At 48.2% G+C, this 72089-nt stretch overlaps 1 non-coding gene and 1 pseudogene across 1 annotated transcript; one reads left to right on the top strand and one right to left on the bottom strand.

Moving 5' to 3' along the window:
- Positions 1-17127: 17127 nt before the first annotated feature.
- On the top strand, positions 17128-17203 carry TRNAG-UCC (transfer RNA glycine (anticodon UCC)). The gene has a single exon. It is a non-coding gene; the product is annotated as a tRNA-Gly (tRNA).
- Positions 17204-19675: 2472 nt separating this feature from the next.
- LOC149326538 (uncharacterized) lies at positions 19676-56959 on the bottom strand (annotated as a pseudogene).
- Between the last annotated feature and the right edge of the window lie 15130 nt (positions 56960-72089).

Here is a 72089-nt window from a genome sequence, read left to right on the forward strand (position 1 = left end):
GAGGCCGCCAGGACATAGTAGAGTCATAGATCACTCCAAGATACTTCACTGTTTGAACCTGAGGAATTATATGATTTATATAAGAAACGCAGATATGTACAGGATGAGAAACCGGGAAGACCAACAAGGCGCATTTGTTCACATTGAGGGACAGATGAATACTTCCTAACCAGTTGTCAAGAATATTGAGGTAATCCTGCAAGATCTGATACAGAGAATGAATATCTTTTGCAGAAGCAAAAAATGCGATGTCGTCAGCGTACAGGTAAGTTGACACATTATGGATGCATGGAATGGAGCTTAGAAAGATGTTAAAAAGAACAGGGGAAAGAACTGAGCCTTGCGGAACACCTCTTGTCTGTCGGAATTTCTTTGAAGAAACACCATTTCGGCAGTAATAAAATTCTCTGTTTTCCAGGAAAGCAAAGATCCAGGCTACGAAATAGTTTGGGAAATTAAGGACCTGTAATCTGTGTAACAGCATCGAGTACTCGACGCTGTCGTAGGCTTTACTGATATCCAGTGTGACAAGCGCGGCAAACTGTTTAGTGCTGCGAGCTAATTTAATACGGCTCTCAAGGTCAGTATGAGCACACCAAATCGAACAGCCCGGCCTGAAACCAATTTGACAAGGATTCAAGATATCATTTGCAGAAATGAAATACATGATACGACGAAGCAGGACCCGTTCCACCAATTTCACTAAATTCGATGTTAATGAAATAGGGCGTATGTTGTCAGAAGTGAAACCCTCCCCTTGTTTTTTAAGTATTGGAACTATTTCCGCAAGACGCCACTCATGGGGTATCCATGGACCTTTAAGGGAATGGTTAACCAAAGCCAATAGATCTTCAGGAGATTCGGTAAACAAAATTTTAATCATAGATGTAGTGACCTTATCGGGGCCAGGAGCCGCTGGAGATAGGCGCAAAACAATTTGCGAAAGCTCAGGCATAGTGACCTCAATGAAATCACTGGAGATGCATGAGAATGTAGGTGGATAATGAAGTGCAGATGTGAATCGACGTTCTAGGCCACCCGCAATTCCCTCTAAGGCCTTAGCGATGTCAGCAGGGGATTGAACGAGGGATTCAATATTGACAGCCGGTGGAATCACTTTCCTTCTCCTCATAAAATTAAACAGGGCCCGTTTATTCCCTGACTGAGAAAGAAAATCATAATGACTTGTAATATACTCCTCCTTCGCGCGGGAGATAGTGCGCTTAAATGTTGCTGCGACATACTTATAATCCAACCAATTTTTAGGGCATTGATTTAGGAGGAGTTTCTTCCAGGCTGCTTTCCGCCGTCTATAGGCACGCGTGCACTCTGCATTCCACCAATTATTGGTGATTGCATCCTTGGATCCTGTGACTATGAATTCAGACTTTTGCCTTGCGCGTTCCAACACTGTGCATATATGTGTAGCTTTACATTCGGAACTCGTAGTGGTGTTTCGGTCCGAATCGATTGTGAGAGCTGATTTGAGAGTGTCTTTAAAGCGAACATAATTTATGAAGGTGCGCTGTTGTCGTTCGGGAAGAGTTAAGTTACACGCAACCCTGAAACTGATCGGTAGATGATCACTGTTAGTCGCGCAGTCAACAGGCGCCCAAGACGAGACAGAGACTCCTGGGGAGGAAAAAGTTAAGTCTAAAACAGAGCGGCATAGACCACGTACAAATGTAGGCATGCCTGAATTGTTGCAGACTATGTTGTTGTCGCAAATCCAATCAAATAGTCTAGAGCCGAAACAATCTGTTTTAAACCCCCACGTCACGTGGTGCGAATTAAAATCCCCAACTAATAAAACCTGAGATCTGCTGCTAGACATCAATGAGTCAAGGGGCCGAGTGTCATGCACACCTGAAGGGAAATATGCGTTAGCTACAGTAAAGGGCTGTTGACCTGGGATATTGAGATCAACCGCCAGTATTTCGCACTGACTGTCCGCATACTGAAAAGAAATGAAGGCCCTGTGACAAAACTTTAAGGAAATTAGGAGCAACAACCCTCCCCCTCGTGAAGACCTATCTAGCCGGAACGAACGGTAATGTTTGAGATGATAATTAATATCTGAAGTAAGCCATGTTTCCTGTAACGCAATTACATCCGGTTGAAGTTGAGTACATAGGCATATTAAATCTGTTGAAGCTGAGGATATAGATCGGCAATTCCATTGGAGAACACTTAACGACCCTATCTTGGCGGGAGAGCTGCAGCGGCAACTGCCGCTTCGAGAATCCTGGTCTTAGGATTTTGTTTTGCATGACTTTTCTGGGACTTGGACTGGTGACAAGATGGATCCGGGATACTCAAAGGAGACCCACTTCGTTTTTGGGCGCGGGTATCGAATTCCATCTCAACACATTCATCAGAGGATTCGTCCTTAACGCTGTTCGGGAGAGATTTTTCAGGAGTCGTTTGTCGCTCATGCTGACTTTGGCCCTGTGGAGCGCTATTGATGTCCACAGATGGTGGAGGAGCAGCCGAAACCATAGAGGACAAGAGCGGAGCGGCGTGCGCTTGCAGCATATTAGTCATCTGGGTAGCTACTACCTGTGAGATGCACGTGGATACCGTTTCCATAATACGTTCCATTGCATTCGCCACTGCTTTTTCAACCGCAGCGGTAATTGCTTGTGTCCAAGAGGCGTCCATTGCAGGTGGACATTTGGCAGCCACACTAGAATAGCATGAGGCTCTTTCTTTGACTGCTGCAAAGGCCTCTCGTCGCGTGCATCGACGTTTATCTATTATCTCTAGAACCTGCACTTCTTGAGCTCGTGCAGGACAATCAGGACAGTTGGCAGAGTGGGCACCACCACACAGACAACATTTTTCTTGCTGTTCAGGGCATTCTTCTCTAGCATGGCTTTCGCCGCATGCACAGCACCGTGAGCCCGATTTGCACGCTTTGGCGCTGTGGCCAAATCTCCAACAGTTCTGACACTGAAGGGGACGAGAGTTAAATGCGTCAACTCGAAATACTAGTGGCCACACTTTGATCTCTGAAGGGCACACTACTCCTGCGAATGTGGCTATGACGGACTCTGTAGGTATTTTCACCCCCTCTACCATTCTGCTGCAACGATGGACCGCAATGACGCCCGCAGACGAGAGGTTCTCCAGCGTTTCTGAAGGGCTCAATCGAGAGTCAACACCTCGGACTAAGCCCTTGGAACATGCTAAATGAGGCGGAATAAATGCGCTCACCGGGTGGTTGGCGAAGGAGGTACACCTCAAAAGGTCGGCGACACAATCCTTGTCCGGCGACCTGCACAATATCCCACCCTTGCCGAACTGCCGCACATCTGTGATTCGCATGAAATGTGGCGATGTAGTCTGAAGGGCCACCTGCACCGCTTCCGGGTTATTCAAACGAATGGCGCCTCCATCAGCTGGAACTAAAGCCACAGGAATGCTGGTGACTCCACTGCGAAAAAAGACATCGATTGGAAGCTGGTCCTGTGGAAGAGAGGCCGACCAAGGGGAAAACCCTTGGCCGGGAGAAGAGGTAGACATTAAGCCGTCGTCCCGCGCCCTATCACCCTATAACAGGAGCAGGCACAGAAAACAAGAAGAACGACGACTGCCTTTCAGTGAACGTTCGCAGAGTCACGTTGATGATGATGATGATGATGTCCTCGGGCTGAATGGCACATACCCACGGCGGGGGATTGGCCAGGGTGCATAGCCAATCCCCCGCCGTGGGTATGTGCCATTCAGCCCGAGGACATCATCATCATCACGCTCAAATCGCCAAGGTCATCATCTTCTTCCTTCAGTGAGTGGACTTGTTCCAACTAGTGGACTCGTCTTCAAAAGCGTGGCGGATACACAAACAGAACAAAGAAGCGATCGAAAAACGGGTAAAAAGTCCTAAACGAATTTTTGGTGGGGTTGGGCTCACCAAATACTACCAAGACTCAATAAGTCACTTTCTAGGTGACGCTGCACCGTGGCGCCACCAGTGTTGGTTAGTTCGGCGGCGTTGGTTGGGCCGTATTGCATAAGCCGCCCGTTTTAAAATGCCCATTTCACGTCTGTCTGCTCCTCTGTCATTGGTCACTCAGAAATACTCGCGGATTTCAAAAGTCTGTAGAAAGTGACCCCGCCATCGGGTAGTTGACGACCAGAACCCACCATTGGCTGGCATTGGCTGCGATATGCAGCCACTGGTGAGCAACATCGCCGTTAGCTGTGAGAGCTGTGTCCCCAGCAGGCGAGCGGACCTGCCAGCTGGCATGACTGCGATGTGCAGCCAACGCTGAGGTCCGGTCGCTTCTACCCAGTGGCCGGGTAGCTTTCCACGGACGCTTGAAAGCCGCTGTTATATTTGAGTTACCAATAACGGAGGACCAGACTGACGTGAAATGGTCGTCTTAAGATGGTCAGCTTCTGGAATACGCCCCAGGTGCATCGTTTGCGTACACGTTCAACCTGAAGCCCCTCACACTTCGTAAAGTAATGCCAGTCTTTGAATAATTGCGCCCCGCACACACCTTTCTGTCTACTCTCACCCACGCTGGGTGCGGCCGTCAGGCGCCTAAACGTGCACCTCGCCAGGCATGCGTTGCACGCTATTTTTGGTGCATAAATAGACGTTTCTGCATCAAAATGAGAGGGGGAAGCGGAGGAAGGGAGGCGATGTGTCACTACTTTGCCAAATTATAGGGGCATTTTTTCAACCCATCGTTGAGCGGTGGCGTCGGTGTATATGCTGTACCAGGCGAGCCACCTATTTTTAGACAAAGGTTAAAAATATCTCTAGGCAAGATAGGTGAAGAAAATACAACCAATTTTATCTTGCTACTAAAGTGTTCTTGAACTTCATTCAACCGAATAATCGTAAGTTTTCAGCTGCAGTGTTCCCGGCGAGAATTCTGGTGCTAAAACATAGAGCGTCCGAAAAACAGACCTCTAATTCTTCACTTTGTGTATGTTATACGATTAAAAGCCTTATTTATTTTTCGTGCTGTGTGCTCTAGGTGAGTTTTGCTTGCGTTAAAAAAAGTACGTGAACACCCGCGAACATGCGTTCGCGTGTAACGACAGCAGCGCTCACAAACGCAGAATTCCTGAACGTGGCCCCGTTCGAAGATGCCGCGAATGTGACTGGGCAAAAACAATGAAGTGAGCGCTGGCGGCAATGTTGAAAGTCACCTGTGACTTGGCGGCGTTCAGTGCGGAAAAAAATTGGCGGGGGCTTAGCTTTGGTTAAGCCTGGTAGGTTGCGAAAGCGCGCAGCGCCTCCAACTGAAGGAACGCAGAGCGCCGCGTCTACAGGTCACGCGTGGCTACCGGCTTTTTCAGGAAAGGAAATGGCGCAGTAATTTTCTGTCATCTCGGTGGACACCCTAACCGAACCGTAAAGGAAGGGAGGAACGCACCACCCGTTCGGCGGGATGCCTTGTTCAGAAGCAAAAGAATGCGCAGAAGAACAAGACTGAACAGGAGCACGAGACTGAGCATCGGCCCAAATTTAACCAAACCCAAGCCGACCGGCCGGGAGAATTTCAAGGATATAACAACAGCACAACACTTCCCCCGAAAGGGAATCAGAAAAACGGTCCAAGCAAGGCACTCGCCATCCATCCAAAGAAAGCTTGGAACAAGAGCAGAGAACAATGGCCACCCCTCCCACCACTGAGGAAGGAAAACCCAGTGGCCACCACGGGTGTCCAGACACCTTTGGAGCAGACCATGGAGACCGAGACCTCAGAACCGTCGGACAACCAAGATAGCAAAGACCACACGGAAAAGCGCAGTGTGGACACCGTGAACGCTGGATATAAAACTTCACAACGCGATTTCGCACAACTTCAACCCCTTCGGGTGCCCAGTGGTACCGAGACAGACGCCACCGAGCCACGGGCCTGTACCTCGAAAGCCAGTGATTGCGCATCCCACATCCAGGAGACCCAGGAGACGCAGTCACTCCGGAACGTTACACCCGAGAAAGAAGCCGGCTCTGCTAAAAGCGGTGAGTTGTCCGTCCAAGCAGCCTCCACTCCCACCTCTTTTCGAAACCCTGACTCCCCTATTACACCTCAAGAGGCGGTTAAACAGTACATACGTTCCGCTGAATTTCGCTCAGAAATCACTACCATAATAAATACTATAGTTGCTGAACAACTCGGAGCGATGCAGCAACAGCTCATACTAGCCCAGGCACAGTTGATACAGTCCATGGCTGACAGGATAGAAGCTACCATTAACACACGCTTGGAAAAACATGAAGCCGGCATCAACAAGCTTTTCGAACTTGTACCGCATCAGGAATTGCCTCGCAAGCAGCGCGCAGTTGAACCCGCTGCCTGTCCTCATCCACTCAATCCAGACCAGCAACATGGCGCAGAACAATAACACGCGAAAACGTCGGCGGCGACACCAGTCCAACACACCAGCAGAAACAATTATATGGCAATGGAACTGTCGCAGCATACACCGAAAACAAGCACAACTAGCCGCATATATAGCAAACTCCCCTAATCCCCCCCATGTCATCGCTCTGCAAGAGACGGAAACAAATCGCATTCATATCCGCGGTTATCACACGGCAGCCCTTACACCACGTACGGCAATCTTGACACTCGCATCCATGCCGGTACTAGACCGCACACCGACAAACACGCCCGACAGCAAGGGCACTCAATATACCGCGATAGAGCTAAGCTCACCAGGTCACACATATGGCCTCACTATTATTAACATATACAGCAATCCTAAAGATAAAGGCAGAGTTATTCCGGGTATCCTGGGCTCCTCCCGTTCCTCAAACCTTCTTGTGGTGGGTGATTTTAATGCACGTCACACGCACTGGGGATACAACTCGGATACCCCCAAAGGTAATCTGATTTCTACCGCAATGGCTGATTACAACCTTAGCCTGATCACAAACCCCACCGTACCCACTCGCATTGGCACAAGCGTCACCCGCGACACCACACCCGATCTCACATGGGCCACACAGAACATAATCATTAAATCTCACACGGTGCTCCAGGATAGCCTTGGAAGTGACCATTTTCCAGTCTCCACTATTATATCTTATGAATCCAAGATTTTCAACCCTCGTTCGCAGCTTCTCACTGACTGGGATAAATTGCGCTCATATTTGGCAACTGATTCGACAGAACCCCGTACTGTCACTGACTGGACAGACCGTCTGGTGAAGGCCATCCAGGCGAACAGCAAAAGCATTAAAAATACCCCTAAGGCACCGCAGGTTGATCCGCATCTGGCTCATCTATGGGAGGCCAGACAGGGACTTCTCAAGCGCTGGCGTCACCAGCGACACAATCGTAAATTGAGACTCCGCATAGCCGCTCTCACTCGCGCGGCAGAAGAATACGCGAACACGCTAGCCCGCGCAAACTGGGCAACCTTTTGTAACGACCTGAAGGGTACATTAAGCACTAAACGCACGTGGTCCCTCCTACGCGCTCTCTTGGATCCAACAACCACTAAATCTCAGACACAAGTAAACACACAACGTCTAATACAACTAGAGCTCCAAAAGGGCACCGACGTAATTGGCCAACTACGGGACACTTATATACCCACATCTCTTCAGTCGGCAGATCCACCCAATCTACCTCCACCTAACCCAGAACTTGATGCCGACATCACCTTAAACGAAGTCCGCCGAGCACTCTTTAATATTCGCCGCTCTACGGCGCCGGGGCCGGATGGCATAACGTACAAGGCACTACTCAATCTGGATGATGTCTCCCTCCAGGAACTCACGGAGCTCTTTAATAACCACTGGCAAGCTGGGACGCTCCCATCAGCCTGGACCCATGCCAGCATGCGATTTATACCCAAACCGGGCAAAGCCCTCACTCTTCAAAATTTGCGCCCCATCTCCTTAACGAGCTGTGTCGGCAAGCTCTTCGAGCACGTCATTCTCAATCACCTGCAACCATTCCTAGAAACAACAGGCTTTCTCTCAAACGTTCAATTCGGCTTCCGCCCAAACATCTCGGCGCAAGACGTACTTCTCGCGCTTAAAGAGTCCCTCTTTTGCACTAAGCGTCGTACAGCCTCTACGCGAGCCATACTGGCCCTGGATATCCATAAGGCTTTCGACACAATAAGCCATGACCATATCCTCACGACATTAGCCACCACGGGGTGTGGCACCCGCATATGGCAATATATTCGGGCCTTCCTTCAGGGGCGCACGGCAGACCTCCACCTTGGGGATATTGCCTCCCAGCCTTTCCCCCTGCCTAACCGGGGAACCCCACAAGGGGCGGTTCTATCACCTTTACTCTTTAACATTGCCCTAGCGCCACTGGCAAAGGCCCTTGCTGCTGTCCCAGGGCTCCACACAGCCATATACGCAGATGATATAACCCTCTGGACAACGGGAGGATCCCTTGGAACAGCCGAGGATATCCTGCAATCTGCCATAGACATCACCACCACTCATTTAGCAAACACAGGCCTCCGTTGCTCTCCAAATAAATCGGAACTCCTGCAGCTGAAACCCCTCCCCAGTGACCCCCCGATTGAACTGCACATGTACGGGAATCCAGTGCCCATTGTGCCTCAGGTGAAGATTCTCGGCCTTCTAATTAACAACACACTCGATGCAACCGCCACCCTTCAGCTCTTGCAGAGACAGACCAAACAGGTCGCTGCACTTATCAGGCGGGTGGCAGCACGCAATCATGGGCTGTCTGAACGCGAGACCCTCAATATGACAAATGCACTAATCATTAGCCGCATTACATATCACCTTCCATACCACATACTCACTCAGCGGCAAAGACAACAGGCAGACATCCTAATACGCACGGCTGTCACCTCTGCCTTACGTCTTCCACGGACGGTTAGCACGAAACGTCTCCTGGCCACTGGTACCCACAATACAGTGATGGAATTAATAGAGGCTCAGCGCACCAACCAATTAGTCCGCCTGAGTCGCACGGAAACAGGACAATGCCTACTGCGACAGCTACGTCTCAATCCACCAATTCCCACCCCAACAAGTCCTACACCTTACATGATTTCTCTGCGCACGCAGGATCACATATATCAGAAGCCCCTACCGCGCAATATGAGTGCTAGTCTCCATCATGGTAGGCGGCAGGCACGAGCGAGCTATTACACGAAAACATACAGCAACCGCTCCGATATCCTTTATGTCGACGCGGCACAAAATTCTAAACCAGGATATTTCACTGCAGTCGCAGCCTATGAAGATGGCACAGTGGGGGCCGCTGCCACTATTCGAACTAATTCGCCTGCAGAGGCGGAAGGAGCCGCCATCGCACTTGCTCTGGCCCACTCCATCATTGACAAAAACATAACAGAAATTTGCACAGATTCACAGGCCGCGTACCGCCACTACCTACAGGGCGTGGCGACTCCGGCAACACACCGTATTCTTACCACGGCCACCTCTCTCGACCGAACGGTTACTCTGTCGTGGGTCCCTGGGCATGCCTCGATCCCCGGTAATGAGCGCGTTCATGCGCTGGCCCGAGAACTCTCCTCCCGGACCCCGGAGGATCAGGCACCCAACCCTGCGCAAGAAGCCCCTTCGGTCCTCTCTACATATCACCAAATTACCACATTTTACAAATTCAGCCGCATGACACTGCCACCACCCCACAGTACCTTGTCGCCCTTATCCAGCGCCACATGGCGGCAATTACAGACAGGCTGCTTTATTTCACCCCACCGCCTCTCATGCTTTCATCCCACCTTTCCTCCTGATTGCAACACCTGTGGCGTGCCCAAATCCACACTTTTCCATTACCTTTGGGAATGTCCTTCCCCAAAGGCAGTATCCCCCATCCCCAATCCCACTCATTCTTCCTGGGAGGCTGCTTTACGGACCGCTCAGCCCGCCGGCCAGAAATGGCTAGTGGATCGGGCTTTACGTGAAGCACTAGCCCGTGGACTCCTGGACCAGTAGGGGACCACCCTGGAAGATTTTTTTTTGTGTAATAAAGTTGTTTCCATCCATCCATCCTTGTTGTTGCGACTGAAAGAAAAAATTACCGACGATTACGTTACTTCCTAATGCGAAATTTGAGCGCAGCAAATAAGCTGTTTCAACTTTTCGATAGATTGAGGCAAAGAAATCGAGCAACACATGTATGCGCTATCACCGAATTTTTTTTTTTTAGCAGACGGAGGACTTCCATCGGTCGTCTCGCTCATGGCTCAGAAAGAACTGGCAGATAATTTCGCAGTGGCGAACGGCAGCGGCAATTTCGGCTCGGGCGGTGCACATATACAGATCCGCCGCCACCGATCTGGCTCTCTGATTGCCACCGCACAGGGGTTGCATTGGAGGAGGAGCGAAGAAAGGAATTAAGTTCGAGCCGGCGCTTTGACAACCGGAGACTAGCAGGAAGAGGGGGGAGGGGGGCGGCGTGTACACCCAGCGGCAAACGATGGGGGCAGAAGCGCGCGCAGCAAGCGGACAACACGATAAAGGGAGGAGGGAAGAGATAGCAGCGACTGACTGATGCCGCTGACGCCGATAGTGAGTCAACCCCAGCTGCGGATGAAAGGGGGGCGGAGCTGGTTACGAGGCCGACGCCGACGACGACGCGAAACCCAGGAACGGACGCCAAAGAGCTGCGCTCTAAAAAACTTGTAGAACGCCGCCGGGCTCTGCGGCATAGGCGCGTTGCTTAGCCAACCGCTCTTGCCTTTCTCTTTCTTCATCTGCCTCCTCGGCACGGCGCCGGCGTCTGCGCACAGCACGTCGCTCCAGCGACGCCTTGTGAAACTCCTCAGACGTGACTAAGCGGAGCGCGCCTGCGGCGCCCAATGTATCCTCTCCTAGCGAGCGCCCTCACGCGGCGGGCCGAGGAGGCCGTCACGTGGTAGCCGCCGCGCCGAGCGAAGGAACGACTACGGCCGAAGAGACGAATTGGGGCACCTGCTCTCCTCTGGTCGTGAGGTCACACAGTCACGTGGTCGTGCCACGTGACAGCGAAGGAACGACCTCCGCCGACGGGAGAAAAGTACTAGCAATATTGCTTTCGCAATAAAACAACAGGAGGGCTAGTTCCCAGTTGCAGTCAGCAGGTAGCGTTCAGGGTCTGACTTCTCACATATGGCGTCTTTTAATTGCGACGAAAGGCCTTCAGTATGAAACTGGCGCTTTTTCTCCGGCCCGGTAGACGGAACGCCCGACCAAATGCCTAAATTTATTCAAAGCGCAGCTTCCAACTAGATTTCGAAGAAAAGGGATCGCCTTTCCTAGTTTCCAGCCGGAAGGAATGCCAGCCTGTTTGACAGTATAGTTTACCTGGTCTAATAAGGAGGCAGGAGGTTCCTCAAATAGAATCTTGCGCACTTTCGAAGGGATGCCATCGGGGCCGGGGAAGCAGACGCAACGTCAGTACAGCTTTACTAAGCACGGATAGATTAACGAGAGAGTCGTTATTGATTGGCGTCACTGGCGCGAACACCATTGCTCTCAGTTGCAGTAGAGCCGCGAAGTGCTTTTGCAATACATTGACAATTGATTAAACCCTCTTGATAGCTTCCCTTTGTGTCAAAACTAATGAGAGTAAATTTCGACAGGCCGTGAGCTTTCTCCCAAGGCCTTACAAAACCGAATAGCACACGTCGGTTTCCCGAATTTTAAAGGTAATCGGGATGATTATATCACATTTATCTTTCTCACCGGAAATTGCGCGTTTAAAGTGGCTGCGATGAGCTGATAGTAATTCTAGTTTTTTGGCATTGCTTGTGGAGAAGCTTGAAAACAACTAGAATTATTCCTTTTCGATGGCCGCTACACAAAGGGCGACTTTTACGGCATTCCTCTATAGCCAGGGATATGCAAGATGGTTGGTGCTGCTCGGAGATATTTGGAAATGACGCAAGGGCACAGCGGAAAGTCTTCTGAAATCGGTCTTAAATCACATGTGACCGCAACTAAGAAGTCCTAAGAATGAAACCACAGTATATCAAATACTTCAAGCTCTATGTTTACTAGAAGTGCCGCAATTAACAGTCCGCCAATTCCAGGACAGGCTATTAGATGTGACACAGATTGAGTCTCACAATTGTTAGGGACAAGTCCCGAGACCTGTTGTTTGTGTTTCGCCATGCACAGGGAGCACAAAACAGACACAAAAATTCAGGGGGCACTTTCACTGTCTAAAGTGCGTAGAGGCGAAAGCGTTTTCCGCACCACTCTGACTGCTTCTGTGGCACTGGTGGCATCACATGTAATTGAGTACTAATTACTAAGTGACGACAAATCACTAATTAATGGTTAATTACTTATTTGTGCCTGAATGCTAATTAACTGCTAATTATTGACGCTTAAGCTTCGCCTTTAGGAGTGGAACGCGACAGCGTGTTGTAGCGCTGCCAGGGAGTCCACGGAACGCCACCACCCGTTCGGCGCGATGCCTTGCCCTTTGAACGCTTTTTGAGGAAAGGAAATGGCGCAGTGATTGTCCGTCATCTCGGTGGACACCCGAATTGCACCATAGAGGAAGGGAGGAAGTGGGAGTGGAAGAAGAAAGACAAAGATGGCCCGTAATGGCTGGAATTTCATTGGAGGAGAAACTCTAGAGGCCCGTGTACTGTGCGATGTCAGTGCACGTTAAAGAACCCCAGATGGTCTAAATTTCCGGAGCCCTCCACTACGGCGTCTCTCATAGCCTTAGTCGCTTTGGGACGTTAAACCCCATAAACCAACCAACTAAACCAACCGAAGAAAATGAAAATTGTATTTGAGGAAAGGAAATTACGCAGTAACTTTCTCACACATCTCGGTGGACACCCGTCAAAATTCAGGGGGGCACTTTTTTTACCTTTGTGCGGTCACTGATGTGTGGTTAAGATGTTAAGCTTCGCCTCTAAAGTGGAACGCGAGAGCGTCTTGCAACTCTGCCAGGGAGTCCATAGAACGCCATCGCCCATTCGGTTCTACGCCTCGCTCGTCGGTAAATTGGTTTTTGAGGAAAGGAAATGTATTTCTCTCTCATATCTCGGTGGACACCTAAACCTCGCCGGAAGGGAAGGGAGGAGGATGGCAGTGAGCGAAGACACCGTATTCACTAAACGTGCCTTTGTTCATTCCAAACCATCGAGCTGGCATGGCGGAGTGGATAGCATGCTCGTCTCGCACTCCGAAATCCGGGGTTCGATTCCCGAGCTCGACGAATTTCTTACTAGGTTTTATTTATTTATATGGCCTGACCAGAGAAGTTAATTAGGCTAATTCGTTTATTAAGCAATTAACTAAGCTCAGTCGCACTTGGAGCATCACTATATGGTCCCTTCAATTGGTTGCATGGTTACTAGCCAAAGTACAATTGGCGCCGTTTGAAATTGGCGCACTGTGACGTCACGACCGTTTCGACCAACTGAAAAGCGTGACATTCTCTGTCGACAACTGCTGCTTACAACGATGAGACATTAAAGGCTTTCGCCTTAAAACTATGAACTGCAAAGGCATTTAGTATTCGCTTCAGTGTATCACTGCCCTCTTCTCAGCCGCAAGTTTTGCACTTAGATTGTGCTAGCTGAACTTAAAAATGAAGCATCAGAAGGCCGTCCAGGCCTCGCTATGTAAGGCCCCAGCCCGCCTAGTGTCCGCGGTTTGAAGAACGAGTCTATTAAAACCCAGTGCAGGGCGAGACACCACGGAAACGCGTATTTTACGGCCCTGTATGACCTCAGGGGCGGAGCAGTCCGAGTTTTGGTTTAGGACGGAGCTTCCCGCCTGCATAACAGGTTTTTCTTTAAACTCCGCACAACTTCTTTTTATTCCTTTCAAAAACTGCTGAATTTGGATTGTTTTGATGGATCTCATTGGAGGTCCAGTCACTTCTGGCTGTCCGTGTCTTTATTTCAGGGCCACTATACTCCGTTTCATACATCAGGTGCAACGCTGTCAAAGCTAGCGCTCTTTTTTGCGCAGCCTGCATCCGTGACAGAAAATAGTGCGTTGCCTGTGGTGAGCGAAAAATAACAAATGCATTGCCGACAGGCTTCGTGGATAATACATTTGTCATCAGCGTGACAAAAAACGATGTTATTGCGAGCGAATCGGTCGAGATCTGTGATTTTGTATTTTGCGTTTGTCGTCTTTTTCCATTTCACGTTTTCGCTGTCCCCGCTGGCCGTCGTGTTTACTCTTTCCGTCCGCCTCCCTTTCACTTTTGAGAAAATGGCGTCCAGCTGAGCGGCCGCGGCGAGCTCTCCTGTACGCATTTTCCCGAAGTTTCGTGCACGCCAAGCAAGTAATTGCGAATGTGTTCGGCCGCACCAAGATCCGTTTTCTGGAGAAGTCTGTTCGGGAAGTACTGTGTGCTCTGAGCGAGGACAACGGAGTATCTCCCCGTAGCGTTGCCAAAATCAAGCCGGAGCGTCTGTGCGGGCTTGTGGCGTCTCCGAATAAAAGATCTCGCTACGTGAAGATTTCAAGCTCACGAATAGTTAAGAATGACAGCTTCACAGTCCATGCCATCCGTCTGAAAGTGCACAGTATGTACGCGAAGAGGGAAGTCCCAACACTGGGTAGTGTGCTAAAGGCTGGCAATGAGGTCGGTGACCAGCCGAACTTCAAGAAAACCACATGTGGAAGTTGATGAAGGACATCGGATTCACATTTCATAAAAGAAAACGGAATCTTGCACAGATAGAGCGAAGTGACATCATTGCCTGGCGTCGCAGATACCTGCGGGCGATCAAGGAATTCCGAGGACAGGGCAAGTACATGTCGTACCGTGCTTATTTTCTTACGCAGCACGTTTAGACTGGCTTCAAATAGAGCTTGATGTTAGCTTTGCAACCTCGTAGTCGGAACAGTGAGTGTTGCTTCAGGATAACACGTTTAGAAGAAATAGCCCTAACCACGTTGCTCTTGCCGACCTTTTGCGTAGTGGTGATGTTTCACGACCAGTTTTGCGCTACGTTTCGGTGGGGCACGTGTCTGCATGGGTCAGATTAAATCGCTAAATCCCAATTGGTGCGGCAAGCAAAACCAGCAAAACTGCCAAAAATGCAGCACTGCAATGGGTAGTGCCATCTCGTCGTCGCCGTAGGAACGAATGGACATCCACTGTAAACTGCCAGTTGCTCCGGTGGTGCGAGTTACTGGCGCTACTGCTGCGAACGTTGGCAATTTTTGTTCGCAGTCGTCGCGAGGGAAGAGATTTCAAACGTTGCCGAATTAGTCAAGTGCCCCATGCAAACATACAGTGAATATAAACTGGCTACCAAATGCCGCATGGGCGTGAAATATAAGCCCGAACAAGGGAGCAATCAAGCTGAGATAATTCTTTTTCTCGAGTGTCCTTGAGCGGCTGTTTGTGAGACAGGGGTCAGCAGTGCGTTTGTTGCAGTGCACTGCCTACTTGCATGCTGCAGCGTGTTTGTTTACTTACAAGCATTGACTCGTGTACTCGATTGTTTTGCATTTACAGGTGCATCGTCTACCTAGATGAAACCTGGGTCAACGCAGGGCACACAAAAGAATACGTCTGGCAGGACAAGACTGTAAAGTCATCTCAGGATGCCTTCCTGAAAGGTTTAACAACAAGTTTGGCTGCGCCTTCGAACAAATGGGCCCGTTTGATTCTTTTACATGGTGGGAGCCAACAGGATTCGTTGAAGACACTGCTGACTTCTTCAGAGCAAAAAAGGAAAACCACGCTGACTACCACTCTGAGATGGATGGCAACTACTTTGAGAAGTGGTTCACCGACAAGTTTTTGCCAAACATTCTGGCCAATAGCATTGTCGTCATGGGCAATGTTACATATCATAGTGTGGCTCTTGAAAAAGCACCACTGGTTGTTTCCAGAATAAACAGTTTCTCACAAACACTGCAGGGTCAGCATTTTTTATTGTCCTGTCTCATTTATTGTTTGCTCTTTCGAAATATTTTTGCCTAGCGTTGTACAACTTTTTCTGCATTCTTACTTGACGCTCCCACAGCTTGGAACTCTTTTACCTGACTGCATGAAAATCCTGCCTGACCAGCATCTGCTCTTCTAGGAGAGTAGGGAAATCGAGACAAGCTTTCTTGCCTCTGTATTGCCTTCATGTACATTTGCGCACGACAACGAATCTGACTCTTGAGGCAGTACCTTTTTCTCTCACTGTGTGAATCAGCACTACGTTCTAAATTTAACACTTAACACGGGAAAACAGGCCATATCGAGGTGGTGTGTGTAAGAATAATTTGACCCGAAAGTTACAGACGGCCACTTGTTATTCGGGCCACGGCGGAGCACTCAGCACTGTGCTAATTAATTAAACCCGACGAATGAACGTCATCTTTCGCAGAAACCTCGCTTGCATCTAAAAAGTATAGTCACAATGCTGCAGAATCGGGAAGAAAACCGCTACTGGTGACCAAAACCCGGTGCGAGCTCATTGACAACGAATTTCGGACGGCTCACATTAACGCGGTATGCATCAAATGAACAGATGCGTGCAGTTCATTTCAGAACACGCCATAATACTCAAGCGATTCTGAACAAAACGAGTTTTCTCATTCAAGTCACGCGATATTCAACTTGCGATGAAAAAAAAAATGTGCGAAAAAAAAAGTTTCACCATCGGGGATTTGAACCCACGCACCCCCACTGCCTGGCGACTCCCCGGAGCGACGCGTTAGACCACACGGCCACAAAACAACGCGGAGTGATACACTTCTCTTTATTTTTTTCTGTGGACTACTTCCGTAGCCTTCACAGCGTTGCACATGATGTATGAAATGGAGTATAAGAAGTTCAGGTTCGTGATCTTGATTTGGCAGTGGAAGAGCGTTTTTCAGACCTCAGAACTGACGTAACATCCCAGCAACGCAGTGAGCATTTCGAAAACTTGCAGATCAATGGAGGGAAAATCGAAGCTTGGGATCTTTAAGAAGAGCCATGCGTGGCACCGCATTCGTCTGACTTCAGCCGGCTGTACGCACGGTATTCTGTGGCTCCGTCTGGACGCCGGCATAGAAGCATTCTCTTCCGCAAGACCTGTTTTAAGCCCACTGCCCGGCGGCTGAGGCTGACCTCCTCCCTTCTCCCCGTATGGCTCCTGCCCAAGAAAATACCGTGTCACCCCCGAACAGAAGTACGCCGGCGACAAACGCCCCCCTCGTCGTTAAAGGCAAAACAAAAGTTCGTCGGTGGTATAGTGGTTAGCACAGCTGCCTTCCAAGCAGTTGACCCGGGTTCGATTCCCGGCCGACTCAGTTTTTTCCTGTTGCGCTTGTGTTTCGGTCTAGCTGCCCAAAAGTTTCTTTTCCTTTTCAATCCTATGCTTTTCCTATGACATGTTTCCAGGGATTCATTCATAGATACGATCTAAACGTTTGTAAACTCCGGCATTTTATTTGATCGCTAAAATTGCTGCTAGTACACTCAGCCTTAGTTAATACTCTGTCGCGCCACTGCACATACAAACGCGCCTAACAAAGCGAGGAGCTGAATTTACTGTTTTCTTTCAGGACAACTATGAGTTAGTGTTGCCTTTCTTGAAGTCGGCTCTCTCAAAGGTTGCTTTGCGCTGCGATCATGCAGTGTTAGGAAGTGTAGTTCAAACCTCCCGCTGCTCTATCACTTGAAACATGCTCGTCAGATGGGGCTTCCATGCGCCATTTTTTTTTTTTTTTTGCTGTTACCACTAAACGGGCCACGCGTTAGAAACTGGGCTCGCATATATATGAAGTGCCCGCGTTTTGTGGCAATCAGACTGACTTTGCGCACGGATTGAAGTTAACTTCTAATCCACAGCTCGAGGGGATGGCAGTTTAACACCCTGGATGTTTCTCTGCGTGTAATGCCCCGGCCATCGTAACGCAACGGTTGCAGCTTGCAGCTATAACTTTTCAAAGTTCCCGCTACTATTTTGACACCCCACGTCCTCGAGCAATCAGCGATATTTATCACGAATCGTTGCAGACATTTCTGCGATGTGACTTTTCTTGCTATCGTATTTATACACCGCAGATTCTACATGTTTATACACAACGCAATTGTACACAGCGCACAGTGCAGTTGATTTCATCAATGGCAAAGTGTAAGTCTGAATACTACTTCTGGCAATGTTTTTATATGGCACAAGACTAACAACCAATCAATTCGCTGCATTTCCAGTCTTCTTTCATTGAATGAAATATTTAAAAAATCCGCAAAAATTTGCACCCCATTGCTGCCGCGGTAACTCCATGGCGTAAGGCACCCACATCTGCGAGTACAGCAGAGAGCACAAAGAAAACTACTCATTACACAAAGATGAAATAGCACTGGGCAGCATCGAAGAATGCTCTCTACTAACACTACAGATAGTGACAACACGCACAAACAACCACTAACAATTTCTGCAGCGGCTCTTATTGGGCCCTTCCTTCTCTTGCATCCTGAGGAAAAGACGATAAGAAACATTTTACCGCTCTCTGCTTACGCAGCCCCACATTCGTGTTATGTATTTTAGAAAGGAGTCAGTGAGCTGCAGGTTTACATTCAAAAAAGGAAGCTGTCTCTTTCAAGCTATTTATCAACTTTTGTGGCCCAAGCATTTTTTAGAGCCCGCAACTTTTCATGCTGGCCTACAGGTAAACAGTTATCACACAGTGATGAGGTTCACACGACTCAGCCTCAAACCTATCAGGAGTATAAGGCTATCAGAATATAAAGAAGGCCTAAATGCCAGCTTGGTCACCATAAATAAACACCAGAGAACAGCACGCATTATTCATTATCAAAGCATAAAGCTCTAATATGTTTATAAACATCCTAACAAGAAAAATATCATTGTCTATTAACCAGTTCTGAAGTAGCAGGACTTTCAGTCGCCGATAATCAAAATACCCACTCGCTAGTAACGAAGACAAGTTAAAAACGAGAGAGCAACACAATGACATTAGATGGAGAACAGCGAATAGCCAATGAACTCTAACTCTAGCGAATGTTGCAAAGCTCATTGTAATTGCCCCAATGCCACTACTGATCACCGCTTATGAACGCTGAAAACATTGCGAAGAGTATGACCTGCATAACGAGGACTGCTTTATTCATGATAAAAGTGAGCGACGGTTTGCAACTACTGTGGAACTGCTCACGAACACACAAGGGTAAATCAGAGGTACTGTCCTGTGATGCGAGAAGCCATCTTATGTTTAATGGCAAAACACTCCCAAAATTCTGCAAGTGGCACAGTAAGCGGAAAACTCCAACAGCGAAAAGAATACAAAATTTTTTTTACAGCGTCTACATTCCAGAAAGTGATAAATACGCGCGTTCGCCTCATTGCAATAGGTTGCTGCATATCATCAACACGCATGCTGGCGACTATGAAAACAAACTCGGCTGTAAGAGTTTTACGTTTCGTGAAACTGCGAATGTATGGTTGCGCTCTCAAAAACGTATAGTATTTTTAGCAGTTTTCGGTACACGCATCAGTAATGTAGTGTTTTGGACAAAAATACCGGTAAGGAATGCCGTTGGTGTCCATCTTGTAAAAGAGCTAATTTTGCGCATGCGCACTGCATTTCGTTACACCTGCCACACTTCACAGATGCCTCATAACTGCTCAACCAGCTCAACAATTCCCTTTCGTAATCAGAAACTGTTGTACCTGGGAGAAGAAAAGTGTTCACTACGGTCACAAACGAAACACAAAGATGAGAAGTAGAATGGCACGGAAGACTAAGGAGTCCTCGTAAACATGGAAAATAACAATGCGAAAATAATCTGAAGGTCTCCTCTTCAGGTAGGTCCAAGGACGTGATCGGAACTTTGAAATGCTGCGGTTGAATTTCTCCCGATATCGGGCCAGGTGAACTCTGTGGCAAGCCGATGCTGTGGGCCGCACTTGAACGCTCGCCGGAAACGCTGCACCGCTGGAAGAGCGACGTTGCAGATGGCAATCTGGGAGGAGGAAAGGCGAGAGAATAACACAGGGGTTCGTCATAGATATCAAGAACATATCAAGAATATGTTATGTGATGCCGCCACTCTGCCAAAATAAGGGATTGTGGACCCGTCAAGCTGTCCAAGGACAGCTTTTTTTCTACAATCCCCCCATCTGTATTTGATGGAAAATAAAGATTTCATTTCATTTCAAAATGTCCACTAAGTACATCTTTCTGAACAACGGTTACCAACCAAAACCAATTTTTAATTTTTACGAAAGGACGCGGTGAAAATCTTGGTCCCGTTTCGGCGAATGCAGAGCGAGCGCTGAAGGCATCCCCGTGCTGTGCGCAGTGCGCTTTAGAGAATGCAAGGTGGTGGAAATTATTCTGCTGCCCTCCACTACAACGCAACTTTCTCTTCCAATTTCTTACGCTCCTTTTCCTCGCTCCTATTTTTTCAGCGCATTAACACTTAGGCTGACATGAAATTTCCGATCTCTCCGTAAACAAAGCCTGTTATTTTGGGTGGCGTGACCATTATGAAGTCACCAAAATTGTATAACCCAGAGTGAGCAGTCGGAGAACAGAACAAATTTTGAAATTACCTGATTGGTCATTTGAGAGATGACGTCATCAGGGTCACCTGACCTCAAAGGAAGCAGATAGCTTCGACAAATTTCAATGTTTGAATGATTTGTCGAGAGATCTCATGACCTTGCGACGTCGGCAGAACCTGGCCAGCATGGCACGTCGTAGCCTGCCCACGGCTTTGCGAACTACCGACGCCCTGTATCATATGCAAATGGAATTAATTCAAATACAGTCAGTGTAGTTGCCACCTTCCCACCCTGGCGTTGCCCATGAGCCTTACCGCAGCTCGGGGAAAGAAATGCTGCGCGACACGAGAACTGCGAGTTTAGGTGCTTCAAAGGCCACCTGCCGGGGAAGTGGGGGAGCTATGAAAGCCTGCACCACTGCGCCAGTAGTGTTATAAGGACCGCGGATTCACAGCGATCTATGAATGCGATTGAGATAGTTGCTACATCAGTAACACCACCTGATCGCCGCTACGCGAATCATAGTGCGCCGCAAACTTTCAAAATTTGCAAATGAACGCACCCGCGAAAGTACCAAGAAACCGCCAAATATTTCAGAATATTTTAAAACTGCGCGAACAAAAACAAGGACCGAGCAAGAACACAGTAACACACACAAGCACAGTGTGTTCTTGCTCGGTCCTTGTTTTTGTTCGCGCAGTTTTAAACGATTCAGACCACCAGAAGATACTTTTGAACTATATTTCGAAGGCCAGCCCAGAAGATAGATTAAGGTGAATCAGCGTGAATTAGTTGCTGCATTATGGTGGAGTCGTTAATCAGATTAATGCAATCCCAGATGGTAACTTATGAAAGGTAAGGGAATGATCTAAGCAAGGTGTGACTCATGCATACCATATAAGGACCAAGAAACCGGTTATTACAGGTTTTAGGCGGGGGAAATCGAGATAACATTAGACACTCCTTTTAAGCATCAGAGCAGGCAATCTAAATGCTCTCGCATTTGCTTGATAACAATGCGGTTAAGAAGCCTCACTTAATTCACGGCGCGCATAGTCTCCATCGAGAGCTTCATAGATATCATGCGTCAGTTGAAGCACTGCACACGAACTCATAGAGGTCCACAGAGAAGCAGAATACACTCGCCTAGCAACCGACCCCAAATTACCACGAATCGCCCGCCTCGTACACACACAGCTGCTGGTAAAACTCCTCCATCGGAAAAACCATGCCACCGTTCACTCTGCCCGCCGCATAGCCCATGCAAAGCTCTCCACAAACGCTGCAGTTCGGAAGTCGACGTCTTATGGTTAAAGCAGCCGGCACAAATGAATACTCGGCAAAGGCAGTCGCTAGAACTAGTTACTCAACCCATTGCCACTCTTCACGGAACACCCACACCACGTATCGTTCGCTCGGCACGGCTCATAGCCCGTGCAAAAGCTCTCCACAAATACTGCAGGTTCTAAGTGAACGCCGTATTGGTGGACGCAGCCTGCACAAGCGAAGACTCGGCAGTGGCAGTCGCTAGAACTACACACTCCAACCCATCGCCACAATTCACGGAACATCCACTGCACCCATCGCTCGACCCGCCTTAGCCCGTGCAAAAGCGCCCCCCAAATACTACAGTTCGGAAGCCGACGCAGTACAGGTGGATGTAGCCTGCTTAAGCGAAGACGCGGCACTTACAGTCATTAACTGCACACTCCAACCCATCGCCACTTTCCGCCTTCATGCCTCCACCACGGAATCCTCCGGAGAAGCAGCACTAGCGCTTGTGCTTACACTAATGCCTGGTGTGTCCTTACCGATTCAAAATCTCCACTCTTTACATTTTGCACGAGAGCGCGTCCGTGAGATCGCATTCCGCAGCCTTAATCTCGCCCCTTTAATGCATCCGCCCCCATGTGGAGCTGATATGGGTGCCTGCTCACTCTGGGAACCAAGGCAACAAAGCGGCCAATGACCACGCACGAGGTCTTAACCGGGAGGGGGAGATGAAGACAGTTATGTAACCACAGGGAAAGGTGTTGGGGATCATGACCAGAAGGGTCAAGTCCTTACAACAACCAGGTGGGATGCCTATTCAGGCACCCCATTGGTGGTTTCCGCAGCCCGGGCGCGCTGTGTTAAGGCCCTTTAGGCCTCGAGGGTACAGCGGCTGTGCAGGCGCCTCCCAGTCCTCTCAGATGTGGTTTGGGATGGCGGATAGTGATTGGCTCTGCTGGAAGGCCCACACTATGGGGTAGGTCTCAGACAACTCCCCACAGTGGGAGCACCGCCCGTCGAATTGGGGATCGAAATGCTTCAGAGATGCCAGGCACAGCATCGTGTAAACGAGCAGGCGCAGGAGTTCCCGCTCGTTGGCCTTCCTGAACCCTTTGCACGGGCTGGGAAGATTTTGGTGCGTGCATTGATAATAATCGCATATTTATTTAAAAGTGTAAACTAGATTTAAATCGGAGTCCTGGTCAGCATCGGGCCCCTTGGGCATTCTCCGGAGGGAGAGAGCACGGGTGGCGCCTACTGCCTTTTTTCAGTGCAAGCCTTGGTGACCTGGAGCCCAAACGAGAGATCGGTGCGCGGGATCCGACCCTCGGCAACAATTTTAGCAGATGCGATAAACCAGACGAGTAGCCTACACTTGCTCGACGTTTCAACCAGCCCCTCACTATCCGGTGATTATGTATTTGGAGGAGGAGTCAGAGGCTACCAGGGCGATGGCAACCACTTCTACGTCAATTGCTGACTGGGCCTTGAAAGTAAGGGCATTTACTGTTCTGCCCCCGTTGACTATCGCTGTCGTGTGCCGTCCCCTGGGCTCTGGGACCGAGGCGTCCATGTAGAATACTCCTGGTTTGCTCCCAAAGCGACGGTCTAAGGCTTCCGACCACGCCAGGTGCCTGCCCATGTGGTCCTTTTTGGACATGTTGGTGGGGAGGGGTAGCACGTGGAGGGCGCGTCTCCAGTGTACAGGAAGGCAACACCTCTCCTCTGTGAATTAGGTGGGCTGGATGTAATGTCGGGCTAGATGGCGGCGATCGGACCCTGTCTTTGTGAGACGAGTGTATTGGTTGTTTAGGTGGGATTCCTGAAACTCCGTAAAAGTGTTCACCACCCCCAGTTCCATTAGCTGGCTGGTAGAGGTAGAGACCGGGAGGGCCAGCGCTCGTTTCATGATTTTGTTTTCGCATGCGGATGTAGGAAGTCGAATACAAGATTCGACTGGTCACGAATGTCTTCGTCAGCCGCAAGGTGTCTTTGCATCGAAACCCATCGCGCTTGTTGGAAACCCGGTGGACCATGCGGGAAGCCTGGTCCCTCACCTGCGGGAGCTTGGCGAGTGTTGTGTCGCAGCGTAGTTGGTTGTGCGTGAAGAGTCCGACTACTCTAATTCATTTGGATACGTGAACGAGGCAGCTTTGCAAGGAGAGATGGCGAATTAAAAATCGGGCTCTTCTTGGGAGTGCTAGCATTCCTTCAGCGAGCTGACTGAGGCAGATCGCGCCAAGCGTCAGCGATATCCCCCATCCCATTAATTCCTTGACAATTACCACGAAATATTATGGCACCACCTTCAGACCTCCACCCTTCCCTCCTCCTATTTGTTCTTCCGCATCCAGGCGGGGGCATACACCTCATCCCTTACCCAGTGCACCTACCTCCACACTACACTTACAAACACTAACCCGCATTTGAAGTTTATTTTACCGCAAAGCAAAAATTGATGCATGAGACGTGGTAGGGAAGGTAGGAAAAAAGCTACACATTAGTAGCTTGGCTAGCCCCACCTCCCAATAACTGACAGCGGACGCTTTGACAAAGGTAGGTAGCACAGATGAAGGCAACAAATATCCCGACTGCGAAGTTAGGTTGCAAACAATAGACATCAAATGCAAACAAATCGATTACATAAGAAATTGGAATGAACAGAGAAGTATTGGCAAGCATTATACAAAAAGTGAATGCAAGTGAAGTTTAAAAAGTGAGCGTAATTTCCTGATTGTGAGGTGGTATTTATTTAAAATCTGTGGAATGCTAAACTGAACCATCTGAAATCCATAATTTGTGCGAGATCTTTGAAAATTCCACAGTTCTGTGTGCCGCATTAAGCGCAAATATATGTTACTTTTCAAATTTCCCAATGTTGTGAAGGTATGTGTGCCTTTACGTATTTCCGATTTAAATGTTGACCGTAGCTTAAAGTCATACAGGTTCTGTAATTTCACGATTTTGAGTTTAGTGAATAATGGAGATGAGTGGGCATCACAAGGCTGGTATGAAATCACTTGCAGAGCTTTTTTCAATTATTATTTCTTTATACATTGCCTTCATGCTTCCATTTCCCCAGACAAAATGGCAGTAGCGCAAATGTGATTCAAACAGGCCTACATATATTAGACGGTTTTGGTGGATCGGGAGAAAAAACATACACTTCATTAGCATACCTAAAGCCTTCCACAATTTAGTGCGTAGGTAGTCAGTGTGATGGTCCCAAAGCATAAATTTATTAAATATCATTCCCAGGGATTTAGCATCAGGAGAAGTTTCAATACCAGAGTCATTTATGTGCAGCATCTTATCAAAGGTACGTGGGACAGTTTTTGGACGGAATAAGACAACTTTTATTTTAGAACAATTTATTATAAATGAATTAAAGAGTGACCATGCACTAAGTTTACTCAGAATAATGTTTCAACGCTTTATTATGTCATTAGCGTCTGTTCCTGTTAAAAAGATTCTTGTGTCATCTGCATACATAATATAATTCGCGGAGTTTTTAATGTTTGCAAGATCTTTTATATATATATATAATGAAGAAGAGCAGCCCCAGGGTACTGCCTTGGGGAACGCCACATTTAATATCGCGGACAGTTGATTATTCTCGGTCAACGCAAACGGATTGATACCTTCCTCATAAATAGCTCCTTAACAAATCAGCTGTTATACCTCGAATTTCATAACAAAAGAGTTTTTCTAACATATTAGTGTGATTTATTAGGAAAGGCTTTAGAGAAATCGATAAAAATACCTAGAGTTAGCAGCTTATTCTCAATGATGCGTAGTATTAATTCCTTTTGGTGTAACATAGCTACCTCCGTTGATAAACCAGCTCTGAAGCCATACTCAGCTCAATTAGTAAGGGAATGCCTATCGAGGAAAGTGAGCAGCCTGGAGTGAATGATTTTTTTCCAACGGTTTCCAAAAAAACGGCAAAATAGATATAGGCCTATAGTTATCTAAATTATTTTTGTCACCGCTTTTGAACAAGACTATTACTTTTGCTATCTTCATTTTTCTCTGAATGCCCTGCGGACTCTCCTCCGTGGGCCCTGGAGCCTGCGACCCGTCGGGAAAAGTGGGAGGTCCTACTGCGCTCTGTGGACCCGGCCATGCAGCAGATCGCCACCGGCCGGGTCGCCCACGTTATGAAGCACCATGAACTCAAAACGTATAGAACAGTGGGGTCTTGCGGGGACATCCGTGTCCCAAATCCTTTTTGTCAATAAAGTTATCTCGCTCTCTCCATCGAGAAGTCTTAAAATTTCCTTTTCCCACAACCCTTATTTTGGCAAGGTAGTGGTGGTGAAAAACATTTGTTTGATATTATTTGCATGTGTGAGAAAAGAGGGTGCAAGCCTTAAAGGCCAGCCCCTTAGAAAAGGCTAGGAGATGTCCCAGGTCCGACACACCTGTCCTTCCTTGGGCCCCAGCCATGAGAACGCATTGGCTCTATAAGGTAGAGCAGCCGAACAGGGCAGCCTGGCAGCTTTCTCGGGTAGGTGAAGGGAAAGGGGGTTGGCGGGATCAGAGGAGCAAGCCCACATCATATAGTACGATTGCGAAGAGGCGCACCCGCAGTGCGGGCCTTCTCCGTTAAAAGCCGGACTGAAATAGTATACTAATTTCGGGCACAGTACTGTATTGGCGTATAAACGCGTCAACGCTTCTGAGTTTTGGTTAGCCCTTTTTCGAGGGGTGAAGAAGGCTGTGTCGGGTTTTGTACAAGTTAGCAATTTCTTTGTATGTAAGGACCTGATGGCGTTCTGGTTCCTCAAGCGGCGGGGGCGGAGGCCATGCCAGACGGTTAAACGCGCGGGCTGAGGCATATAAGGACTCGCTCCCCTCTAGTCCCGCATGTGCTGGGGCCCAGATGACGACAAGTGTGTCCGGTCAAACCCGGTACTGGCATCCGTGGAGGATTATCTCGGCGCGCTGAGAAATGCACCCTTATTCTGAATTTCTACAAGCTCCCTGCTGGAGTCAGTGATGATAACCCTTTAGTCTGGTTCTGCAGTGGCCAGCGCTATGGCGACTTCTGCCTGTGTGATGTTTGAGGCGCGGAAAGTGATTCCCTGGATGTATGTGTTTTGGTGGATGACCGCGGCCGTGTACCGACCCCGTGGTGTAGGCCCGTACCATCTGTGTGGAAGCTTCCGTAACGAGAGCCATAGCGTTCGTTGAGGGCCGCAACACGTGCGGTCCGACGTCCCTGGTGAGGCTCCTTTGTCATGTTTTGTGGCAGTGGTCGAACTTTGAGCGCGTAGCGCCGGTCCGCTCAACTTCGGTTCGCTCCTCTGTTTGAGTATTGTAATCAATGAGCAGGCGATCTAGAAGGCATTTGCCTGCGGACGTTTTTAAGCCTTTGATTACACGTCGTCATGACCCAATTGTAGTGACCACAAAGAGCGAGGTAATTGCTGCGGCTTCTTTTGTGCCACTTTACGCAGCAATCGCTCTTCAAAATGACCTTAGCCTAATTCATAGTTGGTGTAACACCTGGTTAATGGCTTTAAATGTGTCAAAATGTCAGGTAATTTCTTTTAGTCGTAAGCGTGATAACTCACATTTTTTATACAACGTCAATAATAAAGAATTGTTACATACAGTATCGTATAAATATTTGGGTGTTCAACTAACCGAAAACCTCTCCTGGACAGACCATATTGCAGCCGTTTGCGCAAAAGCTTCAAGGACATTAGGTTACCTACGTCGTAATCTGGGTAATTCACCTTCCAACATCCGAAAATTGGCCTATCAGACATTTGTTCGTCCACAGCTCGAATATGCGTCATCCATTTGGTCCCCACATCCTACATACTTAACCGACATGCTTGAATCAGTCCAGAACCGAGCTGCCCGTTTCATTTCACGTAATTATAGCCATCACTCCAGCGTAACGCAAATGAAACTCGATCATTCCATACAGCCTTTAGTTCTTCGCCGTTATATCGCTCTGTTATCCTTGTTTCACAAATATGTTTATAATGCCACACAATCCACACTTCATACCCAGACCGCCTCGAACACGTCTCGTCGATTAAATAACCACTTAAGTTTTGCGCGCATGTACGGTACGACACATGCTTTTAACTTTTCCGCACTCCCTACCGCCATTCGCTTGTGGAACAATCTTCCTGATCACATTGCTTCCGAGTCAGATCAAGAAAAATTTCGTCATCTCCTACACGAGCATTTTTCACGATAGCACTTACAAATCACTTTATCTTGTCTCTTACACTTGGCAATCTGCTTTGAACTTCTTGTGATTTTCTTTTTTCATTGCTACCTCGCTCTTGTGAATTGCTATTTTATGCTGCGTCGTGTGTTCACTTGTATGCCTTGTATATATTATGGCTTTTTTGCGTCTTTTTCCCTGAATATCACTTCACGAATTGTACTCCCTGATATGGTCATTTTTTGTGTTTTTTGCGTTTTTTTTTACTTTCTAGTATTAATGCCTTACGTTAAGTTTTACTCATGTTATTTCCTTAAGTGTACCTTTGTGGCCTTTCATTACTACAGTTGTTCCTGTTTCATGTTTTGCTGCTTACTCTGTAACCCCCCTTACACAATGCCCCTATGGGGCCTGTAAGGTATTTTAAATAAATAAATAAAATAAATAAATAAATACTCTGTTCTTCTGTAGTGCTGGATGTTGTCACACGGACACCCAAGCGTCCGCTTGGGTTTCGCGCTGATAGAAGCTGTCTGATTAATGGCCAGTGATAAAAAGCCTAGAAGGACAAACTGAACAAACAGACGATGAAGCCGGTAGGTTCTTATAGGCCCGCTTTCCTTACGTCTTTGCTGCCTTCTCCATGAAATGTAGTAATGAGAAGCCCCGTTCCTACGTTTTCGAAAAGATTTGCATCGTCTGTGCCTCAAGCGCTATCCACTACCACACTCATGGAAGCATAAACTTCTCCATATGTAACACGCAGAAATCGGAACGCATGTCCTTCGGATTTGCAGATTCTGAAAGTTTGCGTTTATACAACTTCTGTGCTTGAGTCACGTTCCTAGTTTTCAGTGTCGAACATGGCGTCGCCAGGGGAAACCTTTTCTGACAGTTATATAAAAAGGTCAGGGAGATAATAAAGGCCCTACAAAATGTGGACCTAAAGGTATATTTTTGTTGTGTATAGGCGAGTATATATCGACATGGAGAACACGCAGCTTTGCCTCTGTCAAAACATCCAACACGGCATTCTATAAACCCGTAAGTCTTGTGGCATACAAAGTGTTCTGCACACAGTAAATACAGCGGGTGCTGCTGATAGCCCTCAGCGACTATAAAAAACGCTATTCTCCTGGGACGCGAAGAAGTAGGGAATGTCCCAGAACCAGAACGACAACCCAAACCGTTCACCGTCGGTCTATAAAAAAGCGTCTGTTAGACGGTCCACCGAAAGACGCTAAGATGTTCACTGGCGTCAAGTGAAAGTGGGCGCACAGTTTTTTAATGGGATAGCTTTTAGGTTGCAGTCTGACCAAAAATTTCCCTGCTGTCTGACATCCCCGATTGTTCGGTACAAGTAGCGGGACCTTGTGACGTCACACAGCCTGCCCAACGTGCAGGTGGCAACCTGAGAATGAGAACTTCGGAACCAACTGAAATGCACTGTGTATCGGTGGGTGGGTATCACATGTGGACTAAAGTTATTAATGCCAACAGAATCGCAGTCGCAATACACCGCAATAAGCATCGGTCCTAACGATGCTCATTTCATTAATAGGCGCCAACCACGCGAGCAAACTACTGTTTCGAAGGAGTAAACTAGAATAAATGAGAACAGTCAAACATTAGGATTTAGAGAATGGTTCAGAATCCTACGAAGCCCTAGCAAATGGCTAGCGTAAGTCGTGTAGAATCGTTTTATTCTGTTAGAATGCCCGGGATCATTTATATATATATATATATATATATATCCGTGGAAGAGCATACGTAAATTTGGAAAAAAAATTTAGTGCGGCAACCTACGCACAGTGTAAATAACATTTTGAGATTTAGAATATAGCGACAAATGATGGTGTCAGGCTGACAGACGCAACACAGCTGTAATAACAGAAATTCCTCTGGAACCTCCGCATAATACTCGATGTCGCCCTATTGACTTTGGGGGCCAAGAGGAACTGTTTTTTATGGCGGCTAAGTTGAGCGGTGGGCATAAAATACTAGACATGAAGAAAACCACATTTTCAAGCTTAGCATATATACTTACCGAATGACGATGAACAATAGGACAACGGAAAAGTGTATAGAGGGGACATCAGCTGATTGCATGTAATAAAAAATTATGAATATCGTAGATCAAAACTGCAGGTAAAATATGAATTGGGTGGAGAGCATATTGAGGACAAATGGCTGTCACGCGGAAGAGTTGAAGATCACATCTACACCTACATCTACATCACACCTACAGCATCACATCTACAGCACGACAATGACGATGCGGGTTGGCGTTGCTTATCCCCTACAGATTTCGCTTTAATGTTTAACGAACACTAGGGTCCTCAATGTGACCTCAGCGAAGACGTGAATACTGGGCACAAACCTTCTTCCGAAGCTCGCGGCCTGCCGCTCCATAGTGTGAGGAGCACAACAGGTAGAAGAACAGCTGGTCAAGCGGGAAACCCCAGAAGAACTTCTTCCCGTCCTTCGAGAGGCCAGCGTCGCCGCCAGCGCCGGCGTTGGTCTGAAGGTCGGGCACGTTGCTAGCGGTGAGCGCCGCGTAGCTAGCCAGGTACCCCTCGTGGAACTTCTGGGGACTGGCGTCCGGCAACAGGCCGCTAGCGTTCAACGCTGTCTTTAAGCGCAGTGTGTCCACGTACAGACGCAACGCACCTGAATCGATGGTTTTAGGCGGGTATGGCTGGACACGCAGCGGGAAAAAAATTTCGAGCAACACTAGTTACATTGGCAACAAATCAAGCGGATTCATTCATTCATTCATTCTTATTTTCTCCCAAACATATGGGATCGCAATGGATCACATGCGGCGTAACCTACTTCAATGTTTATGAAGACATTTTGTGAGAACTGGGAGGCGCGAAACGATATTAACTCCAATCTTCAGGGTCATCTGTAGTAACCCATGAAAGAAACGTCACGGGAAATTGCACTATGAATGAATCACGTAACTGAGGACATATTAGACTTCTAATGAATGAAATTAGCCGATTAAACGACCATGCTCCTTTTTTAAAACCTGTTGGTTTATGAGATTTAAAAAGCAATTTTATATGGCTTGCTACGCTTCTGCCGTTTCTCTGTTCAAGTAGGATGCCGGAAATTGCTGGGATGCTTAGAATTCTAAAGCATTGTCTTTTCGTGAGCTCTGTTGAGAAGTTCATTAAATTTTCCTTTATTTCTTATTGCACACAGCCTGATTAATATGCAGTCGTAAGGAAACGCATACACTAGGTTCTCCTTTATTCGCCAAGAATTATTATGGTTTTGTGGCCCATGGCTTTCTCCCTCGCCTATCAATCACAATGTCCTTGACTCAATTGCCCGCACCATCAGAAGAGTATTTATTCTGCTTTTCTGTAGGCGCCACTATCTCATGGTCGACTGATGATGTCATGTGAGAAAGTGGTGACGTCAGTGAGGGGTTTTGGTTTGGTTTGGTTTATTGGAGTTTAACGTCCCAAAGCAACTAAGGCTATGAGTGATGCCGGACAACAGATGCTGGTCCACTCTACCAAGTTTCGTTTCTAATGAGCAATGCTACGCTTTCGTATTAATAACATCTCTGCTCGGATTTCGGTGTCAGAAGATCCCCCGAAATTTTCTGTGCGCTGCATCCCCCACCGTTCTTTTCGGTTTTTTTTTCGCCGATGTTATTTACGGAGCGTATCGATATATTAATATGTAAAAACCAGCATAACAGGAGTGGCCGCGGAAGCATTTCAATGGTTGTGGCGCTCTGCTGGTGACCCGAAAGACGCAGGTTGGATCCTGGCCACGGTGGTCGAATTTCGACGGAGGCGAAATTCCAGAGGCCCGTGTACTGTGCGATGTCAGCGCACTTTTCCGCGTCACCGCTCGCCACGTAGAAGAGACATTAAATCGACGCTGTCTACGTAACCATAACGGGTATGCATGATTACGCACGTTGAAGGCAGGCACATTAACTCTTTTAGTTCAGCATATGCGAAGAGACAAACAATAAGCCCAGCCTAGTGGCGCCATCTACTTTCATGGACGGGAAATATTACTATAAACAAACCGGCGCTCCTCTTAAGCCTAGTAGCGGGCAAAAGCGGGCAACATCTTCACTGTTATCACTTAATTGTTTTCTCATAGGCGAGGTGAGATCAAGCGAAATATCGGTGCCGCATTTCTGGCCAATGAACGCACAGAAAAAAGGCAGCAGCAGCGACGAATCTAGTCCGAAGTGAGGGGTCCTGCTTCGAAGGGCGCCGCCATGTTTGTCGCCGTGCTAATTTCCGCCCTAGTCAGCGTCGAAGGCGGCCGAATCTGCTTCGCTCGAAGGATTTTTGACAAGTGTGAACGGGCCATTAGCTCTGCCGCGTTAATAAATTATACAAATGTGTTGGTGCAAGGTGGAGGTGTATTTTAGCTTCTCCGCGCGCTAGAGAGGAACACCATCTACAGACCGGCATATGTACCAATTATGAGCACTCAATGATGAATTTTTGCCTCTGTATAAGATATTATTTCCCAGTTTACGCAAAAAGACCAGAACGGGAGCGCAATGATTAAACTCGCCAGCCCCAAAATAATATTTCCATCCATGTCCGCGGATTCTTAACCGCGCTAAAGTGCCATCCTGCATGCAGGTTTCGTTCCTTCATAACCTGCAGCGCCTCGCAGGGCTAATGGCAAACGAGTTTCCGAGCTAGGTGGTTCCAAGCGTTTCTCCTCGCAATCTCGTGTATGGCTACGTGTTTATACTAGCTAGAACGTGAGATTGCACTGAAACCCATATTCGCGGGGTGCGCGCACATGCCCATGCGTTCTATTTAAACATTCTATTCTCTTTTATTTGAGATCCATCTGAACTCTGCAATGATCCTGAAGTGATTTATCCTGATGTGATATTCTTCGTCCACGGCGACCACTACCCCGTGATGTCTTTATAACCTACATGCATTGCTACGTATTTTGTCGCGGCGCAGAAAAAGCAGCAGCCTAATGAGTTCGTTTGGTGAAAACAAGAATGATGACCTTAAGTGCACCTTTTATTTAAGAGACACAAGCGCTCCCTAGCTCCCTTCCGCTCCCCTCCCCCCTCCCCGATCTCTTCTACAGCGACGGAATTGCAAACAGACCCATGAAGCTTCAGGACTGAAGTGTGTGCGTTTGCGGGGCAAAGGGGTGTGAGTGGAAGTTGTGAGAAGCAGACATGGGCACCTCGTCCTGACCTCATGAGAGCTTCACTCATTAAACTGAGGGGGAAGCAGGGCTGTCGAAGAAAAAGCTTTGACGGCGAGGAGGAAGATGCCGGAGATAGTGAGGTCAGGGTGAGGAAGGAAAAAAATGCACAGGTGTGCCACAGTGTTTCTGCCTGTGCTGGACGTTGTTTTTTTCCGTACAGGGCGCATCTGAATTCCAAAACACGCAGGAACGCGAGGATGATTACGGCAGGAAAACAAGGGAACTAGGCAAGGTAAGTTGCTGGGCGTTGTGTTGTGTCGCTGCCTGTGTCCTTCCTCTTGTCCCGTTCGTTGCGCTGTAGTCATGGAAGAAAGGGAACTAGAACGGTAGTGTACCTAAAGGCAAGTATACGAAACGCCTTCTCAGGATGGTGCAAGATGTCCTCTAGCGACTCCTACGCAGCCGAGACCAGACGCAGTTGACTACACTTAGTGACAAGGCACGACTAAGCAACATCGGAACATATCACTAATAAGGAAAAAAATGAATCGAATATTAAGACCACTCATCGCGAGGGTAAGGGAGGTAGGAGAAAATGAGAGTGATAGCTAGGGAGGACCAAGAAATTTTAGGATTTGTGGGTGATGGAAACAGTGGACCACAGAATTTTGGAAAATTAGGGTGAGGCAAGGTCACTGAGTCAAAGATCAGTGTTAGAAAGAAAAGGTAAAACTGGGGCATTTGCCCACCCTGGAGTAAACTGCCAACAACACAGCGCGCAGGTTAAGTCTTTCTGAACGCTAATCGTGGCCGGTTCGATGAAAAATATAGCCCGCTGTGTTTTCCGGTCCTCCCCTACCGGTTCTCGCGGTCCCTGCTATTTCGATTTCGGCTCCTTTTCTTGACTGTCAACCGTCCGTTTTATTTCCGTTTAAGCCTACACCACGTTTTCCTCCCGTTTTGGTTGTTTTTATAGCCGATAAAACCACTACCATTTCTTTCAAGTGGTGCAATGTGTTAGTGCGCGCTTCACCTGCCATTACGTCTAGACTCGAGTTTGGTCATTACGGGGGAATCTGTCACGGAAGTACCAGAATTTAAACATGCGTAATGCCTTGTTTAATTGAACGCGCGAATGCTTCTCAGGTTCTTTAATATATTTTGCAAATTATGCATTTTGCCGCATTCTGTCCGTCCTGCACGTGTACACGGGCACGTAGTATTGGTCATTCATATTTCCTCCGGTCTGCTATCCTGATATAGAAAAGGCTATACGCGAAGCTTTTTACCAGGCCCACAAGAATGTTTTATTTCCAGTGGATTTTAAGCCAGTGCGACATGACATGACAGGGGTGAGGTAATTAGTGTAGAAAAAAACAGTGTCCACCAGTGCCTCATGCATTCGCTAGCAACGCCTATACACGGAGGCCCCACCGTCGCCTACTGGGCCCGATCCTTCGGGTGCAAAGCGCCTCCGACCACTTCGAAACCCCAAGCCGTTTACCACACCCCGTTTCGCTCGCCACTCGCCTGCTCTTGCGCCACAGCCTCCGAGAATTTCTGTCGCTAGTGCTTAATTCAAGTTAGGTATTGGCGTACTCATACTGTGTAAGTATGCGTATATAGCTCTCTTAGCAAATTTTGCCTCGTACTCCTTGAATGAATGTAGAGAGTTGAATTCGTCTGCATGTATTGCAAATAGCGTAATATTTTTTTATGTGTTAAATCGCGGCTCTGTCTTGTTCCCAACGCTGAGCATAAATTGGCTAGCCGTGGACGTGAAACTCCGCCCTATATTGCCTCGGTTCGTGCAGGCGCCTCGTTTTTTTTCGGAAGAGTGACAAAGTTGTGCATTTTGTTCAGGCAGTGCAGCAGCGCCTAAGAGAATTATGTCGGAAAATATCAAAGCCAATAGCGTGCCTTTTTGGGCTTGTTGGTACATAGTTTCAATATACTGTAGCGCAGCAAAAGACTTGGAGATAAAAGCCAAATAAGAAAAGGTGCACAATGATGCTGGCGGAAACAAGAACATAAATCAGACTAAAAAATTTCGACCATTTGGATAAACGAAAGGAAAAACGTTTAACAAGAGCGATAAAAAACAGTGAAAATAAAAACTGAAACATTAGCATTATTAGACTAAAATAGTTGCCTTTCGTGGAGAGCGACATTTAAATTAGAATTTCTGTATTCTAAGTGAAGTTGATACCGCTTTGCCTAATAGCATAAGAACACTAGAAATAAAATTTTCCCTTAAAAATGCGTCTACAAATATATCTTTATACATTTAAAATGTCCGCTGCAAGAGCAATAGACGAATTTCAGCCATGCTACAGAATTCTCTGCTGTCAGCAGAAAGTGAGCTGTCCCTCGATGATACATAATTAATGTGCACCCTAACATATAAAGGAAGCGAACTAGTGTTTTTACACGAATTATACCATTTTTTGTCGCCCCAGTTTGATTAAAGAGGTTCCAAATAACGGAGCCATGGTTTAGCAGCCGTAATCAACCACCAGGTGTTAGCTCTTTTAGGAGTGGATCATAATGGATTATAAGCGCTGCGGTCGAATTTCGATGGAGGCGAAATATTAGGGGCCCGTGTACTGTGCGATGTATTATAGGGAACCCCAGGTGGTCGAAATCTCCGCAGCGCTTCACTACGGCGGCCCTCACAGACTGAGACGCTTTAGGACGTTAGACACTACAAGCGCAAAAAACACGGACAGAGAAAGAGACTTGGACAACACGAGCACTTAGTTCCAACTGAAGATTTATTGACCCACAAGCACAAATATATACACCTTGCTTCTTTACAGTTTTCGACCTTTAAAAATTAATTTTTGCAATCACTTCTTTGTTATGAATTCTGGTAACCAAGGCGGTCTCTTCGGCATTTTAATATCATTGAACCGTGTTGGCATATTTGAAACCATACCTTTAAATCAAATATTGATCAAACTGAGAGCTTAAAATTCTTACCGCGTGGTTATAGCCCTTAGATATTGTAAAAAAGTGCGAAAAAATCGCGACCAAACTAACAAACCCTGGATCAAAAGGGTTAAAGCAGCAAAAGTTGTCATTACTTATTTAGTATGCTAATTAGATGTTTAACATATAAGTAAAAAAACACCGGATGCCCATTCATTTAGCTCCTAAGCATACACCTCGGCGCATTAGCAAAAACGTTTTGCTCTCGACCTAAAGTACTCCCAGGAAAAAGACAAAGCTTATTGCTGGCGAATGCCAGCCATCTTGGAATTGCAGTCACCCGCGATCGTCACCTTGCTGAGACAGTGGAACAAGAACCCTGCAGCCTTTCCCTTCGATTTGGTGGAGTGCTGAGGGATCTTCTAGAGCAGGATATCTCGGATGAGGCGCCTGCTGAAAGCTGCCCTGTACTTCTCCAAGGGCTCAAGGTAGATGTTCTCGCTGCTGTCCCAACCTTTGCACACGTGCCTGCGTATACAGAGTTACCCGGCTTGATGGCAAATATTTCTTCCTTCTACCCGTGTACTGTGCGATGTCAGTGTGCGTTAAAGAACACCAGGTGGTCGAAATTTCCGGAGCCCTCCACTACGGCGTCTCTCATAGCCTTAGTCGCTTTGGGACCTTAAACCACATAAACCAACCAAACCAGCCATTTCTTCCTTTTAGTGGGGTACGTGGGTAGCTCTTTTGTCGCGTTCAGTAATGAACGACGTCCGCTGCAGGAGAGTTGGCTACACACAGTGTTGACATGCGTAGCACGCGCCATTTGTGATATGGTGTCTGGCATTTCGTGTGACCAAGGTGCACATGGGCGACTACACTCTAAGAACTGCTACTCCTGCATTAAGAGTAAAAGAGCCTCGCTACTCCTGCAGGTCTCAATCTACTCTCTCTACAAACGAGAAAGAGTGAAAGGTCCTGTTCACTCCTCTTGACAAAAGAGTAAAATGGCATTTCCACTCCTGCATACCCCAAGGGAGTTCAGTGCTTGTTTTACTCCTCCGCCAAAGGAATTAACAAACAAATGATAACGTTCATGCGGCTCCACAGGCTGCACAATAAATATCATTGCTCATCGTAGCAAGCAACTCGTATTATTTTCTTATGCCGCAAAGAATAATCTACAGCGAGTACGCGTTGTTCATTTTGCTAAGAGCGCTCGCCGTGCATTCCTTCAAACTTGCGTTTAACTGTATTTTCGCGGAAGCACTTACTATATACGTATACGTGAACTACGTATACATGCGTATACGTGAACTACGTGAACTAAGGGACTCGCTACTGCAAACGGGCATTGAATGCCCATTCACACTTGCAAGTAGCAAAGGGCATGCGACCAGCAGTCGCTTGCGACCAGGCAGCAGCTCCACGACACCGTTCCTCACACCTACAAGGGTGACCTGCGGGTCGCCTGCTCGTTTGATTCTCACGTGAAATGAGGTCTCGGAAATGACGTCAGTCACGCGCTTTGGCCCAGGCTCCTGCGCCCTCGCACTCGGTCTTTTAAAGTGGTCTGGTTCCTCGTTATTAGCAGTGTGCTGCTACAACCTGAGCGAAGAGGAGAATATCGTGGCAGTTTTGATGTGCGCCACGGCCATACAATCGTAAGGGCGCGCTAGCTTCTCGGGGCCGGCCTGCCAGCCTGGATGCCGGCTGCCGGCGTCAGAAAAATGCACTGGTATTGTTTGTTCACGACCAAAGCTCTGGGATAGAGTATCATTAGCCAATGTCGAGTTGTTGGTAGAAGCGATAACAGCCATACAAATTACCTCCCATAGCCGCTTTGCTGCTGCTCTGGAGTTCGCCTGGGTCGCGGAAACCGAGCATATATTTATTTCCCTATGACACGGGGTTCAGAGTAAAACGGTGCCGAGGCTAGCACCTAAGTGCTGGCCAGTTTCGAAGCGCATTCAGCTACAGCATCTATGTGAAATCGGCTAGGTTTAGCGACGACAAGGGCAGCCAGCGAGCAGCGCACAGTTCGTCGCCCGGCGCGACCGCGGGCGGCGTCGTTGCCGAAAGCTCGGCTCGCTCAATGATTCGCTCCGTAGCTTGCGAATCGCGCACGCAAGGCTGGAAAATCGAGCAGCGACTGGCCTGCGATTGAGCGAGCCTTTATGCCCACGTTTGCAGCACAGGTGAACAAATTTAACACACTGTATGCATGGAATATCGGCTGCGTTGCGGCGATTCTTAAGCTCGTCCTCGACGCCATCATCACCGTTCGGGTGGACCCGAGCATATCTTTATTTCACTACGAGACATAGTTCACAATAAAACGTACTTCCAATGCAAAGAGTAGCACCTCAGCGCTAGCCAGTTTCGAAGCGCTCTCAGCTCTGGCATCGAAGTGAAACCTCCTAGGCTTAGCTACGAATACGGCAGTCAGGGAGCAGACCGAAGCTCGTCGCGCGGCGCGCTCGCGAGCAGCGTCATTGCTGAAAGCTCGGCCAGGGAGCAGGCCGAAGCTCGTCGCGCGGCGCGCTCGTCATTGCTGAAAACTCGGCTCGCTCACAGATTGGCTCAGAAACTTGCGAATTGTACTCGCAAGGCTGGCAAATTGAGCAGCTAGCGGCTGGCCTGCGACTGAGCGCACGTTCGCAGTACAGGTGAACAACAATTAGCGCACGAATGCTTGGGATACCGGCTGCGTTGCGGCCACGTTAAGGCGATTCTTAAGCTCGTCCTTGACGCCATCGTCACCGTACGTGACACACAGGCTGAGAACTTGAATTCGAGTACGTGCTAAAGTAAGCTGCTCGTATTTCTCGGAACAATCTGAACTCGAAAAGACAGTTGCTTCTGTCGGCTTCCATGCATGTGGGCTCTTGCTAGTGAAAGTACACTCGAACAGGATGCGGCGAGTGCGGGCCGCTGTTACATATAAGCTAAAGTGTGAAGCAAGTATCGTCGTAGTTCCGTAACGCAGTTGATATCACAGTAATCCGCTTGTACGGGTCACATTTATGCTCTGTTTCATGTAGATCTCCGTCGACCATGCCAGTGTCGCGTAGAGTAATGCATCGCAGCTGCTCTTTGTCCTACCGCTCGCGTCGAACATATCCTTGATATGGACCAGTTTGCGATACGGTGCGTTTCTTTGCCTTTTTTGTCGCATTTAAGGGATTTTCGCTGCCGTCAATCGAAATTGCATTCCGTCAACAGCGTCATCTGCGCCGTCGTCTGCTAGGACACCCGGGGATGGGATCACAGGATCGCAGCTTCTACAAACGACATGTCAGCAAAAGTATCTAAAAGCGCTTTGGTATTCGCATTTAATAAAGAAATAAAATGAAAAAATATAATTTGTTTTTGTTGCTAACACAATTCAAATATTAGTAATAAAAAAGCGCATTTGTAGGTTTTTTCAACGAAGCAAAACTGTAGCCGTCGTCAGACTCGTCACGTTTTGTGTTATTTGGGTTTTCGTAGCATTGTTTGAGTCGTATGAGTGCTCGTGCGGTGGACGTGTATGAAGAACACAAGTGTGTTTTGGAAACCAACGACGAGAATTACGCCCTGTCAACACTGGTGATTTTGAACGGGTAAAGCCGTGAAGAAAGGTAGCGCTACGACTTCTTGTCATCTGGAGAGGCAACGAAGAAGAATGTGCGGTTTTGCTAAGCCTTGATGAGCCGTCTGAACGGTGAGTCCCGTGAACGTTTCTTTACTTCTGATCTCTATTCGCACGCGTTATTAGTGTGCGCCTATATAGGGATGGCAGTGCAGGCAGTCTGCGTGCGGTTGCCTCAGCTATAATGCGTTAAGGCCTATTCACACGACGATCCGTTCGCCCGCGGCCCGCGCACTACGTATTCATGCGTCACCACATTGAGAGGCGCGCTGTCGGCCGCGGCAGCGGGCGAACGGACCGTCGTGTGAATCGGCCTTTACCAGAAAAGAACGGGCGTATAGGCCGCATGGCAACTGTTGCTCCATAGTCTCTATCTGCGTTTAGTACTCGGGTGCCGCGGTGAATAAAAATGCCACCAGTTATCACAACAGAGTTATGCGGTCGCTTGCTAGCGCTGCGAAAAACAACAGACAAAGTTTACTACATTCCAATAGCATAAATTTGTGCTACGTAGGAGAGGATGATGAGCGTGCAGTGCCACGTTAGAGAGCGCTCTTGCTAGGCCAGCTGCGGACAGACAAGGGAACTGACAACGGTCGAGTTGCCTCGCGGCTGGTGCCCGTCGGATTGATTTGTGCTACTTAGAAGATGATGATGAGCGGCAGTGCCGCGCGACAGAGCACTCGCGCTAGGCCAGCTGCCAACAGACAGTGCTCAGTGTGTGTACTCGTCGGATTAGTGCTTACGCCTTAATATTTGTCATACAATTTTTTCGGGGACAATGATCGCGTGTAAAAGGCTGGGGCATATCCCTTGCCTAGTCATTTGTAAATTTTTATCTGTGCTTCCCCATGGAACAGAATTTGACACAGTATTATGTCAAAGTTAGATCGTTCTTGCGTCTGCCCTGAGGTGTAGGTGTCGATGCTTCCTCGCCTTCAGATTTTGAGAACTGTTTGGGATGCAACTGCGCACTTATTTAGGATTTCAAGCTTTTTGCTATATCCCTCGTTTGTGCGGCCCGCTTTCAAGTTGTTCGCTATATCGGTGATGGTTTGTTATCGATTTTCACTTTCTCTTATTTATTCTTGGTTGACTGCCACCAGCTGTGCTGCCGGCGATTCTCCGCGCTCGGAACTATTCCCAGGCACGAGACCCTACCCACAGACCTCCCTGCACCACACTCACCAGTTTTCTTCGATATTTTTTTCCCTTGCTCTTACTTGCATTGCCACTAGGCAGTTTTTATTTCTGTGCAGATTTGTTAAATGCAATACCAATTTTCGTTTCATGCTGTGATGTGAGATATCGTGCTTCTTGCTAATGAATGCATGCCTTTTCCATCCTCTCGTCATTTGTGCAAAGCAGACGGGTCTACTGGTCGCTACGTTCAATTTAAAAATACCTTCGGTGCTGCAGCAAAGCACCCTAGTAGTAAGAATTAAATCCTGTGCATGCTATATTCGAATAGTTACGCTCTTTTCATCATGCATAAAAATAGTGGCATTCCAGCCTGCTCAACTTTCTATGCAGTTGTGACAGTCATGTAAATCTACTGAAAAAATGTATATTGGTGCATCACATACAATCTGTTCATTTCTTTTGTCATGGGCCATCTCATTGCTTTTTGTGTTCCTATGTTAACACCTTATTCTAATTTATGAAGCAGTAGACAATTTCTTCTCTTGTCATTCATGACATTGTTACGGCCACTGACAACAGTTGCTCTGACATATTTATTTGCAGTTGCCAGCTGCCAGTATCTACTGGGCCATTCGTGCTTCCAGCTTTTGGCTGTGCTATCTCTCCTCAGCTGTTTGTGGTAGGTATTGTTTTCCAGTTATGCATACATTACCTGCCTATTTAGAAAAATTTCGTAGACATAGGCTCACAGCCGGGTTTAGAAATGCACGCAGAGCTCTACGTGCACTTAGCAGCAGTACCTCCCTCTATAATCACATGAATCTGATCCTGAATTACAAGAATGTAATTGAATGATCTGTATGAAATAGTCGCTCATGAAGCTTTTGACTGCTGCTGTTAACATAATGGAGTTTACACTGCTTCAGGTGCAGTGACTATTTCACACATGTTGCCTCTTATGCATATGTGCCCTCTGAAAGGGCGAACATATTCCTTTATCCCTTTAAAATCATTGTGTTCTATCATGATGCTTTACCGGTATTTCTGGTGTATAGACCAAAATGTCACTCAGTATTGTAACATGAAGCGGGAACTCAGTTTGTCCAATGTTTTAGAGGTAACATTAAGTGGGAACTGAGTTTGTCCAATGTTTTAGGGGTCCTAAAACATTGGACCAACACAGTTCCCACTCGAGTTATTGATCACTTCGCTCTCGCCCTACCATAAGCTTGCCGTCCAGGTTGGACAAATTGGTAGAGCGACTGCTCCAGTGAAGTGGTGGTTCTGAGTTCGAACACCGGACCAGGACGAATCTTTCTTTAACTACGAAGTTTCTGTGAAAGCTGTATAGCTTTCCTTTGTAGCCATTTGGCTGTGCTCGAGTGGATGTCAATGAGTAATTACTCCTTATTACAGATCTTTTGTCAACGCCAAACTGATTCAGTAGCAACAAATAGTAGAAGCGTAAAAGCATGCTGCTCCCAAAAATTCGTTAAGCATGTTATAAAATGTATGCTGTATTGTTTTAACTGCTGCAAAGAAATAACGGTGATGTTAGATGCCCATCCCCTATTAGGTAAACATAGCTCGCGATTAACACAGTGGATAGAAAAGAAATATGGACTTAAACCCTCACGACGACCCTCACCCCAGTAAAACAAAAAGTGCCAGTGTTGCCATACTTGAGAGCTTTGCTCTTTAAAAGTGCAGTAGACTGCCACTCAAAGTTGCCAAAAAAATGCGTCTCGTTTTCTGCATGTGCATTCCACAGTGCTGGTGCCATTTTCACTGGCCATTGACATTCAGTCGCATGATATGCACCCCGCTCCTCGAGTTGATTTTGTTTGTCTTGTGAACCTGCCGTCAAAATCAGTGCAGGATAATGCTTCCCCAGTTGATCTGCAGTTAACCTTGTCCTTTGCCAGCTGCTGTCACCCTTTCTCCACAGAGAAGGGCGGTGGGAGTCGTCCAAGCCAGGTGGAGTTGAAATATTTGACTAGTAGTGGACAGGGATCCTGCGGTTTGTTGAGGACACAGGCAAATTGGAGACTTATGGAAGAATTGTTTTACCAGCCAAAAAAGACGTATACACAAGAGAGAACCGCACAGGACAAGGGCTGGTAAAAGCCGTAGTCCTCTGTGGTTCTCTCTTGTGTATGCGCGTTCCTTGGCGGGTAAAAAAATTCCTCCGTAAGCCTCCAATTTGCCGGTGTCCTCCACAGATTGGAGGATCCCTGTCTGTTACTAGTCAAATTTCACTACTCCACCTGGATTGGACTCCCACTGTCCTTCTCAAACTTTTGAAATCCTGTTGCCCTAGCAGATCATCAGCTGTCGGTTGTATTACTTTCGCTTCAGTGAAATTTGAGATGTAGCGGGCAGGGATCCTAGAATTTGTGGAGTACACAGGCAAACTGGAGACTTATAGAAGAATTTTTTTACCAGCCAAGGAAGACGCATACACAAGATTCGTTGTCTGTGTTTCACAACTGAAAGTTCTAAATGCGTGCAAAAGTGTATCGTGCATTCGCACGTATTTTTAAAACTCAATTTTTGTAGCGTTAGGTTTTCGGAATTGGAGCTGTAGCATTGCCGCCACAGAATCCCGCTCGTTAACAAAGCGCACACTTATTTGCTAGGTATATATTCGGTATACCGCAACCAGTACACTTCACTGTTTGGAAGGTTCTGTCGCGAAATTTCTGATTGTGCAAGGTAGCTTTTCTTTTAAATTCAAGCGCTCTCTATTTGCTTTTTCCTGTGCATATTCATCGGTCGTTTCAATTCGGAAGCGTTGGTGCTGCAAGACGTGCATACGGAAGCTACGTTTGTGCACAAAGCTCCTGAATTTTTGAAAGCGCAGCTCTGACAGTTCTCGTTGTCATAAATAAGTACAAAGCAGCCTAATCTTTTTGGACACACCATTTCATGCTCTTAGCTGTTGCTGAGAAACAGGCTGCCTTTTTTTCTGTTTTTGGTGTGAAACATTCCTAACAACTTCTTTCTTTCTCCATGCACAGATAGCCTATGCATACACGTTCAGCTTGATTGCAATATTTAGGGCAATATTTATAACAGGTGCAGTGAGCCTTGGTGCATGTGGACAGAAATTAAGCTAGGGTGGGGTGGGGTATTTTCGCACAGGGTAATGTTATGCGGAGGGTTTCGCGTATTGAAACCGAGTCTTTCTGAGCTCTTATTAGACATCCCAGCACCAGGACAGTAGTTGAGGCTTTTCTTCTTTGTTGTCTAGTCAATGGTTTCCATCACATAAAATAGCCTTAATTCTAGCTATCCCGTGGCCGTCTAACAGAACGATGCAGATATACTGAAGTGATCAGTGTTGCATAAAAGTAGTGAGAACATTGCAAATGCAAGACAACTTCATTGGTTTGCAGTGCACTATTGTGGCAGTCATAGAGAATTACACATTACATTTGCAAATCTAAATTGTGCATAATAGTATGGACTGGCACGTAATGTGCGAAGTAATCACAGTTATCTCGTTCATGCCAAATGCTAGTGTCAAACATTGTCAGTATTGCATATTTATAAAGCAGACATGCTGCGCCTAACTTGTCGTTGGATAGATTTTATTACTATGAAAGCAAAAAGTTTACACATGGCTGTCGTGTTCTTGCGTGGGAAGTAGTATTACCTTAAATGAGTATAAACACCAAATTTTTGGTTATGTGTGTTCTTTGTAGCGACGTGCTGGGCATTCGTATACATAGAATTGTTGCATAGTATTCGTCTCCAATCGCTAAATAATTACAACCAGATTTCTTTTCTTCCCTGTTTCAATAGCATAGCAATCGCTATGACATCAATGTTCAGTATAGGTTATGGAAGGCACAAAAAAGCTACAATATCGCTACTTCATCGTTTTAATTAGTTACAATGCTAAAGCCAGCCTGCCTTAAGAGTCGGAATCACAATGAATGACGAAGCCGCAATTATATTGCAGTTTTCCTCATGCCTCCCCTGGCTTATACTGACCTTTGATGCCATTGCCATTGCTCAGTTTTTAAAAGTGAAGCAGGAGAGAGAAGATATTTAATTACAAATTATTTAGCAGTCATAGGCGAATACTGTGTGGTTATCCGTGCATAGTAATGCCTTATGCATCATTAAAAACAAAAAAAAATGTGCAACTGAAATTTGCTCGGCGGCTGACCCAAAAGACGCGGGTTCGATCCCGGCCGCGGCGGCTGGAATTTCTTTGGAGGAGAAATTCTAGAGGCCCGTGTACTGTGCGATGTCAGTGCACGTTAAAGAACCCCAGGTGGTCGAAATTTCCGGAGCCCTTCACTACGGCGTCTCTCATGGCCTGGGTCGCTTTGGGACGTTAAACCCCATAAACCAACCGAAACCAAACTGAAATTAGTTGTCTGCCTGTTTGAAATGAAAAATTTTGAATTTTTCCTTCACTATTTTAGAGCATGAAATTCAGTTAATGGTATCTGAGAAACAGGAATTGCAACAGCCATTTCTCTTCAGCAAGAAAACTGTCATTGGTTTAAGTGTTTTCCCGATTCAAGGTTACCCTATATTTTAAACTGCACAATGTATTATGTGACAAGAAACCGTCAAGCACAATAGGTGTGGTTTTAGAAATGGCTGGAAGTGATAAGGGAATACATTTACTTAGAGCAGGTAGTGACCGCTGATCCGGATCATGAAGGGTAATAGCTAGAGGAATATGAATGGGGTGGAGTGGATATGGCAGGTTCTCTCAGATCATGAATGGCAGTTTTTCAATACCCCTCAAGAGAAAAGTATACAACAGCTGTATCCTACCGGTATTCACCTATGGGGCAGAAACGTGGAGGCCAACGAAGAGGGTTCAGCTTAAATTAAGGACAACGCAACGAGCTATGGAAATAAAAATGATAGGCGTAACGTTAAGAGATCGGAAGCGGGCGGAGTGGGTGAGGGAACAAACGCGGGTTGAAGACATCCTAGTCGAAATCAGGAGAAAAAAGGGTGCTTGGGCAGGGCATGTAAGACGAAGGCAAGATAATCGCTGGTCCTTAAGGGTAACGGAGTGGATTCCAAGAGAAGGCAAGCTTAGCAGGAAGCAGCAAAAAGCTCCATGGGCCGAGGTTTGCAGGAACACGGTGGACATAGCTGGCGAAGGACATGGTTAATTGGAGAACATGGGAGAGGCCTTTGCCTTGCAGTGGGCGTAGTCAGGCTGATCATGATACTTGCAGAAGAGCTTGCTCATGTTAAAATTTTCATTTGGTAAATATGTGCTTGTTTTACATGCACACAGCTTTTGAAAGGACTAGCATAGTGATAATTGTATTGGGCTTCATAAAATTGTAGCTCTGAATGAAGGTTTGCAATGAAAGGTGTCTGCACTTGGTCACAATATAGGTACACACTAGTGGCGACATGACACACACGATCAGTACATTCTAGTTGTATTCTTTCTTTTTTTTTCATGGGGTTATATGCAGGATAGTAGGAAAAGGGCATTGGAATTGACTCTTACTTGCATTATTTTCATTCATGTTTGCAGGCACCCGGAGAAATGCACGCATAGCCAAAGCTCCTTCACTCAGCCGAGCAAGCTACGGCATCATCCAGCATCTTAGTTTCTTTTGAGCGCTTACAGCTCACTGCGGTGGATTTGGTAGATGGGTTTACTTTGCTTTTGGCAGTGTTCTTGGCATTTAATGTCAAGTACACCCCAAAAACAAAGCGGGCTTGTCTGCTGCTTGAGACACTAATGGGGCTTGATCCTAGCGAGCGCCTCCCGAGCGTGTTTTGGGCACCAACAGCAATCACAGCAATGACTTGAGAAATAAAAGTTATCAGTCTTGTACATTTGTGTCATTATTTCTTGAACCATTGTTATTCCCAACGTAGACAGAGCACCATACTAATGTGCAAACTGTAGTGTAGCCATAAAGTAGTTGCATGAGCAAAAATTATTCCACTCAAAGATTATAATCCCTTTTGCTCATTACTCTTTTGTAGATGTAGCGCACGTGGATCCTGCAAAACATATGACCAACTTGCTCTGAAGAATATGTGAAATAAGAAAATTAGTAGGATACATTGAAAACACGTGAAACTCCTTTTGAAGGAGTAAAATAAGATCTGGGCTGATACTCCTTGAAGGAGTATAGTCACTCTAACAAACGGAGTCCTGGAACTCTACCTGAAAGAGTAGTAGGATGCTGTTTCAATGTGGTAGCTTTACTCCCTCGGAGGAGTGCCTGTACTCTATTGCAGGAGTAGTACAGTACTCCTTGAGTAGATGATGGATCACTCTTTGTCCAGAGGGAGTAATTTTATTCTGGAAAAAGGAGTGGAATATGGGACAAGCGAATACTCCTTCAAAGTGTGTTCTGGGCACTCCTCTGCACTCCTTTAGTTCTAAGAGTGTACAAACGGAGCAGTGGAGGATACTGAATAATTTTCAATCAATCGAGGTATTTAACGTGTACTTATAACACACACGAAAAGGGATTTCTTGAATTCACGTCTAATGAAACTCAGCAGCTGCACAAAAGAATCCAAATCAGACAAATATCGGCATTATATTTTGTTTTATCTGCAATCCATGTGGCCCAGGTACGTGGTATTAGACCAATCCGAAAGCCTCATATCTAGGGAACGCAAGGACGTTTGCTCCTCTGGCGCCTACTGGCCAGTTTCGACATGTACCTCAAGCAGGAGAATAAAAGAAAACCTTCCAAACCTGATGCGGTGGTAGGAATTTGTAAGGTTTGCAGAAGACTATATGTAGTTTATCGGGTCTTGCGCCCCGTCGGTGAAGCTGGCTTTGCCATTTGAATGTACAGTCTTTGCCAAAAGTAACCAGGCTGCATAGTTTGATTTTCATTTGTATAGTAGAGCCTTTAGAGCTTTCCTTAAGATCGAAAAGTTCTTTGAAGGTGAGGACAGGGGTTCTCCTTACCATACAGAGATTTAGAGCTTGAGGGGTGGCATAATAGCTTTAATATACGAATGAGAAGCAAAACCGTGCAGCCTGGTTACTTTTGGCAAAGACTTTACATACTTTACCAGGTAGCCGTGAAATTAAGCTAATACGTCGGATCATTTTAAAACACATTGCCTATAAGAAAATTTTTTGATGTCACAACCACCAGCTGGACCTTGCTTTATTCCCGCTTTGTTCATCGCTTGAAAACGTAAACTGGAATCCCGTTTGTTTCAACTCGTGGTACTAAGGTGCTTAGTTATATGCTTATGTTTTGAAGGAAAGTTTCAAATAGTTTGCTTCTCTTCAGGTACACTACGAGTAAGTACGAACAAAGGAATTCACGGAGGCAATAGATGTATAGAATGCGCCGCGTCCAGGATCCTGCAAGCTAAAGAAGCGCTAAGAGGACTCCCGGATTTATTGTTAGTAAAAGTGTTCGGCGGAAAAATATGAGTTTCGATTTTGTGTCTTTTCAGAAATTTGAATTTTGAAATTTGAAATTTGAAAAACGGCGACATTAAGAATGAAAAGGACACTGAAATCATGATTTCAAAGCGAATGGTGCCGCAGCATAGCAAGGACACCCGCGGAATAAGTTTAACCCTCTCGTGAGGGCGTAGCGAGCATCATCGCGCCACAGCGCCATCCCGGCATCGCGGCGCCTGCCGCGCTGGCGAGGGTGTGCTTGGAACGCTTAACTCGGGCGAGCGCGAGCATCGAAAGCTGGATAGCTCTCGAAGTCGGTGAAGGGCTCCTACGCACCGCTCCTATGCTGGCTAGGCCTTGCCACACCGGTGACCTCCATCCAGTGAAATAAATGGGGCCGCCCCCACACCCATATTTCTGGCGTCCACCGATAGCCACCGGGGACCCGCTACCCGCAGATCGCAGCCCGATTTCCTGATTTTCGGCGCCCCACCTTCGACCGCTTACACCAGGACACAGGTACTGGATCGGAATGGTGGAACTCGCCAGCCCGTGGTAGTTTTTTCGGCGTTCTACGAAGACAGTCCAGCCGTACATCAGTGGCGTTGAATCACGAGCAGCGCAGGCTGCTGATAGGCAGGCACATTGGTCAGGCTGGTGGGACCAAGGTTGCTCTTCCCGAGGAACCTCTCGAGACATATCATTTGTTTGGATTGATGGCGGAAACTTCATCACAGAGAAGAGAGCGTATGAGCCCCCAAGGGTATCTTCAGAATAGGTGACGTCCTCAGTCAAAGAGGTCTTAGAACATTACCATTGCTTTGGCTCGCGCAGTGAGGGCCTGTTGGAGCCCCCAATAAGAACAGCTAAGGAAGGTCGCCTCCCAGTTCTTCCGGGTATGGATGGGGAAGGAGAAACGACTGTTTTCTTCTGGCAGGCACACACCATCTGGTAGACATCACTTGTCTCTCCACAGTGCTTCTATCTGCCAGATACCGCTGGGTCAGAGTATTGTAATATAGCCGGGGAGAGCAACGTGTTTGTTTGGAGTCGGCGTAGATTTTGTTCTCCTGCCTTAACCATAGGACTCAAATGAGGTACCCAGGGGATGAGCGCTCGTGCGGCCGCGTCTGCGGCCTCGTTCCATCTAATTGCTTGATGACCTGGTGCCCTAACCAAGCATTTCGGTGCGGGGCAGGCGACCCATGCAGAATTTATTAGGCGAGGGGTGAGGTCTCCCTTCTCATGTAGCGCGCGCAGGCTTTGCTGTGGTCGGTAAGAATTACCTTCGAATTTTGGGACGAACGTTAACCCAATAGCGACCTCCTCCACCTGTGTTGAGTTGGGGGCCTTAAAGGAGAGGTCACCTACCAGCGTTCCCCCGTGGAGCACTGCTACCATATAGTATCCCCTCGTTACCGGTCCGGCAACGTCCGCGTAGCGTACCCCTGAGTTATTACTCTACGGTGTTTCTAGAGCTCAAACGCGCGTTTCCCGTCTTCCCTGGTGTAGCTTTGAATGTATAATTCTGAGAACAGGCTGTACTCGAAGGTTGCGCCTGTAAAGCTCCTGTACCCTGAGCGGGCCCGCTGTTTTGTGGTCGTGTTGTATTTAGCAGCGAGCGAGAATTATCCGACCTTGAGGCATCTACGCCATTCGAGTATGCGGATTTAGGAGAGGGGCTTCCGTGACCTCGTTGATCTACTTGATCGCACCTAGGGTGGTCAAACGCACATTGAAAGTGGCCCTGGGAGGCCCAGAGTTCATTTTGTAGCCTTCCGTATTACTGCGTCTACGCGCTCGCATCGTGTTTCATGAGCGGTGGTGGTGGTGGTGAAAAGCATTTATTTATTAATTTACAGAGAGGTGCTCGGGAAGAGGCCCCTAATGGGTCTCACCCCTTGCAATACTAGGCGGAGTCCCTCATTCCGGGATCCCGTTGGTCGAGACCGCTACACAAGTCCGCCGAACCAGTGCCTGTTGGGCCGATAGTTCCTGGCAGCTGAGCAGGGCCGCCTCCCAGTCCTCTCGGGTAGGGGAAGGGGTGAGTGGGGGGAGAGAAGGATTTTTTCTGCATGCCCAAACCATGTGGAAGGTGTCGGCCGCCTCCCCACAGAATGAGCAGCGGCCGTCAAAAGAAGGATTAAAGTGTTTGAGAACCGCCGGGCACAGCAGGGTGTTTGTAAAGAGACTGAGGAGAATTCCTTCGCCAGCTTTACCCAGTCCTTTCATAGGAACTGGGTAACGCCGGTGTTCGGCACGATAGTACTCAGTAATTTCTTTAAAAGAAAGGAGAGGGCTGTGATCTGGGTTACGCTCCTCCCAAAGGACGCCTGGTGCCCGGTGAGTAAGTGCGCTGGCTGCCTCATGGGCGGCTTCGTTACCTTGCATGCCTTGGTGGCCGAGGACCCATATGATTGAGCGATGAGTTGGATCGCCGTCGCGAGTACTGCGGTGTATAATTTGGTGAGCGAGTTGAGTGATCCAACCGAGCTCAAAGTTACGATAGGCTCCGCGAGAGTCTGTGAGGATGAATTTAGAGTCGGGATGGGAGGCTGCAAGGGCGATCGCCACCTCCTCCGCATGCGTTGAGTTGGGCACTCTTAACCAGGGGTCTTCCACCTGTTTTCCCTCGTGTATGACTGCAGCCGTGTACCATTCCCCCCTGGAGTGGTAGGGGCCTGCAATGTCGACGTAGAAGACGTGTTTCTTTGAGCCATAGTGGCGGTGCAGGGCATTCGCCCGCGCCTGGCGCCGGCCATTATGGTCCTCCTTGTTCATCTTATTCGGAAGGGTTCGAACATAGAGGGCGCTTCCCCACAGTTCTGGCACTCGAACCCGTTCCATGGTATGATGATCATGTCTGATATGTAACCGGTCCAAGAGGCGGCGACCGGACACGGTCTGGGCGAGACGCGTGTATTGGTTAACGAGATGCGCCTCGCGGAGTTCTCGATAGGTGTTCACCACTCCCAACGCGAGGAGTCGCGCGTTGGAAGTGGATATCGGGAGGTCGAGGGCTCTCTTGAAAATTTTGCGGAGTACAATCTCCAAGTGATCTTCGTCATGTTTCCGTAAGCGGAGGTAAGCAGTCGAGTACAGCACTCGACTAGTTACGAAGGCATGCGCAAGCCGCATCGCATCCTTACTTCGCAACCCTCCTCGCTTGTTGGAAACGCGGCGAACCATTCGGCCCACCTGGTCGCCGACTTTGCGGAGTTTGGCAAGAGTTGTGTCTGCCTTACGATGTTGATTAATGAAGAGACCGAGTATTCGTAGCTCCTTCGCTTCACGGATGGGACCGCTTGCGAGAGAAAGCTGAACGGAGATATTGCATTTCGGAGAAGATCGAATATGCACAAATTCAGACTTGGACGGGGAGCACTGGAGGCCGCAGTACGTGGCATAGTGGTCAACTATGCTCGCCGCTGCTTGCAGGCATTCCTCCATCTCTCCTATGTTTCCCGTAGTGGCCCAGATGGTGATGTCATCGGCGTACAGCGCATGGTGAACACCGCCGACAGCCGCCAGCTGTGCCGGGAGATACATCATAGCAATGTTAAAGAGAAGCGGGGACAACACAGCGCCTTGTGGTGTGCCCCGCGTTCCCATCTCAAACGGGCCGTGCTCGGTCTCTTGAATACGTATATAGGCCAAGCGGTCTGTTAAGAAATCTTTGATGTAATTGAATCTACGAGGACCACAGTTGGTCTCGCTAAGGTGCTTTAGTATAACGCCGTGTTTAACGTTGTCAAACGCACCCTTGAAATCGAGTGCTAGGACTATTTTATCATTGTGTGGGTGTTCTATGGGCTCGAGAACCTTGTGATGAAGCTGCAAAAGGATGTCTTGTGCGGACTTGCTGGGTCCGAAACCGAACATGGTGTCGGCAAAGGAGTTCTTGCTCTCGAGATATTCTGAGAGGTGGTCACGGACCATCGTTGCCATCAGTTTTCCTACGCATGAAGTGAGGGAGATGCGCCTGAGGTTGTCTGTGTTTACCGGTTTCCCCGCCTTTGGGATAAAGGTTATCAATGATGTCTTCCAATCCGGTGGAAACGAAGTGTCCCCGGTCCAAATGACGTTAATATATTCGAGTAGGGTTTCGTATGCCCGATCAGGAAGGTTCGCCAATAATATGACTGTGACCTTATCCCTCCCGGGCGCCGTCCCCCTGCACATTTTGGCAAGAGCCGCTGGAAGGTTGTGAAGCTGGAAAAGTTGATCCAGTTCCAGATTATCGCAGCCTGCATACGAATAATCCTGCCCGCGCGGGTCTTGATCCTGATTGAGGTATTGTGAGCGCAAGGTGTTCGCTAGCTGTTTCGTGTTTCCTTGGAAGTTGTGTATAGCGCGACTGATGTGTTTCTGCGTCTCCGAGCGTGTTTGTGTGGGGTCTATGAGACTCCTGAAGAGCCGCCAAGTGTTGCGGCCGGACGTCTGTCTTGCTGCGCTGTTGCATCGATCTACCCAGTTAGTGTCTGCGAGCTGGGCAGCATACTCGGCAGCTTGCTGGGTGAGGTCAGAGATGTGAGCGCGGAGTTTACGGTTGTGTTTCTGCCGCCGCCATCGCTTATTGAGGCTGCGGCGAGCTTCCCAGAGGTGCAATAGGTGGTTATCCACGTCAGGTGCACGCTCCGTAAGCTTGATATGCTTTTCGTGTGAACGGAGTGTTTGCATGAGTCCGTGTACCCAAGTGTAGTAGTTTTGTTCCATAAGAGAAGTTTCTGGGAGGGCCTGGCGGAAAGCGTTCCAGTCGGGAAGTTTGGCTTGCGCAAGGGGGCGATGTAAGGGCCGGGTGTGAATGACAGTGTTCAGTATGCAGTGGTCGCTACCGACGTTGTCCTCGGTGTTGATCCACTCTGCGTGTTGGATGTGTTTCACGAGGGTAAGGTCGGGGCAGGTGTCCCGAGAGACGGAGTTCCCTACACGTGTTGGGTGAACCGGGTCGGTTAGAAGAATGATGCCCAGCGTAGATATAAGTTACGCCAACTTACGACTACGCGTGTCTTCCTTGCAATAACCCCACATGAGACAGGGCGCGTTAAAATCGCCCACTATCATGAGGGGGTCGCGACCCGCGATCCTTAACGCTGCGCTAAAGATGTTAGAAAAATTGATGTTTTAGAGTTTCGGGGGGCAGTAGATATTAAGTATGTGTGCGGGGCTATCTGTTCGCCGCAGGGGGAGGACAGAGACCATCACGTACGAATATTCCAGATTTAGGTCGACATTAACCTCCTGCGCTGCGTAACCCTTATGGACTAGGATACAGGTGAACGGGTCTCATTGAAAAGTGTTATAGCCCGTAAGATTAACCGCATCTGCGGTTTCTTGCAACGCAACGACTGCGGCGGGGTGTTCGAGGTTGTCAATGTGGCGTGTTTGGTTCTGTTTTTGAAACCCCGACAATTCCATTGCACAAGGGAAAAAACTTGCTGTCTTTGCGGGGGGCGGCGCCCTTTAGGGTGTTGGTTTGGAGGGGACGCAGCCATGTTGATATGAAGGGAGACTGCCTTGGAGAGCCGGCACAGGTACCGTCACCTGCGGCTGGATCGGTTCCGGCTCTTCCGAGAGTTCGGTTAGATCGATGGCGCGGTTGAATATTGATGGGCGGTTTGTGTCTTTGAGGGGCCCCATTCAGCGTAGAAGCCTGGGGTTTGACTCCAGCCACGTCTTAATATTGGCCGTCACGGTGGCCGTAACCGTGGCCGTGACTTACTTGAACAGGTTTTCTTGAATTTAACCGAAATTTGATATCTGAGTCGCTAATGCGGCAAGGGCGTTCTCGAGGGCGGTGAAACGCGCGTCAGAGCTAGATGGTGTCGGGTCCACCGGCACTTGTTGCATCGGTTCCGGAGCTACCTGGGCAATAGACGGGGAGGACCGAACCGTTTCTAGCGCATGAATTTTGGCCTGGAGTTGAGCATTTTGAGCCCGGAGAGTCTCGAGCTCACGGCGGACGTCCGCAACCTCAGAGTTAAGGGGGGGAGGAGGAGGAAGGGTTGGTGAGGAAGAATGTAGGGGAAAGCGAGGGGGGGGGGCGGAGGAGGCCCGTCTCGGCTGCCTACCTTTGGCTGTGGTGTCTTCTTTGGTGTACTAAGCAGACGGCCCTCGAGAGGCGGAAAATCCCCGTTCTGGAATACGGGTGCGCCTGGATCACGTGACGACTTTTGGCTTGTTGATGGAGGAGACTTGGAGGCACGCCCGGGCAACGCGCCCGCCGGTGGCGCTGGTCCGGATGTGTCTTGCACCAGCTTGTTGCCAGGCGGGGGAGCTTTTGGAGTGGTGTCAGTTCCCGGGGGCACTGCACACTGACGTTGCTTTCGTTGACCGGTTGGGTTTCCCGGTGGTTGCAGCCGCCAGAATTTTGCTTTGCTGTCTTGGGAGCCCGTAAGGTGGCCGCCACCAAGGACGATACAGGAAGGAGTGCACTCGTGTGTCTCCAAGTTGCCGTCTTCGAGGACTGCGACCGTTTGGCCGCAGTGTCCGCAGCGATTGCGTTGAGGATCCGGGCATAAGTCCACACGGTGGCCGATGGTGCCGCATCGGAAACACGAGGAAATAGTCCGCTTGTATTCGCGTACCAAGGTCGCCACACTGTTGTAGTGCACGTAACGTGGCACTTTACGCCCCACGAAGGTGAGCAGGGCAATCGTCGACTTCCCCAGCTTGCGGATGAAGGCTATCTTTCCTCCGCGCCCCTTGACTTTCGATTTCACGGTGGTACAAGTTTCCTGCTCATGGACGGTAATGATCCCCCTGCAGACTTCACCGTTGACTTTGGCGTGACCGACCATAAGGATGGAGCCTTTGGAAGCTTTCAGAGTAAATTCACGAGCGAGCGCGTTCGCCGCATTCACGTCTTGAGTGGTGGCGATAACGATATTCTGGTCCCAGGTGGGCCAGATACTAAGAGTGTCCACCGAGGAGGCATTAACATAGGTGGAAAGCAAAGCACCAAGCTCACCGTTCTGCAGAACCGTCTTCAGGGAGACCGTCATTCTGGGCTTGATGGCGATCGTGAAGCCTTCTTTGCGGAGTCGAGGCATAGCGGTAGGCCGCCATTTCGTCGATCCCGCTGTTTGCGAAAGCTGATGGTTAGAACTTGAAGTATTTGGATGCACAGAAGCAGGGGCACTCACGGAGGGTCCGTTCACTGCCGAGGTGTTCAGACGCTGCTGACGTTTGCGAAGTGCCACCAACGAGAAGAGGCCTTCATCCACGATCTCCTGCGTCGGAGTGGAGGTTTCAGGAGAAGACGGGGCTTCTGCGACGACTTCTGTCCATGCCATCGTCTCGGGATCGTACCCGCGGCGAGCGGAGGCCGCCATGGCGTCCGCGGAGAACGCTGAAGACCGGCTGCTTGGCTTCAGGCCTAGCTAGGGCTCCCATGAGATGATGACATAAATGGACCTAAAAGGCCCAAAAATTGGCCCACCCGGTCGAGAGCGATTTCTTCGGGTGCTGGGTGATGTTAAAGGTCGAGTAGAAGCAAAAGTTTCGCGGTTGCAGGGAATTTTTCGGTAATCCGGACGAAAATTGCCGGAGCCGAAATGAGGCGCGTCCGCTCGAGACGCGGCCGGCGATCGCTCTCCTCATGAGCGGCAGACAGGGGACAGAGTACAAGACTCTGCTGTTAACGAAGGCCTGGCAGAGGCGAAGCGTATCCCTACTTCGCAGTTTTCCGCGCTTATTTGAGGCGCGGTGGATCATCCGTCCAAACAGGCCGCCGGTTGTCGTGAGTTTGGCTGTAGTTGAAATAATTTTGAGGCGATTATGAGCGTACAGGACGAGGATTCAGCATTCCTCGGCCTCACGAATGGTTCCCCATGAGAGGGCCCGGAAGATGCATGTCTTGTTTTCTAGGTTGGTTTTTATGTGGACAAACTTGGATATAGCTCACGCGCATTGGAGCCCACACGCCGACGCATATGAGTCGACAACAGAGGCGGCCTGTTTGAGAGAGGCCTCCATTTCTCCCAGGTTCCCCTGTGTGCTCGCTATTAAAATGTCACCGGCATACAGCACATGTTCGATGACTGGCATCCGAGCTAGCTCTCTCGGAGGACATATCAAGGTGATTTTAAAAAGGAAGCTGCGAGAGGACCGCGCCTTGTGGTGTGCCTGTCGAGCCCATAAGGTGGGGACCGTATTCGTCTTCCCCATTGCGCGGAAGGGCCTGGAGAAGAAATCTCGTACGTGGGAAAAGACCCTGCCTCCGCATTTGGCGGGTCTTAACTAGATCCTACCGCGCTGAGGAGATTGCTCACAGTAAGGCGGGAGGTTGTGGTAAACTCACATGGTTACGCTGCCTAGTTGGCAGGTGTGCCACCTGTTTTTCGTTCACAACGCTGCCGCCACCAGCGGCTAAAACGCGAGATGTTCTGCACAGCGGGAACCTGGAAGCTGTCCCGTTAACAAAGAGGGTTAACGTTCACCCATAGAAGTCGTCGCACGGGTGCACGCTGCTGTCCAGGGAGCGTCTGAGATCTTCGTCCAGGGTTAGGCAGCCGTCCCGACAAGTTTTAAGGCGACTAAGAAGTACGACGGACGTGACTACCAGCGTCGCCGATGCGGCTGCGGCCAGGCTGACCACGAACGAGGCGTAGCGAAGCCAGCGACCCGCGTGCGAGGCATCCTCTGGAGGCGAGGACTCGCGTTCAGCTTCCCCTCTGAGTGCCGGGTCCCGCCCCTGCTGGTGTCGCTCGAAGTACTCCACCCCGGGCCGCTCTCTCTTGGGCCAGCTGTAAGTCTCTTGCCGCTCGTTGAGGGCGTGCCGGTAGACCAGTAGGGTTATGGGCTGCATGGGAGCCAATAAATGTTTAGCTTCTTTTCAACTAAGGGCGGGGGAAGCACAGTAGGAAACCGCGAAGCGTTGTTGTTGTTGTTGTTGTTGTTGCCTTGGTGGCATGGCACATACCCACGACGGGGGATTGGCCAGGGTTCAGTGAGGAGAGCCCAATGAAGGCAAATTGGTGCCAAGCTAATGGATTACCTTTTGGTGCCAGGCTAATGATTAACTTTGGGTACGTATTGCGAGGAATTAAATATGGAATTTAAAAAAATTACGGGAAGAAATGAATGAAAAAAAACAACCGGCATAAAGATTAGAGAATTGAATACCAGAAAAAATTCTGAATGATTTTGCAATGCGGACATTTTGGGTACCATTAGCAAGGGAACCTGCCGGTAGCAATTATGTAATTGTGGAGGAAATCGCAAACTTGATGCAATGCGAAACCTCTGGCGCTAGCACCGAAGGAGAGAAGAAGCGGAACCGACAAAGTGAGTCCCATTCGAGAAATTGGAATTTCGAGATACGTCGTTCTCTGAAGTGCAAACCTCCGGCAATAGAGTAGGAAATGCTCCAGTGTTTCCACCTCTCCACAAGTCGCACAAAGGTTTGAGGGACTGAACCCGCATCTGCATAAATAAAGATTTAAGCGGGGAATTCTGCACCGCAGGAGTGTCATTCCAACCTCACACTGCCGGGATTTACAAGCACGTACCTTCCATGGGTACGTGAGATGGTGGTAGTCAATTGTAGACAGCAAGGGATCGTTGCACATAGTGGTAATATGTTGATAGCGCTGAAAGCGAGACATTCCCAAAAGGATCATATTAGGGACGTTACAGGCGACCGGTGCATTGAGAGCAGATTTTGCTTAAAAGTCTGCTGCACCGTTTTGAGAAATACCGCAGTGACCTGGGATCCAGACGAAGCGCACCGCTTTCACCCATCCAGGAATGAAATACTTCAATGAGCGGCTCAATAGATCGTCCCGTTTAGAATCCAGCGCCAACAACACAGAGAGGCAATCTGACAGGAAGATCACCTGGGAGCAGGGTGTCGAACCGGAACCGAACCCGAACCCGAAACCGGAACCGAACCCGAATTTTCGCCCGGAACCGAACCGAACCCATAATTTTTTCGCCATCTTGGAACTGAACCCGAACCGGAACGATTCAAAGGAACCGCTCCGAACCGGTTCGGGACCCGGTTCAGCCCCACTTTTTTTTTTGCATTTCGGCATACTTCTTGTTTCCGGACAAAGTGAGATGATCTAGCGCATAGATTTAGCGCAACATTTACTTTTGTAGCCGCTCATTGTCTCAGACAGCAGGTTCTAAATAAAACCCCTCATGATGTAGGGCAACAAAGAAAAAAATGGCTCAATGGCTGCGGAGCTCTGCTGCTGATTTCAAAAATACAAAAACCAGTGTGCTCTGTCGCATGCCGCAAATCCTCAGCTGATCTCCGTTAATCTGGAGCCCTCCACTACACCGTATATCCTATAGCCTCAATGTCTACTGGACACGTTAAACCCGCGATACTACTACTAGTATTACCAAAGGAAGGGTGTATAAATTGGTGCAGCTTCTTTTTTTTTTAGAACATTCTTGTTTGCACGTGACGGAAATAAGCAACGAAACGCGGGTTCTTGGCAATGGTGTAGATGATCTAATAAGCAAAAAATTAAATACCGGATAATCAGAAGGGCAATGAGGAAATATATGCGCTCGCTGGGATGCGATAGTGATTACGCCCAGAAAGATGCTACTGCGATTAAATGTAACGGCGATGAAGTGATTTCATTACGCCCATTCGCTGAAATCGTTCTGCTTCTGAGAAAAAATTGCTGCCAGTCGCCAGCGCGCGGCTCCATCCGCTGTTATCGCAGTGCTCGACCTTGAATTCTCTGTCTGGCGACTCATATCTACTTCTTGCTGTCATACTTCCGGTTCTTAGTGTCTGACATGACAGGCTTATGATTCTTGGTGTTTTTTTCGCGTACAACGCTTGGGCGACTCGATACTTTGAGCCTTGACAACAATCTGCCTCGGCTATATCGCGTACAGGTGGGTGATGGGGGGTGGGGAGATGGGTGAAAGTTTTTTAAGGTGCATTTTTACCAGTGAATGCCCGGATGTGCGCCAACCGGAGTGTGCATCAAGGATGGAGGCTGCACGCACGCACCCCCCCCCCCCCCCGCACACACACACATAGTGCGGTTATTTTGGGAAAGCAAGCTATACTATAAACGCAGTAAAAAGAACAACTATAAGAGTACTCATACTCTATTCTCTCACTCCGAGTGCGATTTGTACCCATGGCGGCGCAACAGAAAACTCTCTTTACAGATGCCTTAGGCTACTCGGCTGTCTTCGGGGCTTCTTTTTATGGTTGTTGCATGGAATATTTGGAACCTCTCTGATCCTCCTCATGCCTTACTTGACAGCGTCGAATACAGCGATCTCGGCATAAGGCCTCATGAACTCCCTTTCTCCGCCCGCACATGAAAATTCCAGACGGTGCACACGTCAAGAAAAGGGAACCAGTCAGGAGGTCGAACTTGCGCAGCGTATTCCTCCTGCGCTAAAGTGCACTGTTGTCTGAACAGGAACCTCGTTGAACGCGGCGGTTCTGCGTGTTCATCCATCATGCGTGTTTTCCACACGCTAAGCGGTCCTATCAACAAGAAGAGTTCGCATGGAGTTCCGGAGTTTTTCATCGCAGATAAATGTTTTAAAGAAATGTATGATGTCCATGGGTTTTTTAAGATACTGCTTAAGTATGTCCCAAAACAACACAGCATTACGACAAAAATATCAAATTATTTCTCAAATTATCTCTCGTTGCTCGCACAGGAAGAAATGCACTGACCACGGCACAAACTTCCCTTTGGCCCGAAGGTTCATCCTAACATGCAGGGTCCATGTCTGAAGCGTGGAAAAGGTTTTTGTGACCGATTGAAATTACAGTCGAGCCCACTTATAACGAACCTGACGGTCACGCGGCTTCCGTTCGTTATATCTGATGTTCGTAGCAAGTGGATTCTTCGTACAACAGCCAAAAATACTAAGGCCGCTAAAAGTGGCGTTTATTATAAAACTGCGTTATGCGTGCCTACTTGTGCAAAGCAGAGCCTGTCGCTGCTCTTTCCAGGCTATCTAGGGCGGTCATTTAATCGTCGTCGAGACCTTGCTGCCAACTATCAAATTTAGGGACGGGTATAACTAATCATGGATGAAGTGTGCATAGCAACTGGTGGCAGGTCGGTCACATAAATGATTCCTGGCAGTAGGGAGAGCTCGCACTTGGTGTTCAACGTCTCCGTCAGAGCAGGTGCTTCTGCGATTTTGTGGTCCGCAGGAATGTAGTTATCCGAGGAAACATCTGGTCGGCTATGGATCAACGATGCGTTGCCAGAAATCTGCGTACGTTTGTTTCGAGCTTCTTCTGTCGTTCCTGGGCTGATGCAGCGACGAAGTAGCGCAGCGCTTGTGGAGCAGAATGCATCCGTTGCACTGTCCGCTGTATGACAATGCGTGCATATGTTAGCGGCGCAAAAGATGGAGACGACTGGGCAGGCTATGCTTACCACGTGACCGGCATGGCCAGCAAGGATTTCAAAAGTATCAAATCGCTGCTGTTAGTTGATCTTCGACCATGGTCAGTAGCTTCGTTCTCGACGATGCCCCCGTCTCACGCGCACCGCGCTTCTTCCATTCGGGATGCCTTGCCGAGCCGGCGAACGCGTAGGCAATGATTGCCCTCGTAGGCCATCGACGCGGTTTTCCTCGCGAGCATGTCCAGAAAAGACAGGCGAGCACTTAGTCGCCTATTAAGCATAGATGCCAGAAAGAGGCCGTTTGTAGTTTTGAAAATAAATGCCTGAAACAAGTTGGTGGACAAATGGCGCACGCCAGATTAACCACTTTTTATCACTCTATCAAGGGCGCAAAAAATTTTGTTAACTCAAAGGTTCCCTTTGATAGCGCCCCATGAAAAGTCGCATTTGCCAATTTGGTTTGTTTGTTTTGGTTTATTGGATTTTAACGTCCCAAAGCAACTCAGGCTATGAGAGACGCCGTAGTTAAGGGCTGCGGAATTTTCGACCACGTGGGGTCCTTTAACGAGCACTGACATCGCACAGTATACAAGCCTTTAGAATTTCGCCTTCATCGAAATTCGTTCGCCGCGGCTGGGATCGAACCCACGTCTTTCGGGTCAGCAGCCGAGCGCCGTAACCACTGAGCCACCACGTCGGGGCTGTTGACAATTCGTGTCCGTGCAAAAACGAAGCGTTCTCAACCCATCCAGGCGCGCGTTTTTCATGATACTATTTTTATCAGAAGAGAGGAGGTTGACATCATCATAATAAGACAATATCGTAATTTCTTACTGTACTGTAGTGAGAAGCCACGATTAGCTGTGTTTTTGAAGATACTGAGCTATAGGGGTTCGGGATACATAACGGGAGTCACAAAGGCGATGTCGAATAGGTGATTTAAATAAAATATGTTTCGTAAGTTCTGGATGTTAGGGAGAACCTGTGCTCCCACGAGGCTCTCGTTGGGCGGCAGATGGGCGGTCGAGGGATTCTCGCACATTTTCTTACCATTTAGTAAAGGAGGGGGGACTGGCAAGTCGGTTTTGAGGCTACGGAAAGGTGTCCGTCTGTAGGTAGGTACCGATACATGGCAGTTTCGTTTCTCAGTAGTGCGCGGGAACGTAGAGGGCGCGTGCGGCGGCAGTCTTGGGGCCCCGTAAGTACACTGTGCACGAGAAAGTCCCAACTGACTCCAGCTTCAAGGGAGGCCTATTAATCGCGCGACGGGGTCTCCCGAACTGCTCAATCAGGAGGGTCTTGTAGATGCAAAATCCACCGGCTTTTCGCCTTACACCCCACAAGGTGGATTACAGCGTACACATAGCCGATTTTCATTAATTTCGAGTTCATTTAATTTTACGGCTCTTGCCACAAATTCGTCTTTGCTGCGGACAATAAGTAAAATGGGTAAAGTGAGAACACCTCGCATTAAACAATTTTTTCATGCTTAAGTCACGCAGTAAACACGACAAAATGAAGACGGGAGATGACACGAGCGCTGACTAACAGCTGGTTATTTTATTCTAGGAAAAGTATATAAAGGCGTTGGACGCAGGGAACAACCCCAAAAACAGAAGAACAAAAGTTGAAATTTAAAAACCATACTACGCATGCACATCACAGTCGAGTCATGACGTCTTTTTCAACGAAATTCGAAGACTACCTTCCATAGTAGACGGCACTCCCCTATCTCCTGGACCTCACACAACTGCCAAGAAAGCCTTACTCCTTGTCTGCCAAACTGATAGATGGTGAAGCAACACACTCATCTACTTCCTTCCTGATCACATAGGCCTCGACCAACTCCCTACATATGCAAAAATGGTTATTAAACACGACACTTGTCTTATCTACTGGGGGAAGCAATCGTTGCACTCGCTGCAATGCTAAGCCAAGTTGTACGACACCGCTACTTTTTTCACCCATCAGTGATGTTCGAACAAATGCTCATTGCTTCCCCACTTAGAAAGACAAGTCTCCTGTTTATTCACTCAGATAGAATTTGTAGAGAGATGGTGGAGGCCTTTATGATCAGGAAGAAAGCAGATGGGCGTGCTGCTTCACCATCCATCAGTTTGGTAGAGAAGGAGTCAGGCTTTCCTGGCAACTGCGTGAGGTCCAGGAGATAGCGGAGTGCTGTCTACTATGGAATATAGTCTTCATATTTCGTTGAAAAAGATGTAAGGACTCGACTATGATGTGCATGCGCAGTACGGTTTTTTAGTTTTAATCTTTGTTCTTCTGTTTTCTGGATTGTTCACTGTGTCCTGCGCCTTCATACACTTTTCCGAGAATGTAATAACCAGTTGTTAGTCAGCGTCTGTGTCGCCTCCAGTCTTCCTTTTGTCCTGTTTACTGCGCTGCTTAAGCATGAACTCTTACCAACTATCACAGTTTTATGTTCTCGTAAACAAATCTTTGCATTTTTTATTTTGTATATCGATGTGCCAGAAAAATGAAAACGCATAGCAGGGTTGACTGAAACTCATCTGCGTTTTAATTTTTTTTTTGTCCTGAACCCGTTTGAACCCGTTTGAACCGGTTCGGGACAGTCCGAACCGGTTCGAACCGGAACGGAATGGCCCTTTGGAGCCGAACCCGGAACTGAACCCGAAAGGCGTGAACCCGAACCCGAACCGAACCCGAAAAAATGCCGGTTCGACACCCTGCCTGGGAGACACTGGGGGGAATCTTTGAAGCAGCCAGCCCAAGAGCCATAAACTCCGCTAGAAATATGGGAGTGTAATCCGGGACTCGAAGTGAATAACTCCAAGAGAGATCCTCAGAAAAAATGCCAACGGCTGCGTTCTGGCCAGCCCCGGACGCATCTGTAGCAATCACACTGTGGTGGGGGAAAGAGTCAAGGTGTTCTGAGAGGAGACTAAGTAGGGTCCTGGACGGCAGATGCTTTGCATTAGGTGGGAAAATATAATCAAAAGCAATATCCGGAGGGGACGTTACAGAACCTACTCTACACACAGAACTGAGATCTATACCAATGACCGTTAAAAGGTTTTGAGTAAAAATGACCTGAGGGAGGCGAAACCTTGGCCAATGATGACTAAAAAAGAGAGCCGGGTGGGAAACAAAAATAGGTGTAGCCACACCAGAAGCAGACTCAAATGCCCGTAAGAAAGTCCTGACAGTTAATAGCTGAAAACGAGAGTTAAGGTCGGGAATACGAGCCTCCAGGTACAGAACTGCGGTGGAAACTGACTGAGGGAGGCCAAGGCAGAGGCGCAGGGCACGCCTTTCTAACAGCAGCAACGGACAGAGCTTGTATTTGGCGGACCCAGAAAAGAGTATGCAGCCAAATTCCAAAATGGGTCTGACATAGGCTTTGTAAAGGAGTAGGAGTGTGTCCCGACGCATGCCAAATCTCCTATTGCTTATTCGAAGTAGCCGACCCAGCGCACGCTCTCCTTTCTCAACGTTACTCTTGATGTGGGGCCGCCAGTCCATACTAGCATCATAAATTACGCCTAGATAGCGCAAGGATTCCACCTGCGGTATACTGTCCGTGCGATATTGTAACGATATACATAAAGGCATGTTAGATTGAAAAACTAACTCACTGCTTTTATGCACATTTAACACCAGATTAATGTTATTAAGCCAAACCTCGAGAGCACTGAGGTAAGCCTGAAGACAACGATACAGGGCATGGATCTCGGTTGCCGAGGCAAAGAAGGCAATGTCATCTGCATAAACGTAAACTGCAACGTCAGGGTGGATGGGAATGTCACACATCAGAATATTGAAAAGAAGTGGCGAAAGCACAGAACCTTGTGGCACACCTCTGGTCTGGGCGTAGGTGTCTCAACTGAAGGAGCCGTCAGTGCAAAAAAACTGCCGTCCCGCTAAAAATTCACGGATCCACGCATAAACGTAGTACGGCGGGTGTAGTGTTGACAATTTCGTGAGAAGGATAGAATGTTCAACACTGTCGTATGCTTTAGCAATGTCAAGCGTCATTAACGCTGGGACTTCGTTTTTGCGCATAGCAAGGCGGATTCTGCTCTCTAAATCAACATGGGCAGACCATATTGAGCATCCGCGGCGAAAGCCAATCTGGGCTGGACACAATGCATTAATTTCTGAAACATGCTTTGACAGGCGCCTGTGCACAATTCTTTCCACGAGCTTTACCAGATTGGATGTTAGATCTATCGGCCGAATGTTATCAAGATGGAATCCTTTTTTTGAATCTTTTAAGAGTAATACTATTTTCGCCACCTTCCAGGAGTGCGGCAGCCATGCAGCTTGCAATGAAGCGTTGACCAGATCGAGAAGGTCCTGAGTGAATTCTTCAGCTAAGATTTTCAACATACCGACCGTAACACCGTCTAAACCCGGAGCCGAAGATTGCATCGTAGAAACTACAGTTAGTAGTTCTGATTTATCAACCGCCACATAGTCTGAGCTGGGGAAGGGGTCGAACAGGGGCACTCTGCGCTGCTCCTGAAAGCGTAACGCGAGCCCTTGTGCGATTCGCTCTAACTCATCTTTCGCCTCATGTGGAGACAGTACAGCCGAGCTTGTTAACTGCATTGATGAGGAGTGGATATTCCGTTCCATAAAACGGTACTGAGCCTTCCTATTGTTTGGGGCTGACAAATAGGTATTCAAATTTTGATTGTAGTCATCCTTTGCCTTTGATATTGTTCTCTTAAACGAAGCCGAGAAAAATTTATAGTTGATCCAATTAGCAGGGCTCTGATTATGCGAAAGGCTCTTCCATGCTGCTTTCCTACGGCGGAAGGCTGTCTCACACGCAGCGTTCCACCATGGGGATGGTGATTTATTGCTAACACCCGACCGCACAATGAACTGTGAACTCTCTGTAGCCTTCAAAACAGAATGAAACACTCGCTGAGCCCTGTCGTTTCCGTTGGAACAAACATCAGATGAAAGGGAAGCGCGCAAAGACGATTTGTAGGCTGCAAGATTAACTAACTTTCGGGCAGAACCCTGCCCATGGAGTGAGCGCACCAAGATGGTGAAAATAATTTGCAAGTGGTCACTAGACGTACCACTGTCAACTGTGTACCATGCCCTATACCTACCCCACCTGCTGCCAAAGACAAATCGAGAACTGAACTCGAATTTCCACGGATGAAGGTTATGGCCCGAGAATTGCAGCAGCGCACATTATTTGCCGACATCCATGTCCATAACATCTGACCATGAGAGTCAGTGTAGGTATCCCAGACAACGTGATGTGAATTAAAGTCTCCAGCAATAATGACCCTATTATAGTTGCCAAGCAAGCTGTCCAGGTGGTCTGTTCTGTTTACTCCTGCTGGATAATATACCTTAGCAACTGTGACAGGAGCACAGTGCGGCAAAATAAGATCAACAGCTAAGAGCTCGCAGTCGGGAAGCATAACCTTTTTATTAATTGATGCGCGGTGACACAGTTTTGAAGAAATCAGGGTCACTAACCCACCGCCCCTACCATGTATGCGGTCCGCTCGAAAAACACGAAACCTATTTAATGAAAATGATTTTACAGATGAGAGCCACGTTTCTTGTAAGAGCACTAAATCTGGATTATGAGAAGATAAAAGACGTTTTATATCTGTAAGAGAAGAAGCAAGAGATCGGCAATTCCATTGTAGAACCTTTACACCAGCCATGATAACTAGTCGAGAATAGAGGCTGAAACAGCCTCCTTTAGCATATCAGACTTCGAGGAGACTTTAGCAGGCCCTTTTCTAGTCTTGAACTGGGGAACGGAGGTCTTAGAGGGAGAGGTGGAAGCACGACGCTTCTGTGTAGGGCAGGTCATTTCCACATCAGTAGTACAGACACTGCTGCGAGGAAGACTAACTGGGACGCTATCGAGAGGTGCAACGGGAGTCGGTATATTGGAAGATGATGGTCCAATCGAACTTTCAGCACACGGTTGAAGTGAAGTTGCCACTGGCGGCACAGCAGGTGGGGGATGACAAACTGCCTGACTCGCAGCAATCTCAGACAAAGCCTGAGTAAAGCTGCTGAGCATACGCTCTACCACAGTTGACAGTGCTTTTTCGACGCTTGACACAATCTTTGCAGACAGCGTGGCTTCAAGGTCGGGAGTAGAGGAACGCACAAGGCTGGCGTAAGAGTGATTTCTGCGGTTAAGGAGCGCATGAGCGTCTGCTCGGGAACATCTATTTTGCTCAATTAATTCCAATAAACTCTGCTCCTGTGACCGTTTTTCGCAAGCGGCATCATCAGCACTGTGGGCGTTACTGCACAAGCAACAGACGGGTTCACCAGCAGTGCAGCTGTCGGAAGAGTGACCTTCACCACACACCCGGCATCTAGTCGCCGACTTGCAGGCTTTACCACTATGTCCAAATCGCCAACAGTTTGTGCATTGCAGAGGACGAGGTTGCAACGGGTCCACGCGATATACAATGGGCCATATTTTCAGCTCAGAGGGGCAGGTGCGACCAGCAAAAGTTGTAATTACCGACTCTGTAGCAACACGCACTCCTGCGACCTCGCGCGAGCAGCGGTATACAGAAATAACCCCAGCTCCTGCGTCCTGGAATTCCTCCAGAATTTCTTGTACGGATGATGACGGGTCCACTCCACGGACAATACCCTTGGTGCACGCAAGCTGTTCCGGAATGAAGGCCTTAACCGGAACTGCAGTAAAAGTACGACACCGGAGCAGATCCGACACACACTCAATGTTTGCCGACTTGCAAAGAATACCACGCCTCCCGAAAGGTCGCACTTCAGAGATGTCGAGATAGTGATTTGACAGACTCTTCAGTTCGTGCTGGATAGCTTTGGAATTCTTCATTTTTAGTACTCCATCACCTAACGGTACAAGCGCCACCGGAATTGCATCTACACCATTCCTCCCAAATGAAGTCAGAGGCAAGCTTTCGACCGGCAGACTGGCGAACCAGGCTGCCGAGCCCCCACCCGGGGAGGTGAAAGCCATGCCTACAGCCGGCGCAAAGGCAACCTCACATTACTCAAATCTACAGTGCTACCCTGAATCCTGACCAAAAAACCCCCGAATGTGGAACGGCCTCACCAAACAGAAACGCCCGGCACCACCAGGAACCAAAGCAGATAGGCAGGCAGTCCGAGGTACCGCAGCTCGCAGCTTTGGGTGGGTCACACGGGATCAAGTACGCACGCTTCGTGGAAAATTTCATTCGATGTGTCTTTTTTGTGCTTGCCTGAATTGAGAGAAAACAATAATGCCTTTATATTCAGATGCATAAGTCGAGACGACGCAGGGCCCTCACGGACGAGGAGATCCAGGAGATAGTTTTTTGCGCGAAGCGTTCTGCGGCCAGGCATGTTCTTCTTACTCTTCTTCTGCAGATGCCAGCTCGCTGCAGGTGCCATAAGTGCACGAGATTTCAATTTCATACTAAGTCCAGAGTACAACATGGCGAAAAAGACAACTTATTACAGACACACATAAAAAATGTGTGCAGAATTGCATGATGCGATGCGACAAATTAGGGCTAACTGTATTGGTTGAACATTTCGCTTTTACGTTAACCTTTTGGTGCCCAGCCTTGCTCTGGAGCAAGTCAAAAATCTTTTTTTTTTCTGTGGGACATCGCGCGATTTTGGCATAGCAGTGCCATCTAGCACAACTATCAAGATGCGTTTGCTTGTATAGTTAAAAACCAGAGGGCAGCACTCATCCAGTCTTCACAACAGCAGCTAACTTTTTCGACTCCGAGGAGCAAAGCGCACTTTGCTACACAACGTGAGATACTTTGTTTCTTATCAGCAACTAGACTTTCTTTGTAAACTTCATAGTATGTGAAGCTCATCAGTTGTGAGACGGGAAACACTTGTGCGCAATGAAATCGATAAATTGTTTACAGCCTCGTGGCGCACGGCGCGCAAACTATTATGTTGCTCAGGAGCAACAACGGCCACTTGTGGGTGACATGTGAGTGCGCCAAGCTCTCGCAATTTACAAACTGCTCACAGAGTGGAAAATTTCATTCCATGTGTCTTTTTTGTGCTTGCCTGAATTGAGAGAAAACAATAATGCCTTTATATTCAGATGCATAAGTCGAGACGACGGAGGGCCCTCACGGACGAGGAGATCCAGGAGATATTTTTTTGCCTGTTGGCAAGTGTCCGATATAGACGTCGACAGCGAACCCGACGATGCAGACTATGACACGAGGGATCAAGATTATTATCTTGATAATTGCCCTTCAGAATTTATCACTAACCTTCGGAGAGACAATGCACCAGAACTCGAAAACAACGGAGCGCAAAGCGCACCCCCTAAGGTTCTCTCAAGCACCTGTCAAAAATCTATGGCCGCTATGAAACGAAAAAAAAGAGAAGCCAACGCTGAATTGGCCACGCAAAGACCTGCAACTCATGGATGCTTCATGGAAAAGTGAGCTGCCCTCCCCCCCGATGTGCTCACTCCTTACGAGTACTTTTCAGCATTCTGACGCCCGAATGGTGGATGCTTTGTGCTACTAAACGAATTCGTTCTCTACGCAAAAGAATGGTCCTTTCATTGGCGTCACATTTTAGCAGATGCGGAAGTATTTATCAATACCTGTGTTATTAGGAACAGTACGCATGCCCCACTTCCGCATGGTTTGGCAGAACGGAACCTGTTTTGCTGCGGTGGCTGACTTGATGTCAAGAAATCACTTCGAGGCCATCCACCAGTGTTTGCACATGAACGACAACTTTCAAGCGAAACCGAGAGATGTACAGGGCTACGATCGTCTGTACAAGGTGCACAACGTTGTATACCTTCTAAAACGAAATATGAAAAGTGTGGTACGAGATGAGCGCCAGAGAATTGATGACCATATCATCCCCTTCATGGGGAGATCCCCTGTGAAACGATACACGAAATTAAAACCCAACAATTCGAATACAAAGTCTTCACGCACGTAAGTTCCTCTCGAATTATTCCCGACTCCCGTATTTATGAAGGCAAAAGCACAACAAATGAACATGGATTTGGCATATCTGGAGATGTCGTAAATGACTTAGTGCACGCCCTGAAACCGCATGTCAACGACAAACTATAATTTTATAATTCGTTCAGCCGTCTGCGGCTTGTGGAGGAGTTGAAATCGAGAGGGTTTCAAAGTGTTGGGACAGTGCGAGCTCACCGGTGAGAGAAATGCCCTCTTACCGCCGAAACAACACTGAAGAGCCAAGGCAGATCATCCGTTGATTTTCGGGCAGACGCCAAATCAAAGACTGAAGTCAAGCACAATGCGGCAGTCGATTCGAACGACATCACTTGGAAGGCGTTCGAAACTCCCGTGTAGCAGGGGTATTACTTGGCACGGATCGTGATGTTTTTTGTCGTTAACATTTGTTCATATGTGGAAATAAATCTGAAAATTGACTCGGAGTAATTAAATTTGCGAAAAATTTGTATTTTGTAGGTATTTACGTGAAATAAAAAAGAATTTCTTAAAGGTGCTCCACATCCCTCGCCACTGCCATCATTTCCAGTTTGCACTCCTTTTTGCCGCGGGGCAGCGCGCTCCGAAAGTGTCATTCGTTCAAGAGAAGTGCACTTCGTAGTGTCCCTGTGTGACAAGGCACTTGGCTCATTATGCGAAAACCCCGAAGTGGCCAGAAAGCCGGGGCAGGCCAGAACTGCCTAGACTGGAAGGCACGGTGTGGCAGAGACGCTGCACGCGAGTGGTGTCATCATCATCAGTGCGACTTTCCCCTTCCGAGAAGGGCAAGACGACCTCCGTGATGAATGGAAACAGGTTTAGGGGCGCCCCACCGCATTCTTGGGGTCGTTATGCAATAACCCTCACTCGTATAACAAAGCAGACCAGGCTCAAGATGGGAGCGGTTGGCCCCTCTGCTACAGGCACTGAGCGAGATGCCACTGTACCGCCTGACTTGATGTGGTATATGTAAAAAATTGCGTGTCGCCTCCGCGAGATACGCTAAGAAATACGATGTGCCACTGTCGTATTCATGTAAGCGCGGCTAGATATTACACAAAAGGGCAGTCCCCGCCGCCGCCGACCTTCAGCTTTCGGTGAATGAGGATCCGTTGCTATGGAGCCTCATCAGCCAAGTTGAATCGCTCGCGTCAACATCGACAGGCGAGACAGCAAAGTGTGGCCGGAAGCGCCATTTCACTGCCGATGAAATACGCGACCAACGCAACGCAGCGAAACGAGCTGCTGAAGCGAAAGAACGTTCAGCCCCGATGTTCCCAGCAACAACTCAGCGAAAAGCAGTCCTCTCGCAGTTACACATCATAAGAATTACTTAGGTGCCCCTATAATTTTTTGTGTGTGTTTGTATGTCGTGTTTTTTTTTTTGTTATACCGCTCATTTGCGGAGAAAGGTCTATGGGCACACGGTTTGCTCTTCAAGACGCGAGGATTGTTACCCATTAAATGTCTCTCCAATGGCGCACTCGGCTATGCATTATGCTAGTTTTATTTGTGTGCATCTTTTTTATAAGATAAATATTTTTCGTTCCACCAAATAGGAAGAGATGAAGGCCCAATGAACGAAATCTCTTGTGGGAAGTGCCTGACGACGTGGACTGGTGGAACGAAAAGCTGAAAAATAGAATCAGCGCAAGAACTACTTTCGGAACTCCTTGAGGGAGCGCACGGAGCTACCGGTGATCCAGATTGCACCGACCACGAAGGTACCCTGAGAACACGACCAAAATTTCAGTCCAAGTTTTAAGTACCAACTCCACGGGCCCTTCCTGGGCGTACGCCAGAACCAATGTGGGAATGTGCACTGCAGGAGACGCCAGCGAACCTCGGCGAGGCGCCGATATCTGTCCGTGCTAGATATCAGCGCACGGGCGCCCGCGTACGCGTCGGAAGCCGGGTCCGGTTTGCAACAATTGGAGGACCGCGGGAGTTTCGGTGACTCTTTTCTTCATGGCTTGAGCCTCTTTCAGGTTCCCCGAACCTTTCTTCGCGGTTTAATTTGTCCTTTCAGCGCCCCCAACCCCTTTTCTTCACGGCTTGAAATTATTTCCCTCGACTCGAGAGGGGTAACGAGCCAGCACCAGAGACATGGAGATGCATGGCTCTTTTCGACGCCAGTTCCGACGTACGCCAAGAGCGCCAACGCTGAGCGCGTGCGCCCAGGATGTGTCGTTGGGGCTTTACACTTTTTCAAGAAAGCTTTACACTTTTGCAATCCACTTCTCAGCTTACCCAAACGCAAACACTGGACGAAATTCTGAGACCTGCCTCATGCTTCGTGGAAACGAAATAGGGAGGAAGTGAGTGCATGGTATGACTCGCAACAACGCAAGGCGTCGCCACGCTCCTTCAAGAGCCCCTTCTCCTCCCTCCTGCAACCGGTTGCCCCCCCGCACCACGTAACAATTGTGGCGTAGAATGCCCAAGACTCGTTCCTTCCTTTCTCACTCGCATCCAGAGCCGCCTCTGTGTGCTGCGCATTTCCATAACTGCTGAGGTAGGAACCAAAAAAGAAAACGTCCACTTCGAATAGACCTCTCCCGGCAGGCGTCATCGGCGCACGTGTCTCTGGTGTGGCGAGCAAATCATGGGG

This window comes from Amblyomma mixtum, chromosome 10 (genome assembly GCF_055824585.1).
Source record: "Amblyomma mixtum isolate Tamu chromosome 10, ASM5582458v1, whole genome shotgun sequence".
Lineage (NCBI taxonomy): Eukaryota > Metazoa > Arthropoda > Arachnida > Ixodida > Ixodidae > Amblyomma > Amblyomma mixtum.